Here is a 72,089-nt window from a genome sequence, read left to right as displayed (position 1 = left end):
CACTCTTTTTGATGTTATTTATACTTCCTACCTTGTTTGTTAAAGATATACATGTGCTTGGTAAGAAAGAGTGTAAAGTACGAAGGGTGATGCCGTGCCATTTCGTATACATTATCATGTGAGGGAGAGTGTAAAGCACGAAGAGTGATGTCGTGCCATTTAAGTTATATTATCATGTGAGGAAAGGTATAAAGCCCGAAGGGTGATGCTGTTCCATTCATATACATTAATATGCACGAAGGATAATGCCGTGCCATTTCATATAGATTATCACGTGAGGATGAGAGTAAAAGCACGAATGGTGATGCCGTGCTATTAGTTTTATATCATCATATGTTCATGGCAGGAAGGGTATTTCCGTGCAGACGAGGACAAGAGACAGATATTATATTGTGATATCGTTTCGTTGTGTATACATTCATGCCTTTATCTTGAGATGTTATTGTGCACCTATGTTTTCTATATGACTTGTAGTCGTTGTTGCTTCCTCTGTGCCTCCCACTTTATTACTTTTATTGTTATTGGCATTCTCCCACCTAGTTGGTATTGTTATATGTATGCTCGGTGAGAAAGATGTTTTTGGGCTCAAACTTACCCTTATATCTAACAGAAATAACCTGGTCAATTTTTTGACTTTAACTTCGCCATGTGGCATTTTCTTAATCCGCCACGTGTATTATTTGTATTAAATAAAACCCACATGTATCTTTTAAAATATCCAACGACCCTGACCCGCTCCTATATATTTGGACGGTCGGCTAAAAATAATTACATTCGCTAGTTAAATATATAAAAAATATACATTGATTATATATAAAAATATGTATATTATACATTAATAGTTTAATATATATTTTACATGATATTAATTTTAGGAGAAATTATACGGTGTAGTTTTTCCTTCAAATTTTGCAAATCTTAACAAGCTTAACAAATATAAATTTTAATTTGCAAACACAAAAATGATAATGTTCTATTTATATGATTCAAAGACACCAGCCCTGGCTAGTTAGAATCTCAACAGTAGACCCTAAACCATGGTCCTCCTCACAACCCTTTCGCGCCTACCCTCGGCTTAACGGGTTAACTGAGGACCACCAGTTATGTTTCCATAACCAGGGTTTACTGTCAAAATTAATAACTGTCTCGACTATATAGTTCTTAACCATAGAACTCCATCGGGGTTGATACAGTAATTCTTAATAACTAAGCATGCCAACAGAGTAGATTAGTATAGCTAAGTTTAACACATAGGTATTTAGCCTTTCATTTGGGCTAAATTAATATTTATAGTTTTTTAACTACAGTAACAAAAGACCAACCTGAGACCGCCGGATTGTAGCCAAGTGAGCTTTTCTGATTTTTTATTCACAATAAAAGTATTACAAAGAGAATGATTTACAAGAGGTTTTTAGAGAGGGGGAAGGCTATCTTAGAGAGAGGGCAGAGCGGTTAGCTAAAGTCTGCTCTCTAATAAAAAATGTAACTCCTTATATAATGGAGTCCTTAGCTAAAAATAAAAACTAAAAAGTTAACTCCTTCTGCTTTCTAAAGTTGATTCCTTCGGTCCCGCTCCTTTATTAAAGCATCTGGTCCCGTTTGCTTTATTAAAGTCTTTTGTTTTATTACCCCAATAATTATGTCAATGGGGCCTTCAGTCTTCTTCAAGCTTTTGCTTTTCCTTTATCATTTTTCTTTGCAGAAGATTCTTCTGCTCCTTCCTTTATTTTCTTTAGGAATTCTTCAATCTCTTCTAGATTGACCGGTTCTTGCTGGCTTGATTGTGATTTTTCTGCCATGCATGTTTCTTCTTCCGAGATATTACCCAGAGAGTTTATGGACATATCATCTCCTACTTCGATTTCGAAGTTTCTGGCCAAATCTTTCTTTATTTCTTCAAAATAAGATGCTGGGATTTCTTTCTTTGAAAGAGCTCCTTTCTTCATTTGAAGTTGTCTGGTAACCTTCTGGAATGGACTCAATTATTCCATTACCATATCTTTTACCTATGTATTAACATATTCTTTGATTTTGTCCTCGATCTGGTCTATCAATGCTTGGCCATAAAGTTTTTCATCTTTTTCAGACAGGAAAAATTTACTCAAGAATTTTATATAAAAAATTCTATTTAGACATGGAATATCTTCTATGGTATAACCAATTTTCACATCCTCTTTGATTATCCAGGGAATTGAGAACTCTATGAAAAAAATACATTGATGTTATACCATCATAAAAGATATTATCTTTTTGTAGAGAAATTATTTTGGAAAATATATCTACCCATTGTCTATAAAACCTTTTGAACAAGGGATTGAGTATTTCTAATGATGGTCCATATAATTTCCACCATTTGCAAAACCAATTTGGTATTTGTTGTCCAAACATATTAGGACATAGTTTAATAAACCAAGAGTGTTTCCTTTGAGTATTCTCATATAGAAAAGTTTTATTAAAACTTTCGATATAATTCCAGTAATTTAATTTTACTGCTACTTTCTGTTCAGGATGAGTATATTCTCTTTCCTTTAAAGTACTTAGTCCACATTCATCTGATCCTAATACTTTCTTTATGACTATTTTAGAGAAATTATAAATTCTCTTAGTAGTAGCAGGATAAAAGTACTGAATTTCAGCTGATCCTGTAGATGAGAATATTATCTCGTAATGCATTCTGTATTTATATGCAGGAGTGGCGTATGACACTGTATCGAAATACTTTGTCATTAGCTGCCATAGATTATCCTTCCATTTAAGGTCAGATTGTTCTAGAAGAACTATTAGTTCTTTTTCCTCCTTTCAGTTATAAACCTCCAAATTCTCATGGCTTTCTTCTGTTATTACAGAAGAGTAGGTTGAGGTATTACCTTACTTTTGTTTGGATTTTATAAAATCCATGAACTCTTTATACATTGGGTGCTCTGTATTAACACTTGAGGTTTCTGCAATATTGGCAGCAACCAATTGTCGGTTTCCCATTTAGGCGAGGATATTACCTCTACCACCATTTCCTCTTCCTCTTCCTCGAGAAGGTCTGTATGTGGGCCTCATATCCTGATTCATATAAAAAGATATTAATTTAAATATTCTCGAGTATGAAAATCAGGAAGACTATTATCTGTCCTTTTTTTATAAATAATTTCAAAATCAAAAGGAGCTAATAATGCTTGCCATCTTGCAAATATTTGTTTTGACAAATTATGTTTAAAATCTTTATTAAAGATAAACTTTGCTTCTTGGCAATCAGTCCTTATTAATTTTTTTTGATTATATCAATCAGTTTGAAATTTCATAACACATTTTACTATAGCAAGAATTTTCTTTTGTCACGACCCAAACTAACCCTGTCGTGATGGCGCCTATTGTAGAACTAGGCAAGCCGACTCATTTCCAAAATAAACCGATATTTTCATTTCAAAGATAATTTTAAGGCTATCTAACATAAAAACCTTCGTAAATGAGTTCAAATCAAAATAAAAGTGCGGAAAGAAAAGCCCGACATCGAGGTGTCACTAGTTATGAGCATCTACTATAATTTATCTAACAATATTGAGACTAACATAGTCTGGAAAATAGCTAAATACAACTAAAGGAAGATAAGAGGGAGAAGAGCAGGGCTGCGATCGCCAGACAGCTACCTCGCTATCTCCGAGAAAATCTGCAACCGAAATAGTCAACAACCGTTACTGTGTCCAGCTACACCTGGATCTGCATACAAGGTGTAGGGAGTAACTGAGTACGCCAACTCAGTAAGTAACAACAATAAATAAAGATTGAGCAGTAGTGACGAGCAATAAGCATATAAAGTTCATATCATGAAATCTCAGTAAAATATGCTTTTAAAATTAGGGTTTGAATCAAAACATCTCGTTTAAACCCAGTTCCAGTAAAATCATTTAAAGATATTTTTCAACAGTTTTCAAACAAAGGCTCAATGCAAGGTAAGCAAAAAAGATGAAATCATAAACAGCTCCTCGGGCATACCTCACCATCACTCATGCCTCCCAGTCACTCAGCACTTAGCACTCGGCACTCGTACTCAGTAGGTACCTGCGCTCACTCGGGGTGTGTACAGACTCCGGAGGGGCTCCTTCAGCCCAAGCGCTATATCAAGCCACATCATGGCATAAATCAATCAGGCCCTCGGCCTATATCAAATATGCTGCGGCGTGCAGCTCGATCCCATAAATATCCTCAAAAATCAGGCCCTCGGCCTCACCCAGTCATAAACCTCTCATGCCACTCGGGCTCTCAGTAAGACAGGGTATTCAGCCCAAAACAACATATATATGCATCAAAATAGAGTAATAAAAATTGAGTTATGCAGTAAACTAGTATAACCATGACTGAGTATAAATTTTCAATCGAAAACAGTGAGAGGATAGTAAGAAAAGGCCCCTAAGGGTCCAAATAGCACTGGCACAAGGCCCAAACATGGCATTCAGCCCAATTTACAGAAACTCTTTCTAAAACTCATAAGTATCATATAGTTTCAACAAAATATGCAAGTTTACAGTTGCTACGGGATGGACCAAGTCACAATCCCCAATAGTGCACGCCCACACGCCCGTCACCTAGCATGTGCGTCACCTCAAAATAGTAAAATAATACAAAATCTGGGGTTTCATACCCTCGGGACTAGATTTACAATCGTTACTTACCTCAAACCGGTCAAATCTCTACTCCGCGATGCTCTTGCCTCTCGACTCGGCCTCCAAATGCTCCGAATCTATTCACAATCAGTACAATACCATCAATATACGCTAATGGAATGAATTCTACAAGAAACACTACCAATTTAGACCAAAAATCCGAAATTGGCTCAAACCTGGCCCTCGGGCCAACGACTCGGAATTGGGTAAAAGTCACAAATTATGAATATCATTCACTCACGAGTCCAACCATACTAGTTTTACTCAAATCCGACTTCGAATCGACATTCAAATCCCAAAAATTCATTTTATGAAGTTTCTACAATTTTCCCCAAATTTTCACCTCAAAGTACTAATCAAATGATGAAATCATTGATATATTCATGTATATTAACCAAATTCGAGTTATAATCATTTACCCTAATGAATTTCTTGAAAATATCACGAAAAATCACAACAAACCGAGCTCCCTAGGTCTAAAATGTGAAATAATGCCCTAAACCCTCGTTTATATAGTGCACTCTCTGAACTCCCACTATGTGGTCCGCAAAATTCCAAGCGCGGCCGCGCCTCTCAGGTCCTGCGGTCGCGAAAAACTGGTGCGACCGCACTCTTTGGTGGCTGCACTGCCAGGCTTTAGTATGTTGACCATAACCTTATCTATGGATATCCAAATGATGACTTCTTTACTTTTCTGGAAACTAGACACGAAGGGCTACAACTTTCGTTTTTGAATTATCTCAAAATTCCTTGTAGATCAAAAGATATAGGCTTCCAAAGTCGGACTAGCGGATCTGCAGAACCTTTCCCCTGAGTGCGGCCGCGGCAGAATTATGCGGTCCGCAAAATTCTGCTGAGGTCCGCGAAATTCAAAGCACCAGAACCATATTTGAGTTCCGAAAATGCCCGTACTCGCTAAAAACTCACCCCGAAACATACCCGAGGCCTCCGGAACCTCAACCAAAGGTACCATTAAGTCCTAAAATACCATACAAACTCAATTGAGCTCTCTAATCACATCAAACAATAACAAAAATATGAATCGCACATCAATTCAAGCTAAATGGACTTGAAACCTCAAACTTCCATAACCGATGCCGAAACCTATTAAACCTCGTCCGAATAACCTCAAATTATGCACACACGTCACAAATGACACTACGAATCTAATCCCACTCCCGGAATTCCATTCCGACTCCGATGTCAAATTTTCCACTGCTGACCGGAAATCACCAAATTTCCAATTTTTCCAATTGAAGCCTAATTCTACCACGAACCTCCAAATTATATTACGGACACGCTCCTAAGTCCAAAATTACCTAACGGAGCTATCCGAACCAAAAAAAATCCCAATCCGAGATCGTTTACTCATAAGTCAACATCCAATTGACTTTTCCAACTTAACCTTCTAAATGAGAGATTGAGTGTCTCATTCCACTCCCAAACTACTCTGGACGCGAACCTACCTACCCGATACAATACAACACAGCTGAACAACACATAAAGAAGCAGAAATTGGGAAAACAGGACTATAACTCTCGGAAAGACCGGCCGGGTCGTTACACCTTTGCTACCGTAGCATAATTCTTTTGGGAACTATTCCATTTTCCCGAATAAAATTGAACCAGATACTCTCGTTTATCTATTGGAGAGTATTGTTTCAATTTCCCACCATACCCAATATCCGAGGCATCGGTTTCAACTACCTTTGCCCAACTTGGGTTAGCCATAGTTAAACATGGAAGATTATGAACCTTCTGTTTAATTTCTTTGACTGATTCTGTATGACTATCAGTCCATGGCTTAGGATTCTTCTTTAGTTTATCGTAAAGAAGAGCAGTATCCTTAGCAATATCATGTATGAAGGGAGAAATATAATTTAAGCTTTCTAAAAATCTTTGAAGCTAAGTTTTGTCAGTAAATTATATCAGGAAATTTAGAAGCAAATTCAATACTTCTATTAATAGAAATTATCCTACCATTTTCAATATTATGCCCAAGAAATCTAACATTAATTTGAAAGAGATGCATTTTGGATTTAGAAATTACTAGACCATTTTGAATAATAATTTTTCTAAACAAATCAAGATGCTTGAAATGTATTTCTATATTTTTTGAAAATATTAAAATATCATCTATATAGACAATTATAAAGTCTGTATAGGGGATGAAAATATCATTCATAATTTTCTGAAATTCAGAAGGGACATTTTTTAAACCAAAAGGCATAACATTCCACTCATACTGACCCATTGGGACATTAAAAGCAGTTTTATACTTATCAGTTTTAGATATCTGAAGTTGCCAATAACCTGATTTTAAATCGAATTAAAAAAATATGATAGCATCATGTAATCTATCTAATAAATCTTTTTATTAGGAATATGATATCTAATAAATTTTAAAACCTTATTAAGGGATTTATAATTTATAACTAATCTAGGAACTCCTCGTTCCCGTTCAACATGTTTATTAACATAGAAAGCAGTACAAGACCATTTGGACTTTGAGGGTCTTATTAAACCCTTTTGCTGTAAGGAATTTATTTTCTTTTTGCATAATTCCAAATATTGAGAATTCATCTGACAAGGCCTAGTCTTGGTAGGGATATTACCCTATGGGAAGTCTTCTTCATAAGGAAGACTTACAATATATTTCTTTCTATCCCAAAACTGATTTGGATGATCACCACATATTTGTAATGAAAACTGATTTTTTAATAAACTAATTTTATTAACTAGTAAGTTAATATATTGTATAAAATTAGTTACTAGTTAAAGAAAAAAATTCATTTTTTAGAAAATCAATTTGTTTGGTTTTTGCCAAATTATTATTGGAAATAATTTCATTCAAAAATCTTTGAACTGGTTGAGTTATAAACTCAAAAGTAATTTTCTTATTATCAAAAGTTCCTGTAAAACTTTTAGAATCCCAATTAGTAAAAGGTACTAATTTATGAAACAAAGGAATTCCTAATATTACATCTTGGTGAATATCTTTGACCAAAATAAGCAGGACTATTAAGTCTTCATCCGTAACTCGTAAGTCTTCATCCGTAGATGATTCTTCTTCACTATTAGCAGGACTATTATCAAGAAAAGAATTTTATAAGATTTTATATAAGGACTCTTTGATATTAGCATCTAAGTCAAGACTCTTTATCTTATCTTTGACTTTACAGTTTTTTGCATAATGACCTACCCTACCACATTTATAACAGGCCTAAGGGTTTTTTGCTTTTATAAAATTCTTTTTTTGCTTTATGAAAATCTTTTCTTCTTTTAGTTTTTCCAAACCCTTTTTCCGAAGAACCTTTTTTCTACTTATGAAAATTCTTTTTCTTATGAGAATGCTTTTTCTTAGCAGGAATATCAATAGCAAATTGTTCACAAAACTCACCCAATTGTTGTCTTTCATTAAGCCGGTATTTCTTAATCTCGTGGTTTAACTTAATCTCATTAAATAAAGCTAAACCTTCTTGAGTGCATACACTAATTAATTTGCCATAGGAGTACTGATTATAATCAATACTCATTGTTGTTCCTCTAAGGGTCTTCCTAACCCTTTCAGCAAAAAGTGGTGGGAGTCCATCAATAAATTTGGACTTCCGGTGAGTGCTATTACACTCTGTTAATTCTATTACTCTAGAAAAGAAAACATCTTTGTACCATCTAAAAGATGTTAAGGTTTTACACCTCAGATTCTGAAGCATGGTCCTAATAGTTTCACTATTGTTTGACCATCTTCCAGAAAAATATTCTATAATATTCATAATTAAACAATAAATAATATTTTGGATATCATGTCCATCTTCTGATTTAACAGAATGCATAATCATATGCCTCTGTTCAGCTTTAAGGTAATTATCTCACCAACCTTTTAGTTGTCCAGTGAAACCGGCTATTATCATTTCTGCTATAGCCATTTTAAAATTCTTATTAACTTTACATATAGTGTTGTACATAAGCATTCTATGTACGATGATATAAATTTTTCTACCTGTAAGGCCATCTATGTTCCATTCATAGATGTCTGTACCACTATAACGTTGATGATAATGATCACTATCTAGTTCTTCAAAAAAAAACATCTTGTGGGGGTTGGTGTAGGATAATAGAACATCATTTGAACTGATTTTAGAGCATTTTTTTCAGAGATTTTATTAATCTCTTCCGATACTTTAAGTCTCTTATCTTCATAAGATAAATGCTCTAAATTTAGAGGACTAACTCTAAATTCTTCAAATTTCTTTTCTAATAATTTTTCAAGGATTTCGAGGTTATTAATCTTGAAACCTTTGACATCAGGAGGTGGTTGGATACTAGTAGTAGCGTTTTGCTCTTTACTCTTAGTATCCTTCTCAGATATCTTTTGGACTTCAGCTATTAGCTTGTCCAATCTTTCATGAATAGAAGAAATTTATTCACCCAGAATACTACCATAAATATTTGTATAATTATTCTGCGTGAGCATAGTATTTAAATTCTTTGCAGTTATAACACCAGTATCATTTTCAAATAGTTTAGAAAAAGCAGTACAATAAACTACTTTATCCTTTTCTCCTATTTGAAAAGATTGTTGTGGTGTAAAAATTAATTTGGTGACTTCTCCACTAGTGAGCTTATAAACTTTTTCTAACACAGAAATATAGTTATGAACATATTTAGACATGAACCATGGAACAAAAATAATTATTTTATTATGACTGCTAATATCTTTATAAAAATCATCTTGAAAGAAAGTTCTTGTCTCTTTATTAAAATGATCAAAAAACCAATTTCTGAAAAGTTTTCATCTGAGTTTTTTAAATTCTTCACAAATTAATTTTCTTGCCGGAGATCCCGGACTAAAATCTATTTGATTACTATCTATTTAAACCATTTGAAAAATCCATTTCAAACTCTGTTGGGTCAGGGTCTGCAATCTTAACTATATTATCCTGACCAATTTTAACATGATCTATCTTATTATTATATCTGATTTGTGAAGTAAATGCTCTAGATGGAAAATCTATCATATAATCAATTGGAGAAATATAAGAGGAATTTGATCTAGTTATTCTAGATAATGAATTCATATTATCAATCTGAACGGGTTCATCATTGAACCTGATCTTGATTGTTCCATCTTAGGTTTGTTCTATTTCTGTAACCTCAGAATTACCAGTGCATTGAGGAGCTATTGCTTCATCTATGACCCATTCTTTGGAAAAATCAATTTCGTCCCATTTAATAGGTCTTTTGGTAGTAATTTTAGATCTACCAAAATTAGTTTCTATTAAAATAGTTTTATTTTTGAAATTCATAATTTTGCACATAGGTTTATAATATATTCTATAACAGATGCATATAACTTCTGTACAATGCAAATAATCATAACCATGCAATTTGTTACTAAGAATTAAAGCATCTAATGAATTTTTATCATTAAGAGAAATTTGTAAATTAGGATAAGCATTAAAATAAACCGGGCCATAGGCCAAACTGGTCTGAACAGTCTATATAAGGGATTTCTTCCAGTTCTGATTTCTGCCATCTCTGAGGGCTGCTATAAAGCTTTCAAGTAAGCCTCTTAAGGTAAGTGGCTTGAAGTCAACTTGTATTAAACCTATATGCATGAATCTATGTGTGTCCCTATAAAGGGCTAAGTCATTTTTAGATATTAATCTAAAAGCGGCATGATCACTATCTACAGTATATAATCTTAGGTTCAATTCTAGGAATTGTCTATTTATTAAGCAAGTCTAATTGTTGGGACAATTCGTACTCTTCTATCACGACCCAGAATCTTACCCGTCGTGATGGCGCCTATCTCAATACTAGGCAAGCCGACAATCTAAATAAACCACCATATCTTTTAAGTTTGAAAAATATAATATCTAAATTTAGCAGAAGAAACACTCACAAATACATATATAAACACTCCCAAAACCCGGTGTCACTGAGTACATGAGCATCTAATATGAATACAAGTCTGAAAAATACGATCCATAATAGTCTGAGACCAAATGCAGTAAATAAGGAGATAGGGAAGGAGAGGCAAGGTCTGCGAAACATGGCAGCTACATCTGAATCTCCAGAAATTTAATTGTGCGAAAGAAATCAACACCCGCTATGGCCGGAAACACCTGAATCTGCACACGAAGTGCAGGGTGTAGTATGAGTACAACCAACTTAGTAAGTAACAATACTAAATAAGGAACTGAAGATAGTGACGAACTACACAGTTATAGTTCACTTTCAGTAATTCCAGCAAGAATAGACAAGCTTTCAAATCTAGCACTTTAAGTCAAATAAATTTTATACAGTTCAAGTTCATTAAATCCGGATATAAATATCTTTCAGAGAATTTCACAGCAATGACAGATAGTAACTAAGTGCAACAACAAACAAAAAACAAGTATAGCCTCTCAGGGCAAAAGTCACTCAACTCGTCATAACAGCTCAACCACTCGGCTCTCAGCCCTCAACACTCACACTCAATGGATACCCGTGCTCACTGGAGGTGTACAGACTCCGGAGGAGCTCCTATAGCCCAAGTGCTATAATCCGCACGGACAACTCACGTGCCGCACAGATAACTCACGTGCTAGAATATCCCTCACGGATAACTCACATCCTGCATGGATAACTCACGTGCTATAATATCCATACCTCACCAACAGGCCCTCGACCTTACTCAGTCATCAACCTCTCTAGTCTCTCGGGCTCTCAGAAATCACAAAGATCATCCCAAAAAATGATAACATAGTGTATCAACTAAAATCAAGAAAGACTAGATATGATACGAAAGTAAAATCATGACTGAGTACAAGAAAGAAATTAGCAAATAATTCAATAAGTACACAACCTCTGTGGGTCCCAACAGTACTATCACATAGCCTAAGCATGATTTACAGTCAAATTTCTTTAATACATAGAGAGCATATAGCTAACAATAAGTTATTCAACTTTATAGTTTTACGGGACGGACCAAGTCACAATCCCCTCGGTGCACGCCCGTCACCTAGCATGTGCGTCACCTCCAAAATAATCACATGACACAAAATCAAGGGTTTCATACCCTCAAGAACATATTTAAAACTGTTACTTACCTCAAACCATGTAATTCTGTATTCTGCAATGTCTTTTCCTCGTGAATTGGCCTCCAAACGCCTCGAATCTAGCCACAAATAATTCGATTCAGTTAATAAAATTTATTGAAATTAATTCCATAAGAAAATACTAATTTTCCATAAAAATTTGAAATTTAGCTCAAACAATCGCCCGTGGGGTCCAAGTCTCAAGACCCGACAAAAGTTACATAATCCGAAAGCCCATTCAACCACGAGTATAACCATACCAATTTTATCAAAATCCGACCTCAACTCGACCCTCAAATCTTCAATTTAAACCAAGAGGGTTTTCTAATTTTTCCAACTTGATTCACCCAATAAATGATAAAAACAACCATGGATTTGAGTAATTTAACCAATATTGAGTTAAGAACACTTACCCTATTGTTTCCTCTGAAAATCTCCCAAAAATGGCCTCTTCCCGAGCTCCAATCCGTCAAAAATGGAAAATGGGACGAAGTCCCATTTTCAGAACTTAAACTCTCTGCCCAGACATTTGCTCTACGCGATCACGGACAAATACACGCGATCGCGAAGGACAATTTTCCACTGCCCAGAAAAGACCCTACGCGATCGCGGTTGTCATCACACGATCGCGATGCAGAAGATCCCAGCTCTACGCGATCGCATCAATCTTCACGCGATCGCATAGAGCAAACGGGTGGCCCAACTTCCTCTTAAGTTCCCCTATGCGAACACGACCTCTCCCATGCGTTCGCATTGCACATACTAGCCCAACCTATGCGATCGCGGTTGACCTCACGCGATCGCGAAGAACAAAATCAACACTGCCTCAACAAGCCTACGCGATCGCGGACATTCTCATGCAATAGCGTAGAAGGAAACCAGTGAAAGAAAACCAGAATTCTTCAACTGGAATGCCAAGTACAAAATTTATCCTTTAACCATCCAAGTGCCATAACATCATACGAACTTAGTCGAACCCTCAAATTACCTCAAACAATGCTAAAACCACGAATCAAACCCCAATTCAAGCCTAATGAACTTTGAAATTTCAAGTTTTATATCTTGTGCCGAAATACATCAAATCAATCCGTAATGACTTCAAATTTTGCACACAAGTCATAATGATATAACAGACCTATTAAAATTTTTAGAATCGGATTTCGACCCCGATATCAAAAAGTCAACTCCCCAGTCAAACTTTCCAAAAATTCAACTTTCGCCATTTCAAGCCTAATTCCACTACGAACCTCCAAATAATTTTTTGGACACGCTCCTAAGTCCAAAATCACCAGAATTAAATTTCGAGTTCGTTTACACATAAGTGAATATCCGGTCAACTTTTTCAGCTTAAGTTTTTAATATGAGACTAAGTGTCTCATTTCACTCCGAAATCTTTCCGGACCCGAACGAACTAACTTGATAAATCATAAATCAACTGTAAGGCATAAATTGAGCAGTAAATGGGGGAACGGGGTTGTAATACTCAAAACGACCGATCAGGTCATTACATTCTCCCCCACTTAAACATACGTTCATCCGCGAACGTGCCAAGAGTTGTTCTTAACCTTAAAATCTCTATTCCACCTTACCACAGACATATCCAGGGTGATCTCACGTCATCCTATTCTATATAGGCCTCACAACACAATACAACTGAAAATCCTTAATTTAACCTTAGCCCAAAAACCTTGGAATTTAATTCCCAACCATTCAGAATTTCTTACAAGACCTGAATCTCACAGTTACACACTGTATAAGTCTGACCAAGCTGCATCGAGCCATAACCATAACCACGGATACAATCACATAACATACTACACTTCTTGCATGCTCATAGCACCATTTCCGATCACAGTAACTACTCCAGAACCAACCCGGTACTGATATTAAACCCCATATCAAACAAAACCTCGTTCTAAAACCTTCGTACACCGCTGATAATGAAAGAAACAAGTGGAAATCTCATGACCCCTTATCAGATCAACAAGTCATAGATCTCTCTCGCCCCAACTATAACCATAATCACTTCCTAAGCCGACTTTCAATATTATACTTCCGAATATATCATAATCAAAACTGATAGTACCCATTTTAGGTCCAATGACCTTATATTATTAAACACAACTATCCCACAGACACGCCACATCAATATAATTCCAGCCACCAGTGTGCAATCCGTGTACCCAAATATGGGAGATGTCAAGGAAGAGAACAGTATTGCAAGTTCAATAAACACCACCACAACCACAATGTTACAACCAACTCCTCAAATTTCATGAAGAGGACAACCGTAGGCGCATGTGCACAATTATAGAGGAAGAAAATTAATAAGTCAGATAAATTATTATAGAAATAGAATTCCCACACATGGCGCGGACAACTCACGTGCCAATAATATAAATCGCCTGGCATGGTCACAGGCCTCCAGTCCCAGCATATCATACAGGAGCAATTAAACAAGTACACATGTATATGATAATGAAATAAGATTCTCATGCTCCTGGACTGGTATAAATAACATGCCATAGCGTAAGCTTGTGCAGAGTCTGCTATCACACTTCAAATCGGCAAGTTAATGCAGAAATAGTAATTACCCCATTTATTCAGGGGAATTAGCCTCTTTGTAACCTCAAATGTAGCCCAGATAGTTCTCAACAAAGGTACGAACACGAGATACGTTATAACTTTACGCTTAACAGCCAACTCTAGGCATATCATAGCCTAAGAATTCTTTCGAGTATGAATACTTGCCCCGATGCCCGCACATTGGCTCAAACCTCACATATATGCACACTTATAGCGCGTAGCTATCAAAAATAATTAATGCAACTAGTGCCTCCACTGAGTTAAAATAAAATACTCACCTCAAAAAGGCCGCAACCCGAAACAATATACTTATGAGAATCTCTCAGTCTCCAAATTCATCAAATACATGAATCACCGTAACTGATCTCAACTCCAGCACTAGAATGACTAATACATCTTTCATTCACGATCTTCCTATAAGGAATACTTTCATAATTCTTCCGTGCCACATAACAATAATTTGAATATCAGCAGTCTATCAACCAGGTAAGTACTGCAATACCAGTGAACATCCGTAAGTCAAAACACAATGCGCCTTTTGAAATGTGCACCCTTCTCAGGGGTTACCGAGCAGTTATAACATTCATCTAATTATCTGAAATTGACCATTCTGTCCAAAATTCGTGATCTTCTTTCAAGAATGAACTGCCACCTTTTACATGTAAATCTTAAACCCATTAGAACCTTCTCGGGAGTCACCCACTTTTCTCAAATCTAAATTGCACCGCCCAAACGGGCTGAAAGACACGCTCTCCATTAGTACAACAACACTCAAAGAAGTAACCCTGCTTTAACACCACCAATCAAATTCATACTCCGTACGCACTACATCCTTCAAATAACAACTTAACCATTTCATGATTTTCATATTTTCATAAAGTGTAATATAGCCTGTATCCATGAATTTACTTACACGAGTCATCCTTGATTTCCACCTCTGTAAGTCATAACTAAACCACAAGTATGCCTCAGACCAAAACTAAAATTTAACACATAACCATGAAATCAAATTGTCAATAGCAGGCTCCCCCCACTTAGCCTTAAGCTGCAATTATATAAAATTAGAACCCGCAAGGATTTCTACTTCTCAATTACCAAGATCTCGCACTGTTTACCCGCCAGACTTCTCGAAGTCTTTTGTTAAGCTTTTCATGAACATTCTGAATTGCCATCCATAGTCACACACTTGACCTCTTACTGGGTAGCAAGTAATAATCCTCGTAGAAGCTTCATCAACATCACGCCACCGCTAACTGCTCACAAGAGATAATCCACTTGTGGAATTCCTTACAAACATCTTCCAACGACGCTGCACTGGGTGCACCGACCACGTAATTAGTAAATTCTTCTGAGCTCATGCTCACCCACAATTTGTATAAGTCTGCACTTTCCCTATTGATATCAACTGAAAGTTCAACAATACATTCCGAACTCAAGTCATATTGCGCCTGAAACGATAATCAGATCTTCACATCCCTCTTCATTTCAAACAAACTCCTTTTTGCCATATTCAATCTTTCTTCGTACAGTAACCATCACTCCAAATAAAGTTCGTAGGCCAAATCACATTCTATCACGATTCCAAACCGTTCTACACTTTCTCAAGGCACGCGACTACCCTACCACATAATCCATATGCTAATCTGCCACTCTTACTTCGGTTAAACCATCTAATTTAAGCAACTTCTCAACCTCTACTTCTCCTACTTGACCTGTTAGTACTTCAACCACCGCGAAACACTTCCCATCATGTCTTCCCTCATACTTTGCTGCCCAACTGTTGCATCAAATCAAAATGCATCTTTGTCGCACCTGAACCAATAAAATGTTACCGACTCTTAGCCTCTTCGAAGATCATCTTTCTCGAGCCATCAACATTAGAAATACCCATTCGCAACCACAATTACTACACAATCACTTACTCTTCTTGAGTCCAAAATCATTGACAAGACATGAGAATTTAATTTGTCCAGCAATTTAACAACGTGAAAGATCCTTCAATACACTCACATCTCGAGACTATACGTCAAATCAAGACAAAAATCAAGTACCCAATAGCAAACTCTTGAGTCATAAGCAAACTTTATTCGTGTCATTCAACCCATCTGAACACATTCCGCAGTCACATCCTACTTATCATATATCCATTCAATCGCTCATCGAGCCATAAATTCTACTCGTGAGGACATTACCGGATATAGGGGTCCAAATGTACAAGTTCTCACAACCGAGCCTAAGGTGCGTTCTAACCCCGGCCTTAAGTCCTCCAGACTGGCCCATCAACAAAACACAGAATACTCATCTCTAACCTCGTTCATGGAATCACAAGCCGGTGATGCACAACTAGTACCTAGCGCTCACACTCACACACGAATGCGTGGAAGGAATTCAAAGAGTTATGTTTCAAGCTAAATCAATTCCGCACGATAGGATACAAGAAGGGAAATTTTACTAAGGGTTCGGTAGCCTCTCGAAGATAAGTACAGACGTCTCTCTACCGATCCGCAAGACTCTACTAAACCTACTCATGACTCTTGAGACCTATGTAACCTAGGCTCTGATACCAACTTGTCACGACCCAAAATCTTACCCGTCGTGATAGCGCCTATCTCAATACTAGGCAAGCCGACAATCTAAATAAACCACCATATCTTTTAAGTTTGAAAAACATAATATCTAAATTTAGCGGAAGAAACACTCACAAATAAACAATTATTTTATTATGACTGCTAATATCTTTATAAAAATCATCTTGAAAGAAAGTTCTTGTCTCTTTATTAAAATTATCAAAAAACCAATTTCTGAAAAGTTTTCATCTGGGTTTTTTAAATTCTTCACAAATTAATTTTCTTGCCGGAGATCCCGGACTAAAATCTATTTGGTTACTATCTATTTAAACCATTTGAAAAATCCATTTCGGACTCTGTTGGGTCAGGGTCTGCAATCTTAACTATATTATCCTGACCAATTTTAACATGATCTATCTTATTATTATATCTGATTTGTGAAGTAGATGCTCTAGATGGAAAATCTACCATATAATCAATTGTAGAAATATAAGAGGAATTTGATCTAGTTATTCTAGATAATGAATTCATATTATCAATCTGAACGGGTTCATCATTGAACATGATCTTGATTGTTCCATTTGAGGTTTGTTCTATTTCTGTAAACTCAGAATTACTAGTGCATTGAGGAGCTATTGCTTCATCTATGACCCATTCTTTGGAAAAATCAATTTCGTCCCATTTAATAGGTCTTCTAGTAGTAATTTTAGATCTACCAAAATTAGTTTCTATTAAAATAGTTTTATTTTTGAAATTCATAATTTTGCACATAGGTTTATAATATATTCTATAACAGATGCATATAACTTCTGTACAATGCAAATAATCATAACCATGCAATTTGTTACTAAGAATTAAAGCATCTAATGAATTTTCATCATTAAGAGAAATTTGTAAATTAGGATAAGCATTAAAATAAACCGGGCCATAGGCCAAACTGGTTTGAACAGTCTATATAAGGGATTTCTTCCAGTTCTGGTTTCTGCCATCTCTGAGGGCTGCTATAAAGCTTTCAGGTAAGCCTCTTAAGGTAAGTGGCTTGAAGGCAACTTGTATTAAACCTATATGTATGAATCTATGTGTGTCCCTATAAATGGCTAAGTCATTTTCAGATATTAATCTAAAAGTGGCATGATCACTGTCTACAGTGATCGACACTTCAGTAATTTTAACTACTTGTTTGAAGCCTAATTTTTCAAAGGTTCCTAACTGGTATATAATCTTAGGTTCAATTCTAGGAATTGTCTATTTATTAAGCAAGTCTAATTGTTGGGGCAATTCATACTCTTCTATCACGACCCAAAATCTTACCCGTCGTGATGGAGCCTATCTCAATACTAGGCAAATCGACAATCTAAATAAACCACCATATCTTTTAAGTTTGAAAAATATAATATCTAAATTTAGCGGAAGAAACACTCACAAATACATATATAAACACTCCCAAAACCCGGTGTCACTGAGTACATGAGCATCTAATATGAATACAAGTCTGGAAAATACGGTCCATAATAGTCTGAGACCAAATGCAGTAAATAAGGAGATAGGGAAGGAGAGGCAAGGTCTGCGAAACATGGCAGCTACATCTGAATCTCCGAAAAATCAATTGTGCGAAAGAAATCAACACCCGCTATGGCCGGGAACACCTGAATCTGCATACGAAGTACAGGGTGTAGTATGAGTACAACCAACTTAGTAAGTAACAATACTAAATAAGGAACTGAAGATAGTGACGAACTACACAATTATAGTTCACTTTCAGTAATTCCAGCAAGAATAGACATGCTTTCAAATCCAGCACTTTAAGTCAAATAAATTTTATACAGTTCAAGTTCATGTAATCCGAATATAAAAATCTTTCAGAGAATTTCACAACAATGACAGATAGCAACTAAGTGCAACAACAAATGAAAAGCAAGTATAGCCTCTCAGGGCAACAGTCACTCAACTTGTCGCAACATCTCAACCACTCGGCTCTCAGCCCTCAGCACTTACACTCAATGAGTACCCGCGCTCACTGGGAGTGTACCTCCGGAGAGGATCCTACAGCCTAAGCGCTAAAATCTGCAGGGACAACTCACGTGCTACACGGACAACTCACGTGCTATAATATCCCGCACGGACAACTCACGTGCTGCACGAACAACTCACGTGCTATAATATCCATAGTTCACCAACATGCCCTCGGCCTTACTCACTCATCAACCTCTATAGTCTCTCGGGCTCTCGAAAATCACAAAGATCAGCCCAAACAAAGATAACATAGTGTATCAACAAAAATCAAGAAAGACTGAGATATGATACGAAAGTAAAATCATGACTGAGTACAAGAAAGAAATTAGCAAATAATTCAACAAGTACACAACCTCTGCGGGTCCCAACAGTACTATCACATAGCCTAAGCATGATTTACAGTCAAATATCTTTAACACATAGAGAGCATATAGCTAACAACAAGTTATTCAACTTTATAGTTTTACGGGACAGACCAAGTCACAATTCCCTCGGTGCACGCCCGCACACCCTGCATCTAGCATGTGCGTCACCTCCAAAATAATCACATGACACAAAATCAGGGGTTTCATACCCTCAAGACCAGATTTAAAACTGTTACTTACCTCAAACCGTGTAATTTTTTATTCTGCAATGTCTTTTCCTCGTGAATTGGCCTCCAAACGCCTCGAATCTAGCCATAAATAATTTTATTCAGTCAATAAAATTTATTGGAATTAATTCCATAAGAAAATATTTATTTTTCATAAAAATCCGAAATTTAACTCAAACAATCGCCCGTGGGGCCCACGTCTCGGAACTCGACAAAAGTTACAAAATCCGAAAGCCCATTCAACCATGAGTCTAACCGTACCAATTTTATCAAAGTCCGACCCCAACTCGACCCTTTAATCATCAATTTAAACCAAGAGGGTTTTCTAAATTTTCCAACTTGATTCACCCAATAAATGATAAAAACAACCATGGATTTAAGTAATTTAACCAATATTGAGTTAAGAACACTTATCCCGTTGTTTCCTCTGAAAATCTCCCAAAATTTGCCTCTTCCCGAGCTCCAATCCGTCAAAAAATGGAAAATGGGATGAAGTCCCATTTTCAGAACTTAAATTCTCTGCTCAGACATTTGCTCTACGCGATCGCGGTTGTCTTCACGAGATGGCGATGCACAAGATCCCAGCTCTACGCGATCGCATCTCTTTTCACGCGATCGCATAAAGCAAACGCGTGGCCCAACATTCTTCAGCTGGAATGCCAAGTCCAAAATTGACCCGTTAACCATTCGAAACTCACCCGAGGCCCCCAGGACCTTAACCAAACATACCATCAAGTCCCATAACATCATACGAACTTAGTAGAACTCTCACATTACCTCAAACAACACTAAAATCCCGAATCATACCCCAATTCAAGCCTAATTAACTTTAAAATTTCAAGTTCTATATCTTGTGCCGAAATACATCAAATCAATCCGGAATGACTTCAAATTTTGCACACAAGTCATAAATAACATAACGGACCTATTTAAATTTTCATAATCGAATTTCGACCCCGATATCAAAAAGTCAACTCCCTGGTCAAACTTTTAAAAAATTTAACTTTTGCCATTTCAAGTTCAATTCCACTACGGACCTCCAAATAATTTTTCGGACACGCTCCTAAGTCCAAAATTACCATACGGAGCTATTGGAATTATCAGAATTAAATTCCGAGTTCGTTTACACATAAGTGAATATCCGATCAATATTTTCAACTTAAGTTTTTAATTATGAGACTAAGTGTCTCATTTTACTCCGAAATCTTTTCGGACCAGAACCAACTAATCCGATAAGTCATAAATCAACTGTAACGCATAAATTGAGCAGTAAATGGGAGAACAGGGCTGTAATACACAAAACAATCGATCAGGTCGTTACATCTTCTTTCCTACTATTTTTAATAGTACCCTTCTTCCTAATGATATTCATTAAGGAAAATAGTGTTATATATTAGTACCTATTTCTATAGTGTTTACTGGCTTTGATACCAAGGGAATACATAATCGCTTCCAAGGCTCAGGAGTGAATTACAAGAACACCAACCCTGGCTAGTCACAATCTCAATAGACCCTAAATCACGGTCTTTCTCACAATCCTTTTTTCCATATTCATTATATATATATATATATATATATATATATATATATATATATATATATATATATATAATATTTAGAAACCAAAATCCTCTACAGACCTCCGAATAATTTTCCGAACACGCTGCTAATTCCATAATCACCATACGAAACTATTGACATCATCAAAATTCCATTCAGGAGTCGGTTGCTCAAAAGTCTACTCTCCGGTCAACTATTTCTATTTAAGCTTCTAAATAAGGATTGTTTTTTCTTAAATTCCGAATCTTCAGTATATCAAGCTCAACCACACCCGCGGGTCATAATACATATTGCGAAGCTACTCGAGACCTTAAGTCACTGAACGGGGCGTTAATTCTTAAAATGATAAGTCGGGTTGTTACAAAAAGCAAATTGATGAAATATTGGTAACATTTTTACTCCTTTTTCCTTGATGTTTAATTCCAACAAATTAAGAGCCCGTTTGGACATAAGAAGAATATTATTTTTTTTCGAAAATCTTTCACTTTTTTCCGAAATCAGTGTTTGGCCATAAATTTTCAAATTTTCACTTGAAGATGGATTTTAAAATTTTTCGAAAATTTAAAAAACTCCAAAAAGCTGTTTTTCAAAATTTTCACTCATATCACTCACAAAATTTCAAAAACAACCCAAAATTATATTCATGTCCAAAGACAACTCTAGTTTTTAAATACCATATTCATTTGGAAACAAAATTCACTTTTTCCGGAATTTTACAATTCTTATGTCCAAACGCCCGCTAAGTTTAAAATTATATGGTTAATTCGAAAATGCAATAATTTTTATTGAATAAAGATGCATATGAAGTTTTTATTTTTAAATATATTGTTTAAATTGACATGAATAGTCTTACAAAGCAGTCGAAGTAATACAATTAAGGAAATACTTTTGTAATTAAGCAGAATAATAAAGCATTGTTATATCAGATAGTGATTGGAGAAAGATTTGACTGTATTACAATACTTCAATAATGAATGTACATAAATATTAATTTAACAAAAAGTTTGTTAATATGGCATAAACTATTTTCATGTAAAATGTACTTTTCTATTGAAATGTTATAGTGATAGAGTGCGCACGAGAAGTGATAATAGTCTCCACTAATGATACTAAGTATCAAAGAGAATTTTATTTTTATTAAGTTTATGAGAGTTTCGCTATAAGATTTTTCATTAAATAATTTTCAGATCTTAGACACGAATATAGGAGTGTTGTTAATGAGTAAAATTTTGAATATATAATTTTGATTCACTATAAGTTTGTGATTAATTTTTAATAGTTTATTAAAGATTATATTTAGTGAAGGGTAACTTGATTAACTTAATCATAAACTTTTAACTTCAGTTGGATATATGAGAAAGTATTTATTTCTATAAAACTTCAATAAAATCTAAGATTTTCTTAAATCAAGATGATAACAAATAGCATCGATTTTACTGAGAGATCTAAAAAATATACAGGGTTAACAAAGAATTTGTAGAGATAACATAAACCTATTTTATTTCAAGAATATGAGGATCCATGAAAGTTTAATTGTAAAACATAAAAAATATTCTTAGCGTAACAAAAGGAAAAACTAATATAAAAATATTGTATGTCCAACAACCTTACCTGAACAAAAATACAAAAATCTAATAGCAACTTTATGTAGAGCAAAAAAATAAGAATATTTTTTTTGACATTAGAGTAAATTTGCCACATTCAACAATTTAAAAATTTAAACCGTTAAGATTGGATAAGTTACCGACAACATATAAAAAGATGATTAAAACATTAAACGATAACTATTAAATTGATAACATAACAATTTACTGATTAGTGTTGGTCAAATAAAATCCATCTTTTTGAGAGGTTTTAACCAAATTCAATATATGATTTGCATAAGAATTGTGGGGCAAGTCCCGAACATTGAGCGTTAGGCGTATTTAAAGCGCATAACCGGGCGCTTGAGGGTGTAAGTTTCACAAAACTAAGTCCCACGCATGAATCTCAAGGCGTTTTGATAGTGCCCGCCTGAGGCGAGAATTACACTGGTAAGAAATTATAAAGGTCAAGAATTACAAGGATAAGGACGACAATTGGATTATCAATTGCATGCCGCGTGTCATTATATCCACCTGCATAATCATTGCTTTTACACTTGTAACTTTCTCCAACTATAAATTGGCCTATTTTAGGAAAATGAATCTTACGTAGTACTCCTGCTGTTTGCCATTTTGGAAAACTCCTACCTTTTCCTTCCATATAGGGCAAAACCTTACCTTTCTCAAAAAACAAAGCAAACCCTAAAAACATAAGCAGGAAATAAAAAAAGGAAGCACGAAAATATAAGCTTAAACCCATATGGCGGAATCTGTAGACACAAACAATTCTCCAATTAGCAAGAAATCAACAGTAGGGCGTTCAAGAAAAGGGTGTATGAGAGGGAAAGGAGGACCAGAAAATGCGTTGTGTACATTCAGAGGAGTAAGACAAAGGACATGGGGCAAATGTGTTGCTGAAATAAGAGAACCAAATCGCGGAGTGTTGACCTGAGCGGTTTTGATTTTGATGATTGACAAAGAAACACATGCATAAACCAGGTCCATTGACAGTGTACACAGGTGACGGGCAGAATCAAGCAAAAGGCATGCACGTGAAAGAGATAAGTATAAGTGGTTATTTCCGATAATCCCTGAACGAAAAGGTTGCATATTTGATAAGGAGCATGACTCGTTATTTGAAGAGAGCTCTATCCAAGATAAGGAAAGAGTTAGAAGTTGAAGATAACTAGAACTCTTCCACCAAGGAAGAGTAAAGCATTAGTGTCACGACCCAAAATCCGACTAGTCGTGATGGCACCTAACTCAACCCGCTAGATAAGCCAATTAACCTATAACCAATTCTAATAACAATTAATAAAGTAATTAAGTAAAGAAATATCTGAATCTAATACATTTTTCCAAGAACTGGTAGTACAAATCATGAGTTTCTAAGAATAGAGTTTACAAAGCTGAAATGAAATAAATACATCATCTATTTGGAAAGTACATAAACAGAGTTTTAAAGATCTAAAACTACCACGAACAAGAGGCAGCTACATCTTCAATCCAGCTCCTATCGAACACAGCGACATCAACAACAAACATCTGCACGCAAGGTGCAAAAGTGTAATATGAGTACAACTGACCCTATGTACTCAATAAATAACAAACCTAACCTTAGTTTGAAAGTAGTGACGAGTTTGTACCAAGGTCGGGTCCTAACTTCAATAACCAATAATAGTTCATAATAACATAAAACAAGTAATACCAGAAGTAACTCAACAATCAAATTCTCAACAAAAAAACATGATTTCTGAAAATATTTGTCACGCCCCGAGCCTGGGGGCGAGACTGGCACCCAGTGCCTCACCTATCCTTGCGTACCACTTGCGACTAAGAGACTTTGAACATGTAATTTCATACTTTGGCAATGGGCCACATTACAAGATAATGTGCGATGCAAAATATAAAACTGAATAGAGACTAATGATGATTTAATGTCAACATAAAGCTGGGCCGGAAAGGCCGTCATAATTACTACAACTGACAAGCCAACAAAATATACGTACAAGGCCTACAAGCCCAACATACTGCACTAACTGACAGGATATGTCTACAAGCCTCTACTGATAGATGTACTATGATGGTAATAGGGCCCCGACCTATCCATAACCTATTTACGTATATACACAAAACTTCTAGACCCGGCAACTCCGAAAGACGGAGAGCTTACCGATAAAGCTGAACTCAGGCAACACCTACTGAGGAGGTCTACCCGTCTGTCTGTCTGAACCTGCACACATGAAATGCAGCGCCAGTAGAAAGGGACGTCAGTACGAAATAATGTACCGAGTATGTAAGGCAATATACTGAAAGCTGAAACAGAACTGATAATATAATAACTGAAAGCAACTGGAAGTCAATGATAATCTGAAGATATGCTTACCTGCTGATAGTGACCCAACTCTCTCAATATAGTAAGTAAAATAGCTGTCCGGCCTTATAAGGCTCGGTCTATATATAACTGCTCTATCGTAGTAGACTCGCTCATAGGCGCTCGGCCATACTAGACTCTGTATCTCGGCCAACTGGCTTGCTCATAGATGCTCGACCATAGTAGGCTCGGTATATAACTTACCATCTGATTAGAGGTCGTCCAATAGGGGCCTGCCCATCGATTATAGCTCGATGGTAATGAAAATACTGTAATACTGTATATATAGATTCTCTGCTCTCATGACTGGAAAAAGAAAATATTCAATTGAATATGAAGTCTCGATAAAGAGAATATTATAACTTACAAGACTAGGAAAATAAACGTAAATTCCGGAATATGAATTTCTCTTTATGCCTCGTTATCAAACTCGTGTAATTACGAGATCATGCCAAAATGAAAGAAGAGTTTAGCCTTAACATACCTGAAGTAGGGAAAAATCTGTATGATGTTCTTGGAAAAGGTTGCACCGTACTCCCTTAGAATCTCAAAATTTTACGTTGCTAAAGTTCTAATAATTTTCATTGGATTGGTTGAAGAATCACGTTGCTTAATGTAACATTTAGAATCTGATCCCAGTGTTTGAAAATGAAAAGTTAAAAACTTATAAGAATGGCCGACGTTCTCAACCTCTGATTATAGTATCTTGAGAATGAAAATGTTGTAAAATCCTAGAATGAAATGTATTAAGTTGAAATTAATATAATGAAATGTGTCTTGATATTAAGGTATTAGGTTGCCACCTAACCACAAATGACCAAGAGTCATTTGTTTGGTTAGGGGCTTGCTGTCACGTGGGGGGTGGGGGTGAGGATTTCTATTATTATCCTATAATCCACTTAATTAGTTGGGTAATTTTCTATTACCTGATAATTAACCAATTATCCGCATAATTAAGAATTATCTCAAATTACATAAAATTTTACTCATTTTTAATATACTTTATACATCATACTATCACGGTCATATGGTACCTTGTATGGTACTAGTTCATAAGTATCAGGTATTATAGCTCGGACCGTATTTTATCCCAAAATCGACAACCTTCAACGAAACTCATCTTCTTTAATTCGTGTATCCTTTCCTTCATGGCACTTACTTATTGCTTGTTATAAATAGCATAAATATTCTAACCTCAAGATAATTTTATCCCCGAGTTTATGTCAATTAACTAAAGATGAAACTTTAACGTACGGAAAACACGATAAGTAACATCCTTTCCCCCTTAGAAACATTCGTCCTCGAATGTCTACTCTTAGATTCTTTGGGAAACTTTTTCGAGAGTCTCCTCCGTACACTAGACTAAAACCACCCTGCACGCAGCCAAAAAACATGCTATACATGCCACACTTGGCCTCACATAGCTGTCTATTATAAATTCTGAAAGTCAAAAATAAGAGCTTACCTGATGACCTACCGGTTTGAATAGAGCTGTGATGAGGTATCCCACCTCGATCCATATCTTTAGTTTGAAATAGGTGGGTATTTAGACTTCATTTATTCCTCCGCTTCCCACGTCATCTCTTCCACATTCTTGCTTGTCCATAAAACCTTTACAGAGGCTATTTCCTTATTCCGTAGCTTGCGGATTCGTCGGTCTAGGATGACAACCAAAATTTCCTCGTATTATGAGTCCTCCGTAATTTGTACATCATCTGTGGGCACCACTCGGGTAGGATCGTCAATGCACTTCCGTAGCATGGATACGTGAAAAACCGGATAGACAGACTCCAATTCTAAGGGCAATTCTAATTCATAAGCTACTTGGCCTACTCTCCAAATGATCCTATAAGGCCCAACATACCGTGGGCTAGGCTTGCCCTTCTTGCCAAACCTCATCACAACCTTCATAGGTGACAACTTTAAGAATACCCAGTCATTAACCCCTAACTCTAAGTCTCGTCGCCCACGTCAGAATATGACTTCTGACGACTCTGAGCTGTCAACAGTCGCCCCTAGATAAGCTTTACTTTTTTTATGGCCTGTTGAACCAGGTCCGGCCCATGTAATCCAGATTCTCCAATATCAAACCACCCCTATAGGAGATCTGCACTTATGCCCATACAAAGCCTCGTACGGAGCCATCTGGATACTGGAGTGGTAACTGTTATTATATGCAAACTCTATAAGAGGTAGATGTTCATCCCAACTTCTTTTAAAATCCAACACACATGCTCGTAACATATCCTCGAGCGTCTGAATTGTGCGCTCGACTTGTCCATCACTTTGTGGATGAAAAGATGTGCTGAGATTCACCTGAGTTCCTAGACCTCTCTGAAATGACCTCCAAAAATGTGCTATAAACTGGGCCCCACGGTCAGATATAATAGATACTAGTACTCCGTGTAGTCGCACTATCTCCTTAATATATAATTTTGCATAATCTTCTACTGTATATGTAGATCTGACCGGTAGGAAATGAGCTGATTTCGTGAGCCTATCGACTATCACCCATATGGAATTGAACTTACGATGAGAATGAGGTAAACCCGTGATAAAGTACATGTTTATCACCTCCCATTTCCATGTCGGGATCTCTATGGTCTGCATTAGCCCTCCGGGCTTCTGGTGCTCTATATTCACCTGCTGGCAACTAGGATACTGAGCGACATATCAGCAATGTTCTTCTTCATATCGTTCCACCAGTACACATCCTTAATGTCATGATACATCTTCGTCGACCCAGGATGAATAGAGTACCACGAATGATGTTCCTCTGACATAATCCTGTCTCGTATCCCTGCTACATCTGGAACACACAAACTACCCTTGTATCTGAGAACCCCATCTCCCTTGAGCTATAATAACGACTTCTTCTGCTGCGGAACTCGCTCTCTCAACTTGACCAACTCTGGATCCTCATACTGCCTCTCCTTTACTTCAGTTATAAGGGATAATTTTGCAGTATTTTGGAGTACAATTCCACCATTGCCAGAGTCTACTAATCGAACCCCCAAACAAGCCAATTGATGAATCTCCTTAGTTAATTGTCTTTTCTCGGCCTCTACATGTGCTAAGCTACCTATGGATCAGCGACTTAAGGCATCTGCTACCACATTAGCGTTCCCTGGATGGTAGATAATGTTAACATCGTAATCCTTTAATAAATCAAGCCATCACCTCTGTCGCAAATTCAACTCTCTTTGCTTGAAGATATATTGCAGGCTCTTATGATCTGTAAATATATCAACATGAACACCATATAAATAATGCTGCCATATCTTAAGCGCATGGACGACCGCATCTAACTCGAGGTCATGGGTCGGATAATTCCTCTCGTGCTTTCTTAACTGCCTTGAAGTATACGCAATTACCTTCCCATGTTGCATCAGGACACACCCTAACCCGACACCTGAGGCATCACAATACATTACATAACCATTTGGACTCTCTAGAAGTGCTAAAACTGGAGCTGAGGTCAACCTGTTCTTAAGCTCTTGGAAACTCTACTCACAGGCCTCTGTCCACTGAAACTTAGTTGCTTTATGCGTCAACTTCGTTAATGGTGCTGAAAGAGAAGAAAAACCTCTCTACGAACCTCCGGTAGTATCCTGCGAAGCCTAGAAAGCTACGAATCTCTGTCGGAGTGGTAGGTCTAGGCCAGGATTTCATAACCTCAATCTTCTGAGTGTCTACCTTTATACTTCTATCGGATACAATGTGGCCCAAGAATGCTACGGACTTCAACCAGAACTCACATTTAGAAAACTTAGCATACAATTTATTATCATGGAGGGTTTGACGTACCGCTCGCAGGTGGTCCGCATGCTCATCCTATGAACATGAATAGACCAGAATATCATCAATAAAGACTATCACGATTAGATCTAAATATGGCTGGAATAAGCTATTCATCAAGTCCATAAATATGGCAGGTGCATTCGTCAACCCGAAAGACATGACAAGGAACTCAAAGTGGCTGTATCGGGTCCTGAAGGCTGTCTTGGGAATATCTTTCTCCCGAACTCTGACCTAGTGGTACTCGACCTCAAATATATCTTTGAAAAACATCTAGCTCCTTGCAACTGATCAAACAAGTCGTCTATCCTCGAAAGTGGATACTTATTCTTAATAGTTACCTTATTCAGTTGCCTATAATCGATACACATCCTTAGCGAGCCGTCCTTCTTCCGTACAAACAGTACCGGTGCACCCCAATGTGAGGTACTGGGTCTGATGAAACCTTTCTCTAGTAAATATTTTAACTACTCCTTCAACTCCTTTAATTCGGCAGGTAACATTCTATACGGAGGGATGGATATTGGTTGAGTTCCCGGAAGCAAATCGATGCCAAAATCAATCTCTCGCTCTGGGGGAATACCTGGAAGTTCATCTGGAAATACATCCGCGTACTCTTTTACTATTGTAATAGACTGAAGTGTAGGTATCTCAGTATCTATATCTCTAACTTGCACAATATGATAAATGCACTCTTTTGCGATCATTTTCCTCGCCTTCAGATAGGAAATAAACCTACCTCTGGGTGTTGCTATATTACCTACCCATTCAAGGACTGGCTCACCCGAAAAATTAAATCTAGCTATCTTTTCTCGACAATCAACTGTGGCATAGCAAGCTGCCAACCAGTCCATGCCCATGATAGTATCAAAATCCAACATCTCTAGCTTAACTAGTTCGGCTGAGGTCTGACGACCACAAACTGATACCGTACAACCTCGATAAACCCGTCTAGCAATAAGCGATTCTCCGACCGGTGTAGTTACCACAAAAGGATTACTTAGTATTTCAGGAACTATACCAAACTTCCCTGCGACAAATGGGGTAATACACGATAAAGTAGATCTTGGGTCTATCAAGGTATAACCATCGTGAGAGCAAATGGTCAACATACCTGTCACAATGTCTAGTGAGCATTCCTAGTCCTGTAGACCCGCTAACGTATAACTACGATTTTGGTTACCACCTGAACTGAAACCTCTACCCCTGCCTTGACCTCTACCAGCCGAAGATTGAGACTCGTGACCTGAAGGATGCACAAACATAGATGATCCTGTTGCTGAATTCGCTGGTTGCGCCATACCCCCAGAATCTCTATTTGGGCAATCTCGCATCATATGCCCAGGACGTTCACATGTATAACAAGCATTAGAACCGGCTCAGCATTGGCCTAAGTATCCTTTACCGCAGATTGCACACCGCGACAGAAATGGCCATGTCTGCCTCGAACCTCGCTGTTGCTACAAACTTGACGCCTGGGAGCTTTCACCTGGTCCTGACTGAGTATAGCGGTCATACCTGTAACCCTATAGCTGAGGTGACGGAGGTCTAGGTGGCCGTTCGAAGTATTGGGGCCTGTAACTACCCTGAGACTGCTCTTGAGACTTGGCAAATCTCATCCTCTTACGCTGCCCTGAGTCAGTCCTCTCCGTACTCTGCTGTCGATGCCTACCCCTTTCTATATTCTGGGAAAATGCCTGAATCTGGGAGATATCCATACTATCTTGTAAGGCAGCGGTGGCACATGCCTCGGTCAACTCTGGGGCCAACCCTGCTATAAACCTGTGGATTCTATCCCATATAGTAGCAACTATGGATGGTGCATATCTGGCCAATGAGTCAAAATGGAGACTATACTCTCGAACACTCATATTGCCCTGCTTGAGGGCTAGAAACAGATCGACTCGGGCCTGTCGGATCTCTCGCGGTAACTACTGGTCAAGGAAGGCATCTGAAAAATTCTCCCAAAGAGTAGGAGGTGCCACACGTCCCCTGGACCTTTCCCATCCCTCGTACCAAAGAATGGCTATATCTTAGAGTCGAAAAGCTGCTAGCTCAACTGCCTCTTTCTCCGTGGCATGCATAACCCGAAAGATCCTGTGAAGCTGATCTATGAAATCCTGCGGGTCCTCTCTCTGATCTGTCCCCGTGAACTCTAGGGGACTCAAAGCAATAAACTCTCGGACCCTTGAACTCCCAGATCCCTCAGAAGGTCCTGCACTAGCGGATGCCCTAACCTGTTGTTGGGTAGCTACCAACTGTGCCAACAAATGCACCGCACTCCTTAAGTCCAGATCTGGTGGAAGCGGAGAAGGAACTGGATGTGCGGTCTCCCTAGGAATCTCCTCAGGTGGCGGATGAACCGGTAATGGTTAAGTAGGGGTCTCTCCTTGGGCCTCCGATTGGGCCCCATCTACTGGGGTACCCTGCTAGTCCCCTCACCTACTGCTATTTCTCTCCTCTGGCTAGCCGTAGTCTTTCTAGTTACCGTCATCTGTGCATGAAAATGCCAACACATAAGTTTAACTCAAATTTCCTATAAATCAGTGCTATAACACGATTTAGATTTGAAAGAAGGGTAATCAACTCCTAGATGCCATGTAGTCCCCTGCTTATATAATGTGGTGCACCACACATTATATAATTCGGGTACCCTTTCCTTCTTTAATTCGGGTACCCTTTCCTTCACGGCACTTACTTATTGCTTGTTATAAATAGTATAAATATGCTAACCTCAAGATAATATCATCCACGAGTTTATGTCAATTAACCGAAGATGAAACTTTAACGTACAGAAAATGCGAGATGTAACAATATTTCTGCCTTTCAAGTACTTCAATGAAAACCCAAACCATTTACCAGAGTTACCAAAAATATGAATAAGTTTGAAAACTATAATTTCCCCAAAACATATCCTTTCAATAATAATAAATAAGATGTTTCATTTTCTTTTCAGATAACCAGTGTAAAACAAATGCGTCACTATGCCCATCTGTCAACATGTGTGAGAAATTATGAATGATGTAATATTGTACATCATGAGGAAAATACATCTCGATGCATGTATGTCATGTGTGCATATCATTGCAATGTATCTAAGATATGAACTCATGTACTCACACTCTCAGAGTACTCAATCTCACTGTCTCACATTCTCTCTCACTATGCTCAGTACACTCAATCACTCAGCGCTATACAATACCCGTTGCGGCGTGCAACCCGATCCATATATGACCATAAGGCATGTTGCAGCGTGCAACTCGATTCACATATATATAGTTGATTGCGCTCACTGGGGGTGTGCAGACTCCGGAGGGGCTCCTTCAGCCCAAACGCTATATTGCTGCGGCGTGCAGCCCGATACAATATTGTTGCAACGTGCAATCCGATCCAATATTATTGCGGAGTGCAACCCAATCCATATAAAATATAATCAATATAATATGATGCGGCATGCAGCCCAATCCCAAAATGTTACTCTCACTCGGGCCCTCGGCCTCACTCAGTTTTCAATCTCTCCAGTCTCACTTACGGACTCACAATATCATGACACTAGTCCGACAACAATGATATGATGTATCAATAAAAAATAACTAAGACTGAGATATGATATGAATGCATGAATATGATTGAGTACGATGAATCAATGAAATCAGTGAGATGACAGTAAGAAACGACCACTATGGGTCCTAACAATATCAGCATAAAGCCTAAACATGATATTTAGTATGATTGACAGCTCAGTTACATTATCACATGGTGATAACATAAATATCAACAAAATAGGTCCACTATACAGTGCCATGAAAACAACAGAATCACAATTCACAGGGTTCACGCCCACATGCCCATCACCTAGTATGTACGTCACCTCAATACCAATCACATAACATGTATTTTGGGGTTTCATACCCTGAGCACTAAGATTAGAAGAGTTACTTACCTCGAACAAGCCAATACCAATGCCGAGCAAGCCAAGAGGTTCTCCAAAGATGCCATCACGTGCGTTCTGACCTCCGAACGGCTCAAATCTAACAAAAAACAACTCAAATACATCAAACAATGCTAAAAAAACCAATCCCAATCGAAAAGATCAAATCTTGAATCAAAAACCCAAAATCGGCCAAATATCACACCCAAGCCCACGCCTCAAAACCCGATAAAACTCATAAAATCCGACAATGCATTCAATTACGAGTCCAACCATACTAGTTTCACTCAAATCCGACTCCATTCGATGTTCAAAACTCAAAAATTCACATTATGAAACTTTAGGCCAAAACCCCCAATTTCCTCTTTAACATTCATCAACCAAAAGCTAAAATCGAAGATAGATTCATGGAATATAACCAAAACCGAGTAGAGAACACTTACCTCAATTCATATGGTAAAAATTGCTCCAAGAATCGCCTCAATCCGAACTTGAAAATGTTAAAATGAATCCAAAATCGCGAACCATTCTGCCCGGTTCTGCCCAGCACTTTCGCACCTACGACATATTAGCCGCTTCTGCGGCGTCGCTTTTGTGACCAAAAACACGCTTCTGCGGAGAAGCACTGGAGTTCTACCTTAGCACTTGCAGTAAAATACCCGCATCTGTGCACTCGCTGGTGCGTGCCCACTTGTCGCTTCTGCGCTTCCAACCGCTTTTGTGATCAACTCACCGAGCCCATAGGGACCGCGCCCGAATATACCAACAAGTCCAATAACATAACACGGACCTACTCGAGGCCTCAAATCATGCATGACCACATCGAAATGACGAATTGCACCTTAACTCGAAATCTATGAACTTTGAAACTTGTATTTCCACAACCGATGCCGAAACCTAACAAATTGCGTCCGATTGACCTTACATTTTGCACACATATCACATTTCACATTATGGACCTATTCCAATTTCCAGAATCGGATTCCGACCCCGATATTAAAAAGTCAACACCCCGGTCAAACTTCGCAAAATTTCAACTTTCACCAATTCAAGCCAAATTCCACTACGCATCACCGAATCATAATCCGGACGTGTCTAAGTCCAAAATCACTCAACGAAGCTAACGGAACCATCAAAACTCCGTTCCGGGTTCAAATTCATAAAAAGTCAAACTCGGTCAACTGTCCTAATTTAAAGTTTCGACAATGAAATCTATTCTTCCAATTCAATTCTGAATAACCTAAAAATCAAAACCGATGATTCACATAAGTCATAATGCATCATATAGAGCTACTCATGCCCGTAAACTACCGAGCAAAGTGAAAATGCTCAAAACGACCGGTTGGGTCGTTGCATCCTCCCCCACTTAAACATACGTTTGTCCTCGAACGTGCCAGGAGTTGTTTCCAAGCCACCACATCATTATTCTATCTTACCACGCACGTACCCCGGGTGACCTGTAATGACCCGGCCGGTTATTTTGAGTATCACAACCCCGTTTTCCCATTTACTGCTCAATTTGTGCTTTATTGCCGTTGTATGATTTATCGGGTTAGTTAGTTCGGGTCCGAAGAGAATTTAGAGTAAAATGAGACACTTAGTCTCTTAAATGGAAAGCTTAAGTTGGAAAAATCGACCGAATGCTGATCTATGTGTAAACAACCTCAGATTCGAATTCTGATGAATCCAGTAGCTCCGTATGTTGATTTTGGACTTGGGAGTGTATCCGAAAAGTTATTTGGAGGTCTGTAGTGGAATTAGGCTTGAAATGGCAAAAGTTGAATTTTTGGAAAGTTTGACTGGGGGTTGACTTTTTGATATCGGGGTCGAAATCCGATTCTGGAAAGTGGGATAGGTCCGTAATGTGAAATGTGACTTGCCTGCCAAATTTGAGGTCAATCAGACGTAATTTGATAGGTTTCGACATCGGTTGTAGAAGTAGAAGTTTCAAAGTTCATAGATTTTGATTTGAAATACGATTCGTCGTTTTGATATTGTTTAATATAATTAGAGGTATCGAGTAGGTCCGTGTTATGTTTTGGAACTTGTTGGTATGTTCAGACGGGGTCCCGAGGGGTTCGGGTGAGTTTCGGATGGTTAACGAATCAAATTCGGAATTAGAAGAAATCTGGAAAATTTCTGTCTTCTGGTGTGACCGCACCTGCGAGGAATTGGCCGCAGGTGCGGTGCCGTAGATGTGCAACTAGATTGGCACATGTGAGGAGCTAGGCTGGCCTGGGGCAGGATGCAGGTGCGAGCGGGTAACCACATCTGCGAGCCCGTAGGTGCGAGCAAGGCTCCGCAGATGCGGAGTTGAGGGGCGAGGTCGCAGGTGCGGACCATTGCGCGCAGAAGCGTGACCGTAAGTGCGGTCCTAGGCATCGCAGAAGGGATCATGGCTGACCAAGCTATTCTCGCAGAAGCGAGATGTTTCCCACAGAAGCGAAGTTCGCAGATGCGACCTCTTGTCCGCAGGTGCGGATTGACTGGACAGAACCTTTTAAGTTTGAGGGTTCGTGATTTTTCACCATTTTCGGATTTTGGAGCTCGGTTTGGGCGATTTTGGAGAGAAATTTTTCCACACAAATTGGGGTAAGTGTTCTTGACTCCCTTGTGATTATATTTCATGAATTAATCTTCAGTTTTGGGGTAAGATTATCGAATCTTCAAGAGAAATCGAAGAAAATTCCTATAATTTCATAAAATGAATTTTTGATTTTTGATCATCGATTTGGAGTCGGAATTGAATGAAATTAGTATGGTTGAACTTGTAATTGGATGTATTGTCTTATTTTGTGAGTTTCGTCGGATTCCGAGATGTGGGCCCCACGGGCGAGGTTTGGAGTGTAATTTCCATTTTTTGTGGAAAAACATTTTTTGATATGGAATTAATTCCTATAAATTGTGTGGACTGAATTAAATTAATTGTGACTAGATTCAAGCCATTGGGAAGTTGGTACGCGCAGAATGGAATTTCTGTAGCATTATTTAGGTTGCTCGACATTGGATTCGACTTGTTCGAGGTAAGTAACTCTTCCAATCTTGGAGATGAGGGTATGAACCCTGAATATATGTATTATGTGAATTGTTGGGAGGTGACGCATATGCTAGGTGACGGGCGTGTGGTCGTGCACTGCAGAAATTATGACATAATTATTTTCGTGGAATTTTGTAGTCTATTCATCTTGGCATTTTCTATATAGTTTTATGTGCTAAAGAAATTGAGCTGAGAATCATATTAAAAATCATGTTGAGGCTATGTGCCAGTATTGTTGGGACCCACAGAGGTCAGATTATTGTGAATTATTTGTTTTAAATTAAAAATTTATACTCAGTCATATTCATGTCATTACATATCATATCTCAGTCTCTGCTATTATTTATTGATATATCATATCAGCATTTTGGGGCTAGTTTCATGACATTGTGAGCCCATGAGAGAGACTGGAGAGATTGATGACTGAGTGAGGCCGAGGGCTTGATTGTGAGGATTATAGCACGTGAGTTATCCGCGCGGATCCAGATATTATTATAGCACGTGAGTTGTCCGTGCAACATGTAAGTTGTCCATGCGGCAGCATACTTTATTATTATCGTACATGAGTTGTCCGTGCAGATTATAGCACTTGGGCTGAAGGAGCCCCTCCGGAGTCTGTACACACCCCCAGTGAGCGCAGGTACCTACTGAGTGCGAGTGCCGAGTGCCGAGTGATTGGGAGAACTGAGTGACTGTGAGGACTGAGTGACTGTGAGGACTGAGTGACTGGGAGGACTGAGTGAAATGATACTCTGAGAGTATGCATATGATTTTATCAGTGAGTTGCATCGCATTGACATGCACACATGACATACAGGCATATAAATGTATTTTCCTCATACTGTACAGTATCACATCATTCATGATTTCTCACACATATTGACATATGGGTATAGTGATGCATTTGTTTTATACGGGTTATCTGAAAAGAAAATGAAACATCTCACTTATTTTTGAAAGGATTTTGGGAAAATTATTGTTTTCAAACTTATTCATATTTTTGGCAACTTCGGTAAACGATTTGTGTTTTTCACTGATATACTTGAAAGGAAGAACTATTTTTAGAAATCATGATTTAGCTGAGCATTTTTATTTCTGAGTTACTTCTTGTATTATTTGCTTTACGTTGTTATGGACTGTGGTGGACTATTGGTTTTGGACCCGACCTTGGTAAAAGCTCGTCACTACTTTCAACCTAAGGTTAGGTTTGTTACTTACTCAGTACATGGGGTCAGTTGTATTGATACTACACTTCTGCACACTGCATGCAGATGTTGGTTGTTGTTGTTGCTGTGATCGATGGTTGCCGGATTTGAAGATGTACCTGTGTTCTTATGGTAGCTGCCTCTTGTTCATGGTTGCCTTAGATTATAAAAACTCTGTTTATGTACCTTTTCAAACAAAAAATGTATTTACTTCATATCAGCTTTGTAAATTCTATTCTTAGAAGCTCATGATTTGTACTACCAGTTCTTGGGGAATGTATAAGATTAAGATCTTTATTTACTTAAATTGCTTTAATAATTGTTATTGGAATTGGATAGTGAAAGTTGGCTTACCTAGCAGGTTAGGTTAGGTGCCATCACGACTAGTTGAATCTTGGGTCATGACAAGGTGGTATCAGAGCTCTAGGTTCATAGGTTCTACAAGTCATGAGCAAGTGTCTAGTAGAGTCTTGCGGATCAGTATGATGACGTCCATACTTATCTTCGAGAGGCTACAGTGCATTTAAGATATATACTTCCCATATTTATTTCCTTATCGTGCAGAATTGATTCAACTTGAAATATAACTCTTTGAATTCCTTTCACGTATTCGTATGCGAACATGAGCGCTCGGTATCAGTTGTGCATCGCCGGCTTGTGATTCTATGAACGAGGTTCAAGATGTGTATTCTGTGTTTTGGTGATAGGCCAGTCTGGAGGACTTGAGACCATGGTTAGACCGCAGTTTAAGCTCGGAAGATTCAGTTATAACTTGTACATTTGGATTCATATGTCCGGTAATGTCCCTACGAGTGGAATGGCCTTGTGATGAGTACGATGTAACTGCGGGATGTGTTAAGATGATTTGAATGTAACGAGAAGTGTTTCTGTGAAATGTAAAGGAAAGTCCATTGGGTGCTTGATTTTTGTTTTGATGTGACGTACAGTCTCGAGTATGAATGTTTTGAAGGATCTTTTACGTTGTTAAATTTTGGGACAAACTAAATTCTCATGTCTTATTAATAAGTTTGGACTTGGAAAGATTAAGTGATGGCGTAGTAATTATAACTGCGAAAGGGTATAACAAGATGCCAGTTTGAGGCTAAGCATGTGGGTTATCCCCTGCGGAGTAATCTACGTAGGTATGTTCCTTATATGCGAGTGGAGAGTTTCGTTTCCGCCCGCAGGGCCTATGTGTGGAGAATTAAATTTGAATCTAGCTGAGAAAGTTGACTTGAGTGTCAAGAGAATGATTGCGAGCTTAGCGGATGATTTGGGGTATTTTTATGGTTGGCGTTGCATGAGTTTGAGAAGAAGTTTCGTTGAACTGACTGTGGCATTATGACAGTAATAGAGTATTGGTATTGTGAGTTATTGAGTATTTTAATCTATGTCTTTGAGCCAAGTGGGGGAGCCTGCTATTGACAATTCAATTTCATGGTTATATGAAAAGGTTTAGTTTTGGGTTAGTTATGACTTGCAGAGGTTGAGATCGAGGATGAATCGAATAAGGAAATTCCTGGTTACGGATTATATTACACGTATGAGTATATGAAAAATCTTGGGATGAGTGAGTTGTTATTGGTGAATGATGTAGTGCGCACGGAGTATGAATTTGATAGGTGGTGTTAAAGTAGAGTTACTTCTTTGAGTGTTGTTGTGCTAATGGGGCACGTGTCTTTTGCCCTATTTGGATGGTGTAATTTGGATTTGAACAAAGTGGGTGACTCTCGAGAAAGTTCCAATAGGTTCGAAGTTTATATATAGCAATTGAGAAATTCTCCGGACTTGTATATGGATAAAATCTGAGATTTGCGTTTGGTGGTGCCTGGACTTGCGGAAATTCTGTATGACTATGGATTCTATATTTTAGTATAAGGAAGGTAAGAAGAACAATTTCAAATTCACATAAGGTATTCCTAGAGTGAGTGTTACAATTATGGTATTATTGACGGTGCTTAAGAAGAATACAGTTGCTTATGGGCTGTAGGGCGTTGTGGTTTAATGCTAGGTTTGTGGGGTGAGATGTGGCTAAAGATTGTGGTATTTTAGCAAGAAGAAGTATCAATTTTAAGACAGATTCGGAATAAACTCGGAGAAAATAAGACAAACGGGTAGTAGGTTGGACCAGTATGGTAATGGATATGATCGATTCTCTGGGCGCTTATGATGTGGGAGCTTTCTACAGGTGCTTTGTGGAAATATGCATGGGTTTGGCAACTTGCATGGCTTGGTTGAGCTAGAGAGATTCAACTCTGATGGCTTGATTATGTGCAAATGGATTCCAAAGCATTCTCGAGGATTTCTACCACGGTTTGAGATGGGTATTTTCCTACCGGCCTGAGGAGCATGTTGAGTATTGTGATTTTCTACCAGATGGAATCAAATGGAAGGCTTCTGGATGATCAAATATGTATTTTACTTGTGACTCAGAATGATTATGAGGTTCTCGTATTTTTCAAATGATGGCATGATAGATACAGTGTGTTGTGTGGGATTAAGGTTGGCATATGCAAGGTTACTGTTTAGCTTTGAAAGTGAGGTCATAAATTCTTAGAGGGTATGAACAGTTTTTGATGTTTATATGAATGCTATAACTATTTGGTATTGCGTGAGTAGAGTGTACATTTCAAAAGGGCGCACTATGTTTTGAATTATGGATATTTCATAGGTATTGCGACACTCTCCTGGTTGATCGACTGCTGATTTTAAGACGCTGCTATGTGGAACGAAAGAATGGGAGAAGTATTCCTCGTGGGATGATCATATAAGAGAAATGTGTTAGACATTCGGGCGGTGGAGATGGGACCAGAAATGGTGGTTCGCGTGTTCTAGGGATTTGGAGATTAGGAGTTGTCAGGAGCAGATTGTTTCATGGCGGTGGACTGTGAAGTCGTGGCCGAAGCTAGCTAGATGATAGTATGTATTATGATTCAGTCGTTGTGGACTTTCAGAGGGTTATTGTTTTATTTGTGGGTGACCAGAGTTGATTTGGGGGTCCATTGATAGGCCTAATTAAGATGTGTATTCTACACCAAGCCGGAATGGTTGGCTCCATACTGCTATTGTTGAGGGATGTGTCATTCGGTTGATGTTGAACTTATTTGTGTTTTGAAATGATCTGTGAGTTACTCCTTTATGCTACGAGGAGTTGTGATTCATTGGTTATGTGCACAGATGGTGCGGTTCTATTGGGGGCTTCGTGGCGGAATTCAAGCGAGATGTGTATTTGGATACTGCATGATCGACTGCGTAATGGTTATGTTTTTTCAGGTTTCGTATGGCATTTTTGTCATTTGCCTCTCCGTCGTTATTGATTTTTAGCAGGGTGACTCGAGGTAGATAATATGGACCAGCGTTTGGACGGGGTCGCGCATTGCAGCGGAGTTATGTTAAGGTATGAACCTTGTGTTAGAATCGTGTGATGGTTCTATGATGTGTGCTGGATTTTTAGCATTTCTTTGTGGCGGTACTTATTAATCTAGCGGGGCAGTTCTCTCATTTTAGTCATTTTCCATGACTGAGTACATTTGAATTGTTGCGTATTGGTGCACAGATGGCACGAGTTGTGGCTCTGTGTTATATTGGTATGACATGTTTGTGGAATAGTTGTGTTTAGTAATATAAGGTCATTAGACCTAAAATGAGTTCAATCAGGTTTGATTATGGTATGTTCGGAAGGATAATATTGAAAGTCGACTTATGAGAGGATCATGGCTCTGGTTGGGGCGAGAGAGCTCCACGGCTTGTTGATCTGGTAAGTGGTCATGAAATTTCACGTGTTTCTTTTATTATCAACAGTGTACGAAGGTTTTGGGATGAGGTTTGGTTCAATATGAGTTTAATACTAGTATTTGGTTAGTTTTGGAGTAGTTAGTGTGATCAGGAATGGTGCTACAAGCATGCGAGTTGTGTAATATGTTAGGTGATTATGTCCGTGGTTATGGTTATGGTTATGGCTAGATACAGCTTGTTCAGACTCATACAGTGTGTAAATGTAAGATTCGTGTCTTGAAAGAAATTCTTAAGGCTGGAAATTAAATTCCAAGGTTTATGGGCTAAGGTTAAATCAATGATTTTCAGTTGTATTGTGTTGTCAAGCCTATATGGAATAGGGTGACATGGGTTCACCCCCGGGTATGCGCGTGGTAAGGTGGAATAGAGATTTGAAGGTTAAGAACAACTCTTGGCATGTTCGAGAACGAACATATATTTAAGTGGGGGAGAATTAACGATCCGGCCGGTCGTTTTGAGTATCACAACCATGTTTCCCAATTTACTGCTCAATTTGTGCTTTATAGATATTGTATGACTTATCGGGTTAGTTAGATCGGTTCCGGAGAGAATTTAGAGTGAAATGAAACACTTAGTCTCTTAAATGGAAAGCTTAAGTTGGAAAAGTTGACCGGATATTGATCTATGTGTAAAAGACCTCAAATTCGAATTTTGATGATTCCAGTAGCTCCGTATGTTGATTTTGTACTTAGGAGCGTGTCCGGAAAGTTATTTGGAGGTCCATAGTGGAATTAGGCTTGAAATGGCGAAAGTTGAATTTTTGGAAAGTTTGACCAGGGGGTTGACTTTTGATATCAGGGTCGGAATCCAATTCTGGAAATTGGATAGGCCCATAATGTGAAATGTGACTTGCGTGAAAAATTTGAGGTCAATCAGACGTAATTTGATAGGTTTCGGCATCGGTTGTGGAAGTTGAAGTTTCAAAGTTCATAGATTTTGATTTGAGGTGCGATTCGTTATTTTGATGTTGTTTAATATGATTTGAGGCCTCGAGTAGGTCTGTGTTATGTTATGGAACTTGTTGGTATGTTCGGACGGGGTCCAGAGGGGCTCGGGTGAGTTTCGGATGGTTAACGAATCAAATTCGGTCTTAGAAGAAATCTGGAAAGATTCTATCTTCTGGTGTGATCGCACATGGGAGAAATTAGCCGCAGGTGCAGTGCTGCAGATGCGGCTCATTTTACTCCGAAGCGGAGCTGGGCTGGCCTGGGCAAGCGCAATTGCGAGGGAGTTAACCGCATCTGCGAGCCCGTAGGTGCGAGCGAGGCTCCGCAGATGCGGAGTTGAGCGAGAGGCAAATCCGCAGGTGCGGACCATTGAGAGCAGAAGCGCGACCGCAGGTGCGGTCTTAGGCATCACAGAAGCGATCATGGCTGGCCAAGCTGTTCTCGCATAAGCGATATGTTTCCTGCAGAAGCAAAGGTCGCAGATGCGACCTCTTCTCCGCAAGTGCGGATTGACTGGACAGAACCCTTTAAGTTCAAGGGTTCGTGATTTTTCACCATTTTCGGATTTTGGCACTCGGTCTGGGCGATTTTGGAGAGGAAAGTTTCCACACAACTTGGGGTAAGTGTTCTGGACTCCCTTGTGATTATATTTCATGAATTAGTCTTCATTTTTGGGGTAAGATTATCGAATCTTCAAGAGAAATCGAAGGAAATTCCTATAATTTCATAATACAAATTTTTGCATTTTAAACACCGATTTGTAGTCAGAATTGAGTAAAATTAGTATGGTTGAACTTGTAATTGGATGGGTTGTCATATTTTGTGAGTTTTATCGGATTTCGAGATGAGGGCCCCACAAGCAATTTTTGGAGTGTAATTTCGGATTTTGTGGGAAAGCATTACAATTTTGATATGGAATTAATTCCTATAAATTGTGTGGACTGAATCAAATTAATTGTGACTAGATTTGAGTCGTTCGGAAGTTGTTACGCATATAATAGAATTTTTGGAGCATTGTTTAGCTTGCTCGACATTAGATTCAGCTTGTTCGAGGTAAGTAACTCTTCTAATCTTGGAGCTGAGGGTATGAACCTTGAATAAATGTATTATGTGAATTATTGGGAGGTGACGCACATGCTAGGTGACGGGCGTGTGGGCGTGCACCACAAGAAATTGTGACATAATTATTTCCGTGGAATTTTATAGTCAAATTATCTTGGCATTTTCTATGGGACCCACAGAGGTCATATTGCTATGAATTATTTGTTTTAAATTGAAAATTTCTACTCAGTCATATTCATGTCATTACATATCATATCTCAATCTCTGTTATTATTTATTGATATATCATATCATCATTTTTGGGCTATTTTCATGACATTGTGAGCCCATGAGAGAGAGCTTGGAAAGATTGATGACTGAGTGAGGCCGAAGGCCTGAATGTGAGGATTATTATGTGGATCGGGGTTGCCCTCCGGCAGCAGGCCTTATAGGCTTTATTATAGCACGTGAGTTGTCCGTGCGGATCCAGATATTATTATAGCGCGTGATATGTCCGTGCGGATCCAGATATTATTATAGCACGTGAGTTGTCCGTGCAGATTATAGTGCTTGGGCTGAAGGAGCCCCTCCGAAGTCTGAACACCCCCAGTGAGCGCAGGTACCTACTGAGTGCGATTGTCGAGTGTCGAGTGCGAGTGCGGAGCAATTAAGAGAACTGAGTGACTGTGAGGACTGAGTGACTAGGAGGACTGAGTGAAATGATACTTTGAGAGTATGCATATGATTTTATCTCCGAGTTGCATCGCATTGACATGTACACATAACATACAGGCATAGAGATGTATTTTCCTCATATTGTTTTGTATCACATCATTCATGATTTCTCACACATGTTGACAGATGGGCATAGTGATGCATTTGTTTTACATGGGTTATCTGGAAAGAAAATGAAACATCTCATTTAATTTTGAAAGGAATTTGGGAAAATTATTATTTTCAAACTTATTCATATTTTTGGAAACTTCGGTAAACGATTTGGGTTTTTCACTGATGTACTTTAAAGGAAGAACTATTTTTAAAAATCATGATTTAGTTGAGCATTTTTTTTCTGAGTTTCTTCTTGTATTATTTGCTTTACGTTGTTATGGACTGTGGTGCACTATTGGTTTTGGACCCGACCTTGGTAAAGGCTCGTCATTACTTTCAACCTAAGGCTAGGTTTGTTACTTACTCAGTACATGGGGTCGGTTGTACTGATACTATACTTCTGCACATTGCGTGTAGATAATGGCTGTTGTTGTTGTTGCTGTGCTCGATGGTTGCCGGATTTGAAGATGTACCTGTGTTCTTATGGTTGCTGCCTCTTGTTCATGGTAGCCTTAGATTATAAAAACTCTGTTTATGTATCTTTTCAAACAGAAGATGTATTTACTTCATATCAGCTTTGTAAATTCTATTCTTAGAAGCTCATGATTTGTACTACCAGTTCTTGGGGAATGTATAAGATTAAGATCTTTATTTTCTTAAATTGCTTTAATAATTGTTATTGGAATTGGATAGTGAAAGTTGGCTTACCTAGCGGGTTGGGTTAGGTGCCATTACGACTAGTTGAATTTTGGGTCGTGACTTGACCCCACGTCACCCTATCCCATATAGGCCTGATAACACCACATAACTGAAATTTCTTAATTCAACCTAGCCCACAAGCCTTAGAATCCAATTTCCAACATCCGAAATTTCTTATAAGATCTGAAGCCCGCAACCTACACATTGTATAAGTCTAAACAAGCTGTACCAAAATCCATAACCATAACTCAAATAATCAAAACTCAAATACCACGTAGCTTAAATGCTCGAAGCAAAGATTTCTAATCACAGTAGCTGCTCAAATCAACCCAATACCGGTAACCACCTCATATCAAACAAAGCCTCGTTCTAAACCTTCACACACTGCCAATGATGAAAGAAACATGCAAAACTCATAACCATTCATCAGATCGACAAGTCATGGTACTCCATCTCTTTCGACAGGAACTATAGTAAATTTCTAAGCCGGCTTTCGATATTATCCTTTCAACCATGCTGTAATCAATTCCGATAGTATCCATTCTAGGTCTGACGACTTTATCTTATCAAATACCAGCTACTCAACTAACATGCCACACCAATACTATCTAAAGCTACAACCCGTGCACCAATAAGCAACATTCCAAATGTACTCAATCATGGAAAAATGACTCAAACAAGAGAACTATCCCGCAAGATCGACGGTTACCACCCCAACGCAATTCTAAGAGCCCATCTCACTCCGTAGAACCATAACACACGAATCTAACACCAAGCATCATATTTCCACATAACTCTGCTGCAATGCGCGACCCTATCCAAATATTGGTCCATATGAAATACCTCAAGTCACCCTACTCAAAATCAATAACCACGCGCAATCCGACATCAAGTACTCAAAGTGCATTACCATAACCACAGAGAAGCAGATGACACAATGCCACGCAAAACCCAAAATAACATAACCCATACGCCATCAACCATGCAATACTCAATTACTCATCTCGCTCAAATTCTGCTATAACGCCCAAATAGAACCGCAGCTGGTGTGCATATAACCAACGGATCACAACTCCTCGTAGCATAGAAGAGTAACTCACAGATCATTTCCGACCACGAATAAGTTCAATAACAACCAAATTGTACTTCTCTCAACAATAGCAGTGTGGAGCCAACCAATCCGGCTTGGTGTAGAATACACATCCTAATTGGGCCTACCAATGGACCCCCAAATCAACTCCGGCCACCCATAAATAGATAAATAACCCTCCAAAAGCCCACAATGACTGAATCATAACACATACTATCATCTCGCTAGCTTCAGCCACGACTTCACAGTCTACAACCATGAAATAGTCCACTCGTGAGAACTCCCAGTCTCCAAATCCATAGAACACACGAATCACCATTTCTGATTCCATCTCCACCACTCGAATGTCTAACACATCTCTCATACATGATCATCCCACGAGCAATACTTCTAAAATTCTTCCGTGCCACATAGCCAAATTTGAATATCAACAGTCGATCAACCAGGAGAGTGTCGCAATACTAGTGAAGTATCCCTAAATCAAAACACATTGCCCCTTCTGAAATGTATACTCTCATCAAGCCATACCTAATAGTAATATCACTTACCTAGTCATCTGAAACCTTCCATTCTACCTATGAAATCTCAATCACGTAAATCTCAATTATGACCTCCCCTTCCAAACAGAACTGTGATCCCGCTCACATAAATCTCAATCCCAAACAACATACCGCATATACCATGTCATCATATAAAAAAATACGAGAACTTCATAGTCCACTCCGAGTCACAAGCAACTACATACTCAATTAGACAAGGACCTTCCATTTGATTTCATATAGGAGAAATTCACTATACACCACGTGCTCCTCATGCCAACAGGAAATATACCCCTCGAACTTTGGTAAAAACCATTGAGAACTCTTCGAAACCCATTCGCACATAACCAAGCTATCTGAACCGAATCTCTCTAACTCAACCCAGCCACGCAGGTTGCCAAGACCCAAGAGCATTGCCACGAAACACCTGTAGAGACTAGCCATATCATAAGTACCCAAAGAACCGATCATACCCATTACTGTGCCAACCCAGATTACTACCAAGTTGTCCTATTTCTCCAATTCCTTTCTAAATTGCCTTCAAATTGATACTTCTCCTTGCTAAAACACCATGATCCCTAACAAAAATTCACCACACAAGAGACCCTAGTATAAAACCACCACGTCCTATGGCCCATAAGCTGCTGACTTCCCTCTAAAGCACCCCAAAGAACCACAACCGAGATACCCACTCTAAAGAGACCTTATGTGAACCTAAAAATGTTTCTTTCACCTTCTTGATGCCGAAATGCATAATCCACAATGGTATAAAAATGCCACAAGTCTCGACACCATCCGATGTAAATCTCAGTTTTCTAACCATATACAAATCTTGAAAATTTCAAACTGCTACATATAAATCTTGAATCCATTAGAACCATTCTCGAGAGTCATCCACTCTACTCAAATCTCAATTGAACCGACCAAATGGACCGAACGACATGTGACCCATTAGTACACCAACACTCAAGGGAGTAGTCCACACTCCTAAGCAATCGAGCAAATTCCTACTCCATGTACCCTACATCCTTCGCGAATAACCACTCAATTATTTTATGATTACCATATACCCATAGAGCGTAATACAATCTGTATCCAGAAATTTCTTTACCCGAGTCATCCTCGATCTCGACCTCTGCAAGTCATAGCTGATTCACCACTATACCCCGGATCGAAACCAATATAACACATAACTATGCAAACAACTCGTCGATAGCATACTCCCCCACTTGGCTCAAAGCCATAGAACAAAATGGTCAATTACATCACGATACCCATACTCTATTACTGCCAGAATCCTGCACTGAAATTCAACTAAATCCTTCGCAAGCCCATGTAACACAAACCATATAATACCTCAAATCGTCTGCAAATCTCGCATTCACCCTTGTAATAGTCAAGCCAACTCCCACAAGCGATCCAAACTCAAATTATAACATATATCATTCACTGGTAAAAGAGAACTCTCTACAAAACATTATAAGGACCACACAACCTCAGGACACCTTGCAGGAGATAACCTACCTGTTTTGCCTTAAACTAACATCTCTTTATACCTTTCCACAGTCACGACTACTATGCAATCACTTAATCTTCTTGATTCTGAACTCATCAACAAGACATGAGAATCTACTTCACTCCACAACTGAACAACATGAGATATCCCTTAACACACCTATAGCTCGAGACCATACGCCATACCAAGACAGAAATCAACACCCCACAGTCCTTGCTACATCTCAAGTAAACTCTTCTCGTCACATTCAAACAATCTGAACATATTTCGCAGTCTCATCATACTCACCCTATAGTCATCCAATCACAAATTCCTCGAACAGGGACACTACCGTACATATAAGTCCCACAAACATGTATTCACATACGAATGCGTGGAAGGGATTTAAAGAGTTACGCTTCAAGCTCAATCAATGCCGCACGATAAAGAAAGAAAGATGGGAAGTATATCCTAAATGTCCTGTAGCCTCTCGAAGATAGGTATGGACGTCATCATACCGATATGCAAGACTCTACTAGACACTTGCTCATGACTTGTAGAACCTATGAACCTACAGCTCTGATACCACCTTGTCACGACCCAAAATCCGACTAGTCGTGATGGCACCTAACCCAACCCGCTAGGTAAGCCAATTAGCCTCTAACCAATTCCTATAACAATTAATAAAGCAATTAAATAAAGAAATATCTGAATCGAATACATTTCCCCAAGAACTGGTAGTACAAATCATGAGCTTCTAAGAATAGAGTTTACAAAGCTGAAATGAAATAAATACATCGTCTGTTTGGAAAGTACATAAACAGAGTTTTACAGATCTAAAGCTACCACGAACAAGAGGCAAGTACAACCGGGACGCAAGTACATCTTCAATCCAGCTCCCATCGAACACAGCGACATTAGCAACCAACATTTGCACGCAAGGTGTAGAAGTGTAGTATAAGTACAACTGACCCCATGTACTCAATAAGTAACAAACCTAACCTTAGGTTGAAAGTAGTGATGAGCTTGTACCAAGGTCGGGTCCCAACTTCAATAACCAACAATAGTTCATAACAACACAAAACAAGTAATACCATAAGTAACTCAACAATCAAATGCTAAACAAAATAACATGATTTCTGAAAATAGTTCTGCCTTTCAAGTACTTCAATGAAAACCCAAATCGTTTACCAGAGTTACCAAACAATAATAATAAATAAGATGTTTCATTTTTTTTCCAGATAGCCAGTGTAAAACAAATGTATCACTATGCCCATCTGTCAACATGTGTGAGAAATCATGAATGATGTAATACACATGAGGAAAATACATCTCGATGCATGTATGTCATGTGTGTATGTCAATGCAATGTATCTCAGAGATGAACTCACGTACTTACACTCTCAGAGTACTCAATCTCACTCTCTCATTCTATCTCACTATACTCAGTACACTCAATCACTCAACGCTGTACAACACCCTCTGCGGCGTGCAGCCCGATCCATATATGACCATAAGGCCCGTTGCGACGTACAACTCAATCCACATATATTTAGTCGACTGCGCTCATTGGGGGTGTGCAGACTCCGGAGGGGCTCCTTCAGCCCAAGCGCTATATTGCTGCGGCGTGCAGCCCGATCCAATATTGTTGTGGCATGCAACCCGATCCAATATTGTTGTGGCGTGCAACCCGATCTAGTAATATATATATAGCCCGAAGGCTTGTTGTGGCGTGCAACCCGATCCATATAAAATATAATCAATATAATATGTTGTGGCATGCAACCCGATCCCAAAATGTCACTCTCACTCTGGCCCTCGGCTTCACTTAGTCATCAATATCTCTAGTCTCGCTCACGGGCTCACAATGTCATGAAACTAGCCGTACAACAATGATATGATGTATCAATAAACAAAAACTGCGACTGAGATATAATATGAATGTATGAATATGACTGAGTACGATGTATCAATGAAATCAGTGAGATGACAGCAAGAAACGACCATTGTGGGTCCTAACAATATCAGCATAAAGCCTAAGCATGATATTTAGCATGATTGACAACTCAGTTACTTTATCACATAGTGATAACATAAATATCAACAAAATAGGGCCACTATACAGTGCAATGGAAATAACAGAATCACAATTCACAGGGTGCATGCCCACACGCCCGTCACCTAGCATGTGCGTCACCTCAATACCAATCACATAACATGTATTTCGGGGTTTCATACCCTCATCACTAAGATTAGAAGAGTTACTTACCTCGAACTAGCCAATACCAATGTCGAGCAAGCCAAGCAGTGCTCCAAAGATTCCATCACGCGCGTTTCGACCTCCGAATGGCTCGAAACTAACCAAAAACAACTCAAATACATCAAACAATGCTAAAGGAACCAATCCCGATTGAAAAGATCAAATCTTGAATCAAAACCCAAAATCGGCCAAAATACACCCGAGCCCAAACCTCAAAATCCGATAAAACTCACAAAATCTGACAACCCATTAAATTACGAGTCCAACCATACTAGTTTCACTCAAATCTGACACCAATTCAATGTTCAAAACTCAAAACTTCAAATTATGAAACTTTAGGCCAAAACCTCCAATTTCCTCTTTAAAATTCATCAACCAAAAGCTAAAATCGAAGATAGATTCATGAAATATAACCAAAATCGAGTAGAGAACACTTACCCCAATTCATATGGTGAAAATTGCTCCAAACATCGCCTTAATCTGAGCTTGGGAATGTTAAAATGAAGCCAAAATCGCGAACCCTTGTATTTATCATTCTGCGCTCAACTCACCGCATATGCGCCTTCGCAAATGTGAAGCAATAACCGCTTCTGTGGAACTCTGCTCCCAGAAATATTTTTGCTCCCGCGACCCCTTCCTCGCTTTTGCGACTATCGCACCTGTGCAAACCAGCCACATGTGTGGCCACACCAGAACCAGCCATAGAAACATGAAGAAAATGATCCTAAATCAATCCGAAACACGCCTAAGCCACTCGGGATCCCACACGAATATACCAACAAGTTCAATAACATAACACGAACCTACTCTAGGCCTCAAATTATGCATAATCGCATCGAAACGATGAATCGCACATCAACTCGAAATCTATGAACTTTGAAACTTCAATTTTCACACCTGATGCCGAAACCTAACGAATTACGTCTGATTGACCTCAAAATTTGTACACACATCAAATTTTACATTACGGACCTATTCCAATTTCCAGAATCAAATTCCGATCTCGATATCAAAAAGTCAACCCCCCGGTCACACTTCCCAAAAATTCAACTTTCGCCATTTCGAGTAAATTCCACTACGGACCTCCGAATCACAATCCGGACGCGCTCCTAAGTCCAAAATCACCCAACGAAGCTAACGGAACCATCAAAACTCCATTGCTGGTTCAAACTCATAAAAATTCAAACTTGGTCTACTCTCCCAATTTAAAGCTTCGACAATGAAATCCATTCTTCCAATTCGATTCCGAATAACCTAAAAATCAAAATCGACGATTCACATAAGTCATAATGCATCATACAGAGCTACTCATGCCCATAAACTACCGAGCGAAGTGCAAATGCTCAAAACAACCGATTGGGTCGTTACAATTAGACTTCTAGTTAAACCTTATTCTACTAACTCTATAAATATTAGTTTTGTTCTCTTTTACAGGTGGTGCACACATACTGAAGTTAAGCACAAATTGAGAGCAAAATAGCAAGGCATTTTGTGAGAAATTCTGTGAAATTTAAGAGTGCGATCTTGAAGCTACACGAACCAGATTGAAGAACCAGCTCAATAAAGAGTTTTATGTCTCTTTCTTTATTTCTAGTTCAAAGTATAGTAGGCATTTTTAGTTGTACCTTTCAGCTTTCTAAGAAGCAAATTGTACTAGGTACCTGAGTTGTATCTTTCAAGTTAGAGTTAACTTGAAGTAGTCGCAACATCCCATAGCGTGTTGCTATAAGGGTTAGACTTAATCCTTAGGTTTGCAAGAGGTTGTAAACTCTAGTTGTATTATTCAAGTTAGAGTTAACTTGAAGTAATCGCAACAGCCAGTGGCTGGTTGCTACAAGGGTTAGAGGTAATCCTTAGGTTTGCAAGAGTTTTCAAACTTTGTTATTGGCTCAGAGTTGTAGTGAAGTGCTTAGGGAAAATCCTACTGATAGTAAGTCATGATTTTTTCATCTTTTGAGCCGGGTGTTTTCCACGTAAAAATCCTTGTGTTCTTTACTTTCTGCATTATTTATTCAGCAACTGTAGTATAAGGAACACATTGAAGAAATAAGTCCTTCGATAATCCAGTACACGCAAAAATTGGGCACCACACAAATCACCCCCTCTTGTGTGGTATTGAAGTATAAAATGTCACAGAGGTGAGATCATTGGGTTGGAAAGGTAGGTAAGACTAATTCTCACTCTATTGAGAATGTGTACTTGATAGATGGACTGAAGTACAGGTTCATTAGGTTATAAAACCTATACCAAATGCTTTGTGATTAATCTTTCCATTGACAAGATAGTTTTGTAGGGAAAAAGAATGAAGAACATATATGTTGTGGATCTGTCCATGATTTTAGATAATGAATTCACTTTCTTAAGTATGTTGGATAATGATCCCCTCCCTTGTCACAAAATACTTGGACATGCCAGTCAAAGCCAACTCAACAAACTAGTCTCCAAGGACTTGGTAATAGGGCTGATTAACATTAAGTTCAAGGAAGATAAATTTTGTGAGGCTTGTGTAAGGGCGAAGCATGTAAGATCCTATTTCAAAAGCAAGAAAATGGTAATCACCACTAGGACGATGGAACGGATCCATATGGATCTCTGTGGACCAATGAGAACATTGAGCAGATGTGGTAAGAGATATATTATGGTGCTTGTTTATGATTACTCTAGGTTTACTTGGACATTATTTTTAGCATCTAAGGATAAAGCATTTGACATGTTCACTTCTTTTGTTAGAAAAATTCAGAAATGATTAGGTAATCAACTTGCATCAATTAGATCTGAACATGGTACTGAATTTGAGAATGCTAAATTTGGTGAATTTTGTGATGAGCATGGCATAAATCATAATTGTTTTGCTCTTATCACTCCACAACAAAATGGAGTAGTTGAAAGAAAGAATAGGACATTGGAAGAAATGGCTAGGACTACGCTTCTTTCTAGTAATTGCCCCATAATTTCTGGGCAAAAGTTGTGAACACTGCATGCTAAATCATAAATAGGTGCATGACTACACCTCTTGTTGAGATGACTCCCTATGATTTACTTAAAGGGAGAAAGCCAAATATATCCCATCTTAGGGCATTTGGATGCAAGTGCTTTGTGCACAACAATTGTAAAGACTCCCTAGGTAAGTTTGATCCCAGAAGTGATGAGGGAGTATTCTTTGGATATTCTTTACATAGTAAAGCTTATAAGATTTATAACAAAAGAACTATATGTTTAGAAGAAAGTGTACATGTGGTTTTTGACGAAACTAACATTCTTTCCGAGAGGCAGGAACATGATGATGAAGCAATTGGGCTGGTAAAAAACTCAAATGAAACCACAGCCTAGACTGAAGCTGCACCAGAGGAAGAAACATGCCCTTCCACCCAAGGCAACCTGGAAGGGGGAACTGAACAAAGAGGAATTGATCTTCAAACCTCGAGGGAATCTGTCCATGAACCTGTTCCTCAGCAACAAAATATTGAAGGAATATCTAGGGGAAACTAGCTGGTTATGAAACCTTACAAGTATCAAAGTTCTCATCCCATTGAGTACATAATTACTGATCCAACCACTGGAATCAAAACTAGATCTTCTTTGAAGAATTTTTGTGCTTTTGATACTTTTTTTTATCTCTTATTGAACCTAAAATGTTGTTGAGGCTTTGCATTATGCTAACTGGGTGAATGTGATGCAAGATGAACTCAACCAATTTGAGAGAAGTCAAGTTGGGCATCTGGTACCAAGACCCAAGAATGGATCAATAATTGGCACAAAATGGGTCTTCAGAAACAAACTTGATGAAGATGGAATAGTTACAAGAAAAATAGGCAAGATTGGTGGTTAAAGGATATAGTTAAGATGAGGGCATAGACTATGATGAGACTTTTGCTCCAGTTGCAAGATTGGAAGAAATTAGACTCATTATAGCCTTTGCTGCCCACATGGAATTCACTCTCCATCAGATGGATGTCAAGAGTACCTTCCTCAATAGCTATCTAAAGGAAGAAGTGTTTGTCAAGTAACCTCCGGGCTTTGAAAGCAAGGAATGTCCTAATCATGCGTACAAGATTGACAAGGTACTTTATGGGCTCAAGCAGGCTCCAAGAGCATGGCATGAAAGATTATCAAAATTCTTGCTTGAGCATGGCTACAAAGAGAGGTAAAATTGACAATACTTTATTCTTCAAAGAAAAAGGTAAAGATCTCTTGGTAGTTCATATATATATTTATGATATAATGATGGGTGAGCTTAATTCTTTTTAGGCTTAAAAAATAAATAAAATTCAAATGGAACTATGATCCATCAGTAGACGTATGTGAAAGAGTTGCTTAAAAGGTTTAAAATGGAAGATGAACCTGGTTCATCTGTTGATCAGAAGTTGTATAGGGGAATGATTGGCTCCTTGTTATATCTCACTGCTAGCAGAATTGACATTGTTTTCAGTATAGGCCTTTGTGATAGATTTCATGCAAATACAAAGGAGTCTCACCTGACTGCTGTCAAGAGGATCTTGAGATACCTAAAAGGCACTACTAACCTTTATCTATGGTATCCAAAAGGTAGTAATTTCAACTTAGTTGGATATGCTGATGCCGATTATGCAGGTTTTCTTGTGGATTGAAAGAGCACCTCAGGTGTGGCCCAGTTTCTTAGCTCATGTCTTGTGTCTTGGGCCACCAAAAAGCAAAATTGTGTGGCCTTGTCTACTGGTGAAGCTGAGTATGTTGTCGCTGCCTCATGTTGTGCTCAATTGTTATGGATCAAATAGTACTTAATGGACTTTGGAAATGATGTAGGTTCTATTCCCATCTTTTGTGATAACACAAGTGCAATTAGTATGACCAAGAACCCGGTTCATCACAAAAGAATTAAGCACATAGATACTGGGCATCAATTTCAAAGGGATAATTTTGAGAGGTGTTGATCACTGTGGAATTTTGTGCTACTGATAAAGAAATTGCTGATATCTTCACAAAAGATTTGAGTAGGGATCACTTTTAAAGGAATAGGTTAGAATTATGGATGATTAAAATCACCTAAAAGAAACAGGTTCTAACTCAATGATTGGTTAGATAATTTGGGAATTTTGTGAATAATTAGATTAGATATTTCTCAGTCTCATGCTTTTATTAGTATACTCTTGTACGATGTGCTAAAATATCTCACTTATGTCTAATGATATTATCCTTATTGTTTTGAAAAAAATTAGTCTTACATAAGAGAACTTTCGATGAAGAACCTAGTTCATCGAGCTTATAAGGTATGTACTCTACACTCCGCATAATTTGAAATAACTGCATATGGATCATGAATTGAAAAGAGTCCCACTTTATCCCAAACTACTTTTGAACAAATTAGTTACAAACAAACCAGATTCATCAAGAGTCTCACGCGCAATAGTTGCCAAAATATTTGGGGAAGAGTCGAACGTCTTTTCAAACATAAACATCCAATGTGATTAGACTTCTAGACTTTAAAAAGGTGTCATTATACACTCAATCTTTCCCTCTTTAATTTGATCTGACCTTACCCTCTTATCTCAAATTTTTTCGAAAGATGAAAATTTCCAAAACCTCAAAACTCTCTCTATTTCTCTCAAGTTTCTGAACTAATCAAATGGCAAACACCCATGAGAATCTCAAAAACTCTGAAAACCCTACCTCACCACCCAAACCCCCAAGAAAAAACATATCGAAATTATTGCATGCAACACAATGGCCAGTAGAGAACAAGCTAAGAAATTGAGTGCGATGCTACAAGCCAGTAAAGCAGAAGAACCCTAAAAATCCGATGAGTCCATCAAGTTTGCGGCTGAGGAGGAAGAACCGGTTTCATCTGAAATTGAGCAGGTAACTTCTGGGTTAAAAATTTCTGAAGTTGCTTCTAAACTTGCTGAGAATCTTGAAAATAGGTTTGTGTTGGTTGGTACGATTGCTGGTATAGAAACTGGTGGGTCTGGAAAAATTAGTGGTAAAAATGAAAAAAGAAAAAAAAAGTGAGGGTGTCTAAGTAGATGTGTGGGGAAAGGGAGAAGAAAGAGTGGCTGGATCTCTTTCACCCACTCTTGTTAGTTTGACTAAAGAAGCTGGAGCAATGATTGTATTAAGTGAAGAGATTAGTAATAATGAGGAGACTATGAATGAAGGTGTGAGGATAAAATCATAGGAGATAGGTGATGGTTCTGGTGATAGAAGTGTAGCAGATGGGCTGGTTAGGTTAAAGAAACAGTTTCATGAACCAGTTCCTTCTCTTGCTAAAATAAACAAGAGTCCTCATCTGCTACAAAAGGTGTCAAATAGTTATAATCAAAAGAAGAAGAACAAAATTGGAAAGACTATAGGAAAGGGCATGAGTGGCACTAAGAGAAAGAGTGATCCATCTATCCCTATAGAAACTCCTCCCATAAGAGGAAGAACTACAAGGAGTCAGAAGAAGTAGAGTGAGGCCAATGTAAAAAGGGCCTTAGCTGAGAATGCCAAGAAAGTCGCTTAAAGAAATATTGGTAAGCCAAGTGGAGTAGTCCATATTGAGGAGATGAACATGGTTCTTGAAGATGAATATAAGGATGTGGAAGTACCCACACCTAGTGCCAAAATGAGAAAGACTTCTCAAAAGAATTCTCGAGAAACAGAGGTTGAGGCTGAGAGCTCAATTGTGTCTAAAAGAACTAGGTCTGTCAAAAGGAGCAATGGGGCTCAAATAGTGGAAGAAAATGGCTAAGAATGCTGAGATTGAAAGGCTGAAGTAGAGGCTGAGAGAGACTCTCTCAATTGTGAGCTTGCAAAGTAAGAGGAGAATAATGACAATATTATTCAAGATATGCTGAAACTGCTTCAAGCCAAGAACCAAGAACCTGGTCCTTCCTAGTTTTAAACCATTCCTAAGCCTAGTTTGCAACCAGTAACCCGAGTGGAATGTTTTTTGTTTTTTGTTCTTGATTCTAAGTTTTTATTTATTCTTATGCCTTGTGGTGGGATCTTATCAATCAATGAAATTCACTGCTTTTACTCTAATTGTTTATTGATATTTCTTAGATGGCTAATATCCTTAGATTGAAAAAGAGAAAATTGAATCCATGATTGAATTTGAAGTAGCCTCAGTGGCCATGAGTGATATATGTTATGTGATTACCCAAAAGGTCATCTTTAAATTTAATAATTATTTCAGTGTTCTAAGACCTCGAAAAGCAGTATTCATTATTCCTCAACTTGCGTGCGCAATCCGTATAATTTTTTGGAATGTTTTTATGCGACAAATAGATTAAAATGAGAAATAGAGCTTTACAACTCAATTAAGTTGACTATTGTCAATATTTTTAGCAAATGGACCCGGATCAGTATTTTGACAGTTCCGATAGATCCGTGATTTGGGATTTGGGCGTATGCCCGAAATTTAATTTGAAGGCCCCTAGCTCAAGTTATGGCTATTTGACGGAAACTAAAAATTTAAAGGCTAAGGATTTTCAAAGTTTGACCATTGATTTGACTTTTTGATATCGGGGTCGGATTCCAATTCCGAAAGTTAGAGTAGGTTTGTTATGTCATTTATGACTAGTGTGCAAAATTTGAGGTCAATCGAACTTAATTTGATAGGTTTCGGCATCGAATGTAGAAGTTAAAATTTCTTAGTTTCATTAAGCTTGAATTGGAGTATGATTCGTGGTTTTAGCATTGTTTGATGTGATTTGAGGTTTCGACTAAGTCTGTAATATATTTTGAGACTTGTTGGTATGTTCGGACGGGGTCCCGAATGGCATGGGTGAGTTTCGGGGTGGTTTTGGGTCATTTCTAGTCCATTTTTAGTTGCTAGTTTTTTGCCACGGAGGTATGCATCGCGATAACGAAGAGCAATTTTGTGGTTTGGACACTGTGAATCATGATAGCGGAAGCCATTTCGAGATCGCGTAGAGGAAAATCCTGCTGCACAGACCCGAATTTGGAAGCTTATACCTCTCAATCTATAAGAAATTTGGAGATGATCTAATAATGAAAGTTGTAGCCCTTTGTGTCTAGTTTTCATAAAAGTAAACCATTTGTCATTTGAAGTTATGTACAAAAAGTTATGGTAGATACACTATAGGCTGTTTGGGAAGAGTTTGGAAATCTCTATTGCACAGGGCTTAATTGTGGGAGCTTATATCTCGCAATCTATAAGGAATTGGGAGATGACCGACAAATGAAAGTTATAGCCCTTGGTGTCTAGTTTTCATAAAGTTAAACCATTTGCAATTTGGAGTTTTATACAAAAGGTTATGATCATTATACGAGAGGCTTTCTGGAAGAGCTGGGCACTTGTTCTTTGCGATCGCGAAGAATTTTCCGTGATCGCGAAAGGAACATTTTGGGCTGAGAAAAATTATGCTTCGCGATCGCGAAACATTTTCCGCAATCGCGAAGAGTAAATACCTGGGGGGTAGCTATATTTCGAGGTTTTAGCTATTTTTAACATATTTGGAGCTGTGGAGCTCGGATTGAAGCGATTTTTACCATATGGATTAGGGTAAGTGTTCTATATCCTAAAGTATTTATATTTCATGAATCTATGATTATATTCATCGTTTATTTCGGATTTAGATGGAAGAAAGTGAAATATTTGTAAATCTTTGCAAAAACAAAAATTTAAGATTTGAGGGTCCATTTGACATCAGAATTTGATAATGTTTGTATGGTTGAACTCGTATCGGAACGGGTGTTCGGATTTCGTAAGTTTTTCCGAGATTCGAGACATGGGCCCCACTGTCGATTTTTAAAATGAATTTCGGATTTTAATCCGAAATATTAGTAAATTCATATGGAATTAATTCCTACGATTTGTATTGAGTAAAATGAATTTCTTATGACTATATTTGAGGATTTCGGACACTAATTCGCGAGGCAAAGGTTTATTGGATTCTCGAATTTGGTTGCAGAGCGAGGTAAGTGTCGTGGTTAACCTTGACTTGAGGGAATAGAACCCTTGAATTATTTGTTATGTGAAATGCATGTGAATGACGTATAGGCGAGGTGACAAGTGTCTATTCGTCGTCAAATTAATTGTTTGCATAATTACTTGAAAAATCATACATCATTTTAAATCATGAATTAATTATTATATTAATTGTTTCTCTCGTGTTCTTTGCTCAATATCATGCCTTGAATCCATGCTATAATTGCTACATGCTTATTTGATTTATGTGACTTAATTTCTACTTGATATTTAGCATACTAATTATTAAAATGCCTATTACATCCTTAATTTTCATAATTAATCGCTACTTATCATCACTTATTTCTAATAAATCATAATTATTGCATGCTTGTTGTCTTATAATTTCATAGTAATTGTGGCATTTATTGGATTAATTTCTTTGATAAGAATTGGTAAATAAATATATTGGAGGAGCGGGTTGCACGCCGCAACATAATTAATTGAAATGAATATATTGGAGGAGTGGGTTGCACGTCGCAACAGAATTGATTGAAATGAATATATTGGAGGAACGGGTTGCACGCCGCAACATAATTGATTGAAATGAATATATTGATGGAACGAGTTGCACGCCACAACAGAATTGATTGAAATGAATATATTGGAAGAACGGGTTGCACGCCGCAACAGAATTGATTAAAATGAATATATTGGAGGAACGGGTTGCACGGTGCAACAAAATTGATTGACATGAATATATTGGAAGAACGGGTTGCACGCCGCAACAAAATTGATTGAAATGAATATATTGGAGGATCGGGTTGCACGCCGCAACATAATTGAATATGAATATATTGTGGGGTCGAGTTGCATGCCGCAACGGAAACTGATTGAAATAATAATTGGTTATGACTGCCGAGTTGTCTTTAATTGTTGAAAAGAGATACCTGTTTTATTTTTATTATTGTTGTTATTATTGTGATTGTGTACAGGTTAATGTAAGGGACCTGTCTTAGCCTCGTCACTACTTCGTCGAGGTTAGGCTTGGCAATTACCAGTACATGGGGTCGATTGTACTGATACTACACTCTGCACTTCTTGTGCATATTTTGAAGTTGGTCCCAGCAGCGTATTGTAGATTTTCCCGACTATAGCTACTAGTGGAGACTTGAGGTATAACTGCATAGCATTCGCAGTTCTAAAGTCCTCTTCTATCTTATCTCAGCTGTGTATTATATTTCAAACAACTTGAATTTTATTCAGACCTTTATTTGTATTATTCTAGAAGCCCGTGGACTTGTGACTCTAGTTCTGGGATGGTATTTAGATATCGCGATTATTATGGAATACTCTCTTTATTTATGACTTTATTTCCGCATTTGTTTTCTGGTTATTAATTAATTTAAATTTTTTTTAAAAATGGTTAATTATATTCTAGTGTTGGCTTGCCTAGCAACTTAAATGTTGGGAGCCATCACGGCCCCGAAGGTGGGAATTTCGGGTCATGACAGTTGATATCAGAGCACTAGGTTACATAGTTCTCACGAGTCACGAGCAAGCTTAGTAGAGTCTAAAGGATCAGAACGGAGACGTCTGTACTTATCTCTCAGAGGCTATGAAGTTTAGAAACAATATCACTTCTTTCATTCCTTGTCGTGCAGCATTGATTTAGCTTGAAACATATATCTTGTATTCCTTTGTATCCACTCGTGTATGACATTGCGCACTCAGTATCAGTTGTGCGTCGACGGTTCATGATGCCGCAGATGGACTACGAGGGAGCCAAAGATGCTCAAATATTGCCTCAACGTGTGGTTTCGACCGAAGATGCAGACGCATTGAGAGACCACCCAGTGAATCATGTGGGGGGTGAAATGGACCTTGGCATCTGGTTGATTTATACGAGCTGTGAAGGTTAATATTATGGATCATCTGACATGGTGAACTATGACTTCGCGCCGAGTCGGGAAAGTCCACTATCAATAGATGGATTGTGGGGTCATGTGTTATATCAGTTTTGGTCTGAAATGTATATATGTGGTACTGAAAGGTTCCCCAAAAATTTACACATATTTAAGGCCTGAGATTTTGTAGAGGATAAGGTTGGGACTTGCGGTATGTACGCCTACTTAATAATCCTATACTTCAGTACCAAAGGAGTTAGAGAAACAACTTTAAATGTACAGAAGGTCTACTCAGCGTGGACGTCATGGTTGCATATTTTGGGGTGCTTCAGAGGAAGTATAGTGGTTGACGAGATTCCGGACTATGTGGTTCGTGCCATGATTTGTATGTATGGAGCTCTACTTTTGTGGTCGTTGTGTATAAATAGGGGTAAGCGTTAACCTAAAGAAGTATCGAAGAGTATGTTAAGAAATGGGTCAGCTTAGCATTGTTGAGTCGGCATAACAAAAGAAGAAATCTGCCTTAGGAGAGATAATTCTCCATCGGTGTTCGTGGAAAGCATATGGAGAGGGTAGACCAGCCAATGCAACACCATCCACTTGGCTCAGTTCTCAGAGACGCTTTTGAAAGATTTTGTTTCCCGGACTCTCCGTAATGCGTGGTGCATAGGGTTTGAACGGTTGAATAAGGTCACCATGATGGTGTCAGAATATGCCATCAGGTTCAATAAGTTAGCCCGTCATATTCCTACTTTGCTTCCTACAGCTAGAGAGCGAGTCCGCGAGCTTATTAAAGGACTCAATTATAATCATAAAATTTTGTACGACTTGGGAGCTACAGGCTGATACTTCATTTCCGCTAGTGGTAGAAATTTCCAAGATATTAGAACGTGTTCAGGGTGAGGAAAAAGGAAACTAAGGAGACCAAGACGTCTCGAGGTTCTGGAGGATTTAGTGGATTCTACTCTACGAGTATAAATAATTATGACGGGGGCTCGGGCAGTCGGGCAGTCGGCCAGCCCAGTTCGCACATCGATTACTCGGGGTGCTCCAGTAAGTTCTTTTAATGCACCACCAATATGAGTTTCCTACAATGATTATTCCAGTTATCTGGCACAGACTCACTAAGAGCAGCCAAACCTGCAAAGGGGTTATTATGAATGCAGTGATACTAGGCACATCATGAGAAAATTGTTCCAGACTTGGAAGCGACATATTTCATCAAAACACTCAGGCTACGTGCCCCATTGCAGTTACTTCACCATCCACAGGACCAGTTAGGGGTGGAGGACAGGCGGGTAGAAGGCGTACTAGAGATGGAGGCCCAGACGTTGATATATATTTTTTATGGTATGGTTGAGGTCGTTACATCAGATGGTGTCATTACAGGTACAACCACGATTTTAAATAAAGGAATAATTTCCTTAAGTTGATTTGATTCTGAGTATCAAGACGAGTCCTCCTATTATGCTACAATTTATGAGTGCGCTACGTAATTCTATAAACTACTTATGTGTTTACTCCTGTTGGGAGATTTTATGGATATAACTGCACCTATCATTCCATGTTGGCCACTAATAAGATCTGCGAGGCTAAAGGTAGCTTTCTGTTACTCATTTCGGTAAGTTTTGATGTAATTTCCGGATAATTAATTACAAATTGTGAATTATTTGCCCTGCTAATGTGGGGTTCATTATGTATTGTGATTTTGTTTAACATAAATTATTTTAAAGGAAAAAATGGACAATTTTGATTGGCACGATGTGCATATTACTTGTGATTCAGAATTGAGGACGAAATCCACCCAATTTAATATAAATTGATATGTTTAAATCGGGCTACAAGCTGCGGTGGAAGTTATATAAGGACGAGATCCTTGTGATGAAAATTCTTGTTTTTAAGCTCTCCCTTGTGAAATTAAATATGTATTATAGTACTAATAGGGAGTCATGCATGTTGGGCTTATTTGAAAATTCTTGTATCAAATTCTCTGTGCATATTTGCCAAATTTGTGTTTATAATTATTGAGCTTTAATCTACGAGGTAGGTACACGCCCAGGTGGCGTTAAATATTACTCGTTAATTCGAGTAATTAATTATGAGGTCTTCATGCCTCGCATCTCGTTATCAGTATTGTCAAGGCTTGCAACGAGATGTTTCTTAACATGAGGTTAATTGACGATTCTGTAATTGATTATGAACAACTTTTAAAACCAGATTGACCCAGAAGGGTGCCCCATTTACAGGGTCAGACGAGTGTGAGTTGAGCTTTCAGAAGCTCAAGACCGCTTTGACTACAGCTCCAGTGTTGGTATTACCACCCATAGGTTCAGGATCCTATATGGTATATTGTGATGCATCACACATTGGTCTTGGCGCAGTATTAATGCAAGATGGCAGGGTGATTGCATATGCGTCGTGACAATTGAAAGTTCACGAGAAGAATTATTCTGTTCATGACTTACAATTGGCAGCCATTGTTCATGCGCCGAAGATTTGGAGGCATTACCTCTACGGTGTCTCGTGTGAGGTATTTACTGATCATCGTAGCCTTCAGTATCTGTTCAAACAAAAAGATCTTAATTTGAGGCAGAGAAGATGGTTGGAGTTGTTGAAAGACTATGATATCACCATTTTGTATCACCCCGAAAAGGCCAATGTGGTGGCCGATGCTTTGAGTAGAAAGGCTGTGAGTATGGGCAGTCTTGCGTATATTCCGGTTGGTAAGAGGCCATTAGCTGCATATGTTCAGACTTTAGCTAACCAATTTATGAGGTTAGATATTTCAGAACCCAGTCGAGATCTAGCTTACACAGTCGCTCGGTCTTCTTTATATGAGCGCATCAGAGAGCGACAGTATGATGATCCTCATTTACTTGTCCTTAAGGAGACGGTGCGGCACGGTGATGCCAAACAAGTTACTGTGGGGGAAGATGGAGTTCTGCGAATGCAGGGTCATATTGTGTGCCTAATGTGGATGGGCTTCATGAATTAATTCTTGAAGAGGCACACAGTTCCAAGTATTCTATTCATCCAGGTGCCTCTAAAATGTATCAAGATTTACGGCAACATTATTGGTGGAGGAGGATGAAAAAGGATATAGTTGCATATGTAGCTCGGTGTCTAAATTGTCAACAAGTACGAACATCAGAGAAGTTAGAAATTCCTGAGTGGAAGTAGGAGCGAATCACTATGGATTTTGTTGTTGAGCTCCCACGGACTCAAAGAAAATTTGACGCAGTTTGGGTCATTGTGGACAGGTTGACCAAGTCAGCACATTTCATTCCAGTGGCAGTCACCTATTCTTCAGAGCGGTTAGCTGAAATTTACATTCGTGAGATTGTCCACCTCCACGGTGTGCCCGTGTCTATTATTTCAGATCGAGGTACGCAGTTTACCTCACACTTCTGGAGGGTTATACAGTGTGAGTTAGGCACGCGGACTGAGTTGAGTACAACATTTCATCCACAGACAGACGGACAGTCAGAGTGCACTATTTAGATATTGGAAGATATGCTTCGCACTTGTGTTATAGACTTTGGAGGTCCTTGGGATCAGTTCTTGCCACTTGCGGAGTTTGCCTATAATAACATCTACCAGTCGAGTATTCATATGGCTCCATATGAAGCATTATATGGGAGACTATCTCGTTCGCCAGTTGGATGGTTTGAACCGGGAGAGGCTCAATTGTTGGGTACCGATTTGGTACAGGATGCCTTGGATAAGGTCAAAGTTATTCAGGATTGACTTCGTATAGCTCCGTCTAAGCAAAAGAGTTATGACGATCGTAAGGTTCATGATATTGCATTCATGATAGGAGAAAGAGTATTGCTCCGGGTTTCACCTATGAAAGGTGTAATGAGGATTGGAAATAGGGGCAAGTTGAGCCCTAGGTATATAAGCCCCTTCGAAATTCTTGAAAGGATGGGCGAAGTAGCCTACCGGCTTGCATTACCACCTAGTTTAGCAGCGGTTCATCAAGTGTTCCATGTATCTATACTCCGAAAATATCATGGTGACCTGTCCCATGTGTTAGATTTCAGCTCAGTCCAATTGGACAAGGATTTGACTTACGAAGAGGAGTCGGTAGCTATTCTAGCCCGGTAGGTACGACAGTTGAGGTCTAAGAGTTATCCTTCAGTTCGGGTGAAATGAAAGGGTCAGCCGGTAGAAGTAGCTACCTGGGAGTCCGAGTCGAACATGCGGAGTAAATATCCACACCTTTTCACCAGCTCAGGTACTTTTCTAATTCCGTTCGAGGACGAACGTTTGTTTTAGAGGTGGAGAATGTGATGACCCAAAAGGTAGTATTCATCATTCCTCGACTTGCGTGCGCAGTCCGTAAAATTTTTCGGAAAGTTTTTTATGTGAAAAATGGATTAAAATGGGAAATAGAGCTTTAAACTCAATTAAGTTGACTTTGGTCAATAGTTTTAGAAAACGGACCTGGATCAATGTTTTGACAGTTCTAGTAGGTACGTCTCGTAATTTGGGATTTGGGCGTATCTTGGTGTGTAGTTTTCAGAAAGTTAAACCATTTGCAATATGGAGTTCTGTACAAAACGGTATGACCATTATACTAGAGGCTTTCTGGAAGAACTGGGCACTTGTTCTTCGCGATCACGAAGCATTTTCCGCTATCGCGAAAGGCAAATTTTGGGCTGAGAAAAGTTGTGCTTCGCGATCGCGAAGAGTAAATACCTGGGCAGTATCTATATTTCGAGATTTCAGCCATTTTTAACATATTAGGAGCTATGGAGCTCGGATTGAAGCGATGTTTGAGGCGATTTTCACCATATGGATTAGGGTAAGTGCTATATATCCTAAAGTGTTTATATTTCATGCATCTATGATTATATTCATCGTTTATTTCGGATTTAGATAGAAGAAATTGAAATTTTTGTAAAACTTTCCAAAAACGAAAATTTAAGATTTGAGGGTCCATTTGACATAGAAATTTGATAATTTTTGAATGGTTGAACTCGTATCGGAACGGGTGTTCGGATTTCGTAAATTTTTCTAAGATTCGAGGCGTGGGCCTCACTACCGAGTTTTAAAATAAATTTCGGATTTTAATCCGAAAAATTAGTAAATTCGTATGGAATTAATTCCTACGATTTGTATTGAGTAAAGTGAATTGTTTATGACTATATTTGAGGATTTCGGACACTAATTCGCGAGGCAAAGGTTTATTGGATTCTCGAATTTGGTTGCAGAGCGAGGTAAGTGTCGTGGTTAACCTTGACTAGAGGGAATAGAACCCTTAAATTATTTGTTATGTGAAATGCATGTGAACGACGTATAGGCGAGGTGACAAGTGTCTATACGTCGTCAAATTAATTGTTTGCATAATTACTTGAAAAATCATAAATCGTTTTAAATCATGAATTAATTATTATATTAATTGTTTCTCTCGTGTTCTTTGCTCAATATCATGCCTTGAATCCATGCTATAATTGCTACATGCTTATTTGATTTATGTGACTTAATTTCTACTTGACATTTAGCATACTAATTATTAAAATACCTATTATATCCTTAATTTCCACAATTAATCGCTACTTATCATCACTTATTTCTAATAAATCATAATTATTGTATGATTGTTGTCTTATAATTTCATAGTAATTGTTGCATTTATTGGAGTAATTTCTTTTATAAGAATTGGTAAATGAATATATTAGAGGAGCGGGTTGCACGCCGCAACAGAATTAATTGAAATGAATATATTGGAGAAGTGGGTTGCACGTCGCAACAGAATTGATTGAAATAAATATATTGGAGGAACGGGTTGCACGCCGCAACAGAATTGATTGAAATGAATATATTGGAGGAACGGATTGCACGCCGCATAAGAATTGATTGAAATGAATATATTGGCGGAACGGGTTGCACGCCGCCACAGAATTGATTGAAATGAATATATTGGAGGAACGGGTTGCACGTCGCAACAGAATTGATTGACATGAATATATTGGAAGAACGAGTTGCACGCCGCAACAGAATTGATTGAAATGAATATATTAGAGGATCGGGTTGCACGCCGCAACAGAATTGAATATGAATATATTGTGGGGTCAGGTTGCACGCCGCAATGGAAACTGATTGAAATAATAATTGGTTATGACTGCCGAGTTGGCTTCAATTGTTGAAAAGAGATACCTGTTTTATTTCTATTAATGTTGTTATTATTGTTATTGCATACTGGTTAATGTAAGGGACCTGTCTTAGCCTCGTCACTACTTTGTCGAGGTTAGGCTTGGCACTTACCAGTACATGGGGTCGGTTGTACTGATACTACACTCTGTACTTCTTGTGCAGATTTCGGAGTTGGTCCGAGCAGCGTACTATAGATTTACCCGGATACAACTACCAGTGGAGACTTGAGGTATAACTGCACAATGTTCGCACTTCTGAAGTCCCCTTCTATCTTATCTCAACTGCATATTATATTTCACCCAGCTTGAATTTTATTCAGACCTTTATTTGTATTATTCTAGAAGCCCGTGCACTTGTGACTCCAGTTCTAGGATGGTATTTAGATATCGCGATTATTATGGAATACTCACTTTATTTTAGACTTTATTTCCGCATTTGTTTTCTTGTTATTAATTAATTTAAAATTTTATTAAAAATGGCTAATTATATTCTAATGTTGGTTGCCTAGCAAGTGAAATGTTAGGAGCTATCACAGTCCCGAAGGTGGGAATTTCGGGTCGTGACATGTTCAAATCTGGTTACTTACCTTAATTGTGCAACTTTTCGATGATGTCGAAAGAGGGAAGATAAGGTATGCTTTTACTTTGGACTGTGATTTTTATAACCTAATGAACCTGATCCTTGATGATTTGTGACTTTAAATGAAAAGTCTTCTAACATTGTGTTGATGTTGAGCTGAGTTGAAACATGTTTCATGCATATGAAAAGCACTAAGTTTGTCATCATCAAAAAGGGGGAATTTGTTGACCTGAGCGGTTTTGGTTTTGATGATTGACAAAGAAACACATGCATGAACCAGGTCCATGGACAGTGTACACAGGTGACGGGCACAATTAAGAAAAAGGCATGCACATGAAAGGGATAAGTATAAGTGGTTATTTATGATAATCCCTGAACGAAAATGTTGCATATTTGATAAGGAGCAGGACTCCTTACTCAAAGAGAACTCTATCCAAGATAAGGAAAGAGTTAGGAGTTGAAGATAACTAGAACTCTTCCACCAAGTAAGAGTAAAGCATTAGACTTCCAGTTAATCTTTATTCTACTAACTCTATAAATATCAGTTTTTTTCTCTTTTACAGGTGATGCACACATACTGAAGTTAAGCATGAATTGAGAGCAAAATAACAAGGAATGTTTTGAGCAATTCCTGTGAGATTTAAGATTGCGATCTTGAAGCTACACGAACCAGATTGAAGAACCAGCTCCATAAAGAGTTTTATGTGTCTTTATTTATTTCTAGTTCAAAGTATAGTAGGCGTTTTGAGTTGTACCTTTCAGCTTTCTAAGAAGCAAATTGTACTAGGTACCTGAGTTGTATCTTTCAAGTTAGAGTTAACTTGAAGTAGTCGCAACATCCTGTGGCATGTTGCTATAAGGGTTAGAGTTAATCCTCAGGTTTGCAAGAGGTTGTAAACTCTAGTTGTATTATTCAAGTTAGAGTTAACCTGAAGCAATCGCAACAGCATGTGGCTGGTTGCTACAAGGGTTAGAGGTAATCCTTAGGTTTGCAAGAGTTTGTAAACTTTGTTGCTGGCTCAGAGTTGTAGTAAAGTGTTTGGGGAAAATCCTACTGGGTAGTAGGTCATGCTTTTTTCACCTTTTGAGCCAGGTATTTTTCATGTAAATATTCTTGTGTTCTTTACTTTCTGCATTATTTATTCTGCAACTTTAGTGTAAGGAACGCATTAAGGAACCAAGTCCTTTGATAATCGCAAAAATTGGGTACCACAGAAATCACCCCCTCTTGTGTGGTATTGAAGTATAAAACATCACGGAGCCAGAATTTGGTTAGGAACTTTCAACACCTCCCTCAAAGCTGCCCGAGCCTACGACTACACCGCACGCCGCCTCTACAGCTCCGGTGCGAAGCTCAACCTCTCGGAATGGGAATGAAAGTAGTGGTGAGTGTTGTGTACTAGAGGAAACATCGATATTTAAAGATGGGAATGGGAAGTATTTTGTGTGGGAGACGCCGGTGCCGAGTTTGTTGGATGAATAATTGTCCACTGGTTTCAATTGGAGTACTAATGAAGCAGAAGTGTAATGACCCGGCCGGTCATTTTGAGTATTATAAACCCGTTTCCCCATTTACTGTTCAATTTATGCTTTATAGTTGTTTTATGACTTACTGGATTAGTTGGTTCGGTTCCGAAAAGAATTCGGAGTGAAACGAGACACTTAGTCTCATAATTGAAAATTTAAGATAGAAACGTTGACCGGGTGTGCACTTATGTATAAACGACCTCAGATTTGAATTTAGATAATTCTGACAGCTCCGTATGGTGATTTTGGACATAGGAACGTGTTCGAAAATTTATTTGGAGGTCTATAGTAGAATTAGGCTTAAAATGGCAAAAATCGAATTTTTGGAAAGTTTGACCGGGGGATTGACTTTTTGATATTGGAGTCGAAATCTGATTCTGAAAATTTTAATAGGTCCGTTATGTCATTTATGACTTGTGTGAAAAACTTAAGGTCAATCGGACGTGATTTGATAGGTCTCGGCGTAGTTTGTAGAAATTGAAAATTTCAAAGTTTATTAGGCTTGAATTGGGGTATGATTCGTAATTTTAGCGTTGTTTGAGGTGATTTGAGGGTTCGACAAAATTTTGTATGATGTTTTGGGACTTGATGGTATGTTCGGTTGAGGCTCTGGGGGGCTCGGGTGAGTTTTGGATGGTTAACGGATCAATAATTTGGACTTCAACAGCTGCTGGATTTTTTTTGATATCTGAATCTATTTTCCTTCTACGCGATCGCGTGAATGTGTCTGCGATCGCGTAGGCTTTGTTGGACAGTGGAGATTTTTTTTCTATGCGATCATGTGGGGAAATCTGCGATCGCGTATGGTTAATTGGGGGCTGCAGAGTTTTGTTCTACGTGATCGCGTGAAGACGGATGCGATCGTGTGGCTCTGGGATTTTGTGACTCGCGAACGCGTGAAGAGAGCTGCGATCACGTAGAGCTGGAATCTTGTGCTTTGCGATCGCGTGGAAGAGTCCGCGATCGTGTAGGTCTGTAAAGTTGTGCATCGCGATCGCGAGGAAGAGTTCGCGATCGCGTAGAGTTAATTTGGGCAGTGAAAAAATTGTGCTTCGCGATCGCGTGTGAATGTTCGCGATCGCGTAGAACAAATATCTGGGCAGAGAGTTTAAGTTCTGAAAATTGGAGCTCGGGAAGAGGCGATTATTGGCAGATTTTCAGAGGATACAACGAGGTATGTGTTCTTAACTCAATATTGGTTAAATTACCCGAATCCATTGTTTTTAACATTTAATTGGAGAATTAAGTTGGAAAATTGTGAAAACCCTCTTAGATTAATTTGGATATTTAAGGGTCGAGTTGATGTCGGATTTGAGTAAACTTTGTATGGTTGGACTCGTAGTTGAATGAGCGTTCATATTTTGTAACTTTCGCCGGATTCCGAGACTTGTGCCCCACGAGCGATTTTTGAGCTAATTTTTGGATTTTTATGGAAAATTAATATTTTCTTATGGAATTAATTTCAATAAATTTTATTGAATGAATCGAATTATTTGTGGCTAGATTCGAGGCGTTTGGAGGCCAATTCACGATGAAAAGACATTGCAGAATAAAGAATTTCACAATTTGAGGCAAGTAACAATTTTTAATCTGGTCCTGACGGTACGAAACCCCAGATTTTTGAATCATGTGATTATTTTAGTGGTGACGCACATGCTAGGTGACGGGCATGTGGGCGTGCACCGAGGGGATTGTGGCTTGGTCCGTCCCATGAAACTATAAAGTTGAATAACTTGTTGTTAGCTATATGCTCTCTATATAGTGAAGAAATTTGACTGTAAATCATGTTAGAAATCATGCTTAGGCTATGTGATAGTACTGTTGGGACCCGCAGAGGTTGCTTACTTATTAAATTATTTGCTAATTGTTATCTTGTACTAAGTCATGATTTTACTTTTGTATCATACCTCAGACTTTTTTGATTTTGTTGATACACTATGTTATCTTTGTTTGGGCTGATCTTTGTGATTTCCGATAGCCGAGAGACTAGGGAGGTTGAGGACTGAGAAAGGCCGAGGGTCTGTCAGTGAGGTAAGGATACTATGGCACGTGAGTTATCCGTGCAGGATATTATAGCACGTGAGTTGTCCGTGCAGCACATGAGTTGTCCATGGAGATTATAGCGCTTGGGTTGTAGGAACCCCTCCGGAGTCTGTACACCCCCAATGAGCGCGGGTACCTATTGAGTATGAGTGCTGAGGGTTGGGAGCCCAGTGAGTGATTATTGTCCTGAGAGTCTGTAGTAGCTTTCCATTTGTTGTTGCACTTAGTTGCTATCTGTCATTGTTGTGAAAGTTTCTGAAATATTTTATAACCGAAATACATGAACTTGAACTGTATAGAATTTATTTGACTTAAACTTATTAAATTGAAAGCATGTCTACTCTCTGTTGGAATTACTGAAAATGAACTATAACTGTGTAGCTCGTTTCTATCTTTAGTTCCTTATTTATTATTGTTACTTGCTGAGTTGGTTGTACTCATACTACACCCTGCACTTCGTGTGCCGATCCAGGTGTTCCCGGACATAACGAGTGTTGATCCTTTCGCGCAGTTGATTTTCCGGAGATTCTGAGGTAGCTGCCATATTTCGCATACCTTATCTCTCATTCCCTTTCTCCTTGTTTACTGTATTTGGTCTCAGACTATTATAGACCATATTTTCCAGACTGGTAATCATATTAGATACTCATGTACTCAGTGACACCAGGTTTAGGGTGTCACAACCTAACTCCATGTTAGGCCGTGATAATGTCCAACACCATTGCTGGACAAGCCAACAATGAACAACTTAGTGACTTCCCATTTAGCTTTACTTATTTTTAAAACATTTGGTAAATAAGAATTTTTAAGAAAAACAAACAAAAATATCTAAAAGCAGTTATAACTATTGAATTACAACCCAAACAATCAAGGTCTACTAATGCGTGCCAAGATCTGGTGTCACAAGTGTGTGGGCAACTAGTAGAATATACAAAAGATGACTATCCTACTGTGTGAAACAGAATAGACAGATAGAAACAAAAGAGAAACTCCGACATGCTGTTGAACGGCTCAGAAGGGGCAGCTCACCTTGAAGTTTCGGTCCAAGATCAAGTATGTGCGTCGGGCGGATAACTAGATGCACCAGCCTAAGATCTTGTACAATTAAGTACAGAAGCGTAGTATGAGTACATAAACAATATGTACCCAGTAAATATCTCGCCTAACCTCGAAGAAGTAGTGACGAGGGGTTGACTTGACACTTACTAGGCCAATAATAATGTAATTAAAGTATTATGCAAAGCATGGATATCATGAATGATACTGTCAGTTCAACAACAGGAAGAGCTAGGTCCTTCTTTCATAATTATA

This window comes from Nicotiana tabacum, chromosome 13 (assembly GCF_000715075.1).
Source record: "Nicotiana tabacum cultivar K326 chromosome 13, ASM71507v2, whole genome shotgun sequence".
In the NCBI taxonomy this organism is placed as follows: domain Eukaryota; kingdom Viridiplantae; phylum Streptophyta; class Magnoliopsida; order Solanales; family Solanaceae; genus Nicotiana; species Nicotiana tabacum.
Note: the sequence above shows the minus strand (reverse complement) of the source record.